Below are 72089 nucleotides of genomic sequence, written 5' to 3'. Positions count from 1 at the left end.
AGGAACTGGACTGCGGGTGCTCCTTCCAGCACTTGCAGGGGGCGTGCAAATGGTGGAAGGCGCATGCTCTTCACGTCCAGTGTTGGGAAGGTCAGGCATCGCAACCGACACAATTGGACTCTCCTTGTGGATTTGGGATTTCGAAGAATGCACAGTTCTTTGCTGTGCTGCTTTTGCCAGCTTGAGTCTTTTCATTTTTCTAGCGAGAGGCTGAGTGCTTCCATCCTCATGTGAAGCTGAACCACTAGCCATGAACATAGGCCAGGGCCTCAGCCGTTCCTTGCCACTCCGTGTCGTAAATGGCATATTGGCAAGTTTACGCTTCTCCTCCGACAATTTTATTTTAGGTTTTGGAGTCCTTTTTTTTCTGATATTTGGTGTTTTGGATTTGACATGCTCTGTACTATGACATTGGGCATCGGCCTTGGCAGACGACGTTGCTGGCATTTCATCGTCTCGGCCATGACTAGTGGCAGCAGCTTCAGCACGAGGTGGAAGTGGATCTTGATCTTTCCCTAATTTTGGAACCTCAACATTTTTGTTCTCCATATTTTAATAGGCACAACTAAAAGGCACCTCAGGTAAACAATGGAGATGGATACTAGTATACAATTATGGACTGCCTGCCGAGTGCAGACACAGAGGTAGCCACAGCCGTGAACTACCGTACTGTACTGTGTCTGCTGCTAATATAGACTGGTTGATAAAGAGATGTCTATGTAACTATGTATGTATAAAGAAGAAAGAAAAAAAAACCACGGTTAGGTGGTATACAATTATGGACGGACTGCCTGCCGAGTGCAGACACAGAGGTAGCCACAGCCGTGAACTACCGTACTGTACTGTGTCTGCTGCTAATATAGACTGGTTGATAAAGAGATGTCTATGTAACTATGTATGTATAAAGAAGAAAGAAAAAAAAACCACGGTTAGGTGGTATACAATTATGGACGGACTGCCTGCCGAGTGCAGACACAGAGGTAGCCACAGCCGTGAACTACCGTACTGTACTGTGTCTGCTGCTAATATAGACTGGTTGATAAAGAGATGTCTATGTAACTATGTATGTATAAAGAAGAAAGAAAAAAAAACCACGGTTAGGTGGTATACAATTATGGACGGACTGCCTGCCGAGTGCAGACACAGAGGTAGCCACAGCCGTGAACTACCGTACTGTACTGTGTCTGCTGCTAATATAGACTGGTTGATAAAGAGATGTCTATGTAACTATGTATGTATAAAGAAGAAAGAAAAAAAAACCACGGTTAGGTGGTATACAATTATGGACGGACTGCCTGCCGAGTGCAGACACAGAGGTAGCCACAGCCGTGAACTACCGTACTGTACTGTGTCTGCTGCTAATATAGACTGGTTGATAAAGAGATGTCTATGTAACTATGTATGTATAAAGAAGAAAGAAAAAAAAACCACGGTTAGGTGGTATACAATTATGGACGGACTGCCTGCCGAGTGCAGACACAGAGGTAGCCACAGCCGTGAACTACCGTACTGTACTGTGTCTGCTGCTAATATAGACTGGTTGATAAAGAGATGTCTATGTAACTATGTATGTATAAAGAAGAAAGAAAAAAAACCACGGTTAGGTGGTATACAATTATGGACGGACTGCCTGCCGAGTGCAGACACAGAGGTAGCCACAGCCGTGAACTACCGTACTGTACTGTGTCTGCTGCTAATATAGACTGGTTGATAAAGAGATGTCTATGTAACTATGTATGTATAAAGAAGAAAGAAAAAAAAACCACGGTTAGGTGGTATACAATTATGGACGGACTGCCTGCCGAGTGCAGACACAGAGGTAGCCACAGCCGTGAACTACCGTACTGTACTGTGTCTGCTGCTAATATAGACTGGTTGATAAAGAGATGTCTATGTAACTATGTATGTATAAAGAAGAAAGAAAAAAAAACCACGGTTAGGTGGTATACAATTATGGACGGACTGCCTGCCGAGTGCAGACACAGAGGTAGCCACAGCCGTGAACTACCGTACTGTGTCTGCTGCGACTGGATGATAAATGATATAAAAAATATATATATATCACTACTGCAGCCGGACAGGTATATATTATATATTATATAATGACGGACCTGCTGGACACTGTCTGTCAGCAGAATGAGTTTTATTTTTATAGAATAAAAAAACAACAACACACAAGTGAAGTCACACGACGAGTGTTTAACTTTTTCAGGCAATCACAATATAAGTATACTACTAACTATACTGGTGGTCAGTGTGGTCAGGTCACTGGTCAGTCACACTGGCAGTGGCACTCCTGCAGCAAAAGTGTGCACTGTTTAATTTTAATATAATATTATGTACTCCTGGCTCCTGCTATAACCTATAACTGGCACTGCAGTGCTCCCCAGTCTCCCCCACAATTATAAGCTGTGTGAGCTGAGCAGTCAGACAGATATATAATATATATAGATGATGCAGCACACTGGGATGAGCCTGAGCAGTGCACACAGATATGGTATGTGACTGAGTCACTGTGTGTATTGCTTTTTTCAGGCAGAGAACGGATATATTAAATAAACTGCACTGTCTGGTGGTCACTCACTATATAATATTATGTACTCCTGGCTCCTGCTATAACCTATAACTGGCACTGCAGTGCTCCCCAGTCTCCCCCACAATTATAAGCTGTGTGAGCTGAGCAGTCAGACAGATATATAATATATATAGATGATGCAGCACACTGGGCTGAGCCTGAGCAGTGCACACAGATATGGTATGTGACTGAGTCACTGTGTGTATCGCTTTTTCAGGCAGAGAACGGATATATTAAATAAACTGCACTGTCTGGTGGTCACTCACTATATAATATTATGTACTCCTGGCTCCTGCTATAACCTATAACTGGCACTGCAGTGCTCCCCAGTCTCCCCCACAATTATAAGCTGTGTGAGCTGAGCAGTCAGACAGATATATAATATATATAGATGATGCAGCACACTGGGCTGAGCCTGAGCAGTGCACACAGATATGGTATGTGACTGAGTCACTGTGTGTATCGCTTTTTTCAGGCAGAGAACGGATATATTAAATAAACTGCACTGTCTGGTGGTCACTCACTAGTAAACTCTCTGCACTCTCTACACTTCTACAGTACTCCTCCTAGTCCTAAGCTCCAGTAAATCTCTCTCTTTTATAATCTAAATGGAGAGGACGCCAGCCACGTCCTCTCCCTATCAATCTCAATGCACGTGTGAAAATGGCGGCGACGCGCGGCTCCTTATATAGAATCCGAGTCTCGCGATAGAATCCGAGCCTCGCGAGAATCCGACAGCGTCATGATGACGTTCGGGCGCGCTCGGGTTAACCGAGCAAGGCGGGAAGATCCGAGTCGCTCGGACCCGTGAAAAAAAACATGAAGTTCGGGCGGGTTCGGATTCAGAGAAACCGAACCCGCTCATCTCTAGTGACTAGTTGGGTATTTAATGCCACGGCCGCAGGGAGCGGTATAAAAGTGTCCCCCGGCTGTGGCATTATCTGTCCAGCTAGTGGAGCCCGGTGCTGGTACAAAAAATACGGGGGACCCCTACTCTTTTTGTCCCCTGTATTTTTTGCACCAGGACCAGGCGCAGAGCCCGGTGCTGGTTGTTAAAATACGGGGGATCCCCTGTCATTTCCCCCCCCATATTTTGGCAAACAGGACCGGCTCAAAGAGCCCGAGGCTGGTTATGCTTAGGAGGGGAGACCCCGCGCAATTTTTTTTCGGGTTTTTAACCCATTCCATAAAATTTTTTTAAAAAGTATTTTAAAAAATATATAAATAATACTTGTGCCTCCTAAATAGACAAACCAAGTACCTAATCCCTTCTAATATAAATAGATTTGCTATTAGCAATAAAAAAACCACAAAAAAAACATGTTTTTAAATTTTTTTATTACATTCCGCCAGCAAAGTGAGGCGGATTGAAAATGACGAATTTACTGTCAAAAAGCACTGTTGTCGAATTTACATTCTTCAATTGAATATACTTTTGTCGAAAAGCTGCATTTGTACCATTGCAGAAATGTCGAATTTGTCAAATGTCGAATTTCAAAAAGTCGAATTTGAAAAGTCCGTTTTTTTGACGAAAAGTACTGTATTGCATTGTCGATTTTTTTTTGGGGCGAAAAAGTCCAGTTTTTCGACATTTTCGGGAATTCGACCGCAATTGCATATACCCCTATATGGACAAAAGTATTTGGCCACACCTGTTAATTATTGAATTCAGGTGTTTCAATCAGACCCGTTGCTACAGGTGTATAAAATCAAGCACCTAGTCATGCAGTCTCCATTTGCAAACATTTGTGATACAAAATGGGTCATTCTGAAGAGCTCAGATACAGTGATAGGATGCCACCTTTGCAATAATATGGTTCGTGAAATGTCATCCCTGCTGGATATTCCACTGTCAACTGTAAGTGATAATATTAGAAAGGGGAAGCGTTTAGGAACAACAGCAACTCAGCCAAGAAGCAGAAGACCATGTAAAATCACAATGCGGGGTTAATGACTGCTAAGGCCATTGTGCATAAAATTCGCCAATGCTCTGCTGATTCCATAGCTGAAGAGTTCTGTACTTCCATTGGCATTAATGTAGCACAAAAACTGTGTGGCGGGAGCTTTATGACAAGGGTTTTCATGGTTGAGCAGCTGCATGCAAGCCTCACATCACAAAGTCCAATGCCAAGCGTCTGATGGAGCGGTGTAAAGCACACCAACACTGGACTGTGCAGCAGTGGAAACGTAGAATAAACAAAAGATAGCGCTAAGAATAGGTCACAAATGCAAAAGGTGGATCACTGATATATTCAAAAAATTTAATAAAATTAATGGCTGGATATAAAATAAAAAATGCATATAAAAACAATGATGAAAATATTAAAATCGTGACTGTTGTAGCTCCCAATATCAATTATAGATGTTATCAGTATCAAAGTTGGTAATGAACCTGTTCCTATAACAGTCCCCTTTGGTTGATAGGCCCAATGTCCTATTCGTGGGTTATAGTTACCACCGAGATCTTTAGAGGTGTTTAAGCGAATCTGCGTCCGCAAAGGCTGCTCCTCATCATATGGTGGAGATAGTTTTCCCACGATGTAATAGGAATGTCCAATGGGGTCAGATGTGAATGTCCAAATGGGGGACTTGGTCCAGGTCCAAAATAGCGGTGTTGAGGGAGATGACACAGTCAGGCAGGTCTCACCAACGCGTTTCGTCGCTTCAGTGCGACTTTTTCAAGGTGTTTGTAATCCTGCTGGTGATGGTTTATATACCCTACCAATATGGTTGCTCATTAGCATACTAAATTGCAAGTGACCACCTGTTAGCATTTTGTGACCATAAAATGACAGACACCGAGGATTCAAATACTTAATAATTCATAGCTTAAGACATTTCTCAATATCACAATTAGTTTTATTACAAATCTGCAAATATCTTTTAGTAAAAGTCAATCACCCGGCTTCTTTATACCAAGCTCTTTGTAAAGTCTGGATGATGGAATCTAACTAATACTTTGATGTTCTATATAGGTATTCTAAAATCCACTCCATATTTTAGGAGTATCACATGAAGTGGAAGAATATCTCTCCTAATCTCGCGGGAGATGAACAGCTGATTAGTTAAATGCCTGGGTGTTAGGTCTGATCCCGTCCCACTCATGAGTCACGTGTGTCTGACGGTGGGAGTGGGGAGTGGTATCGGACCTCGTAATCTGTCCGCATCTAACGGAATCAAGTGTGTCTATGTTGCTATGGTGACAGCATCGTGTGTCATTCCTGCCGTCGGCCCCGGAAGTGACGCGATCCTGAGAACCATGCGTCGCGTCATCTACCCGGGACCGGAAGTGCTAGCTGGATTACTCTTTCTAGTTAGATGTGTTGTCATGGTAACATTCATAAGCAAAACGCTGTCAGCCATCCACTATCGGGATGAGAACACCTTCCGCTTAGAAGATGGCTGAATGAGTTTCATTAGGAAATATTAGATATTCGGAGGAACATTTCCTATATTTCACCTAGTATATCCATAAATGTAAGAGAAATGAATGCAAGAAAAATAAATAAATAAAATAAAATGAAAAACGGATTTGAATTTAATAAATACCAGAATAAAATAAAATCCATCTGACTCAATACAATTTTCTTTTTTGATCATTCAGGATATAATATTGGGGAGGGGAGCATTGGTTAGTATGATTCACTCTATAAAGGATGGATCTATCTCTCTACACATAGCTCTCCTTAATCAATATAAATACAAATGAGAGACGTTAAGTTATCATCATAATTCCCTAAATAAATAAACAAATAAATTTAGAAATATTTTTCAGATAAATTCAAATTCAAATGATTCTGAAGAGCTCAGATACAGTGATAGGATGCCACCTTTGCAATAATATGGTTCGTGAAATGTCATCCCTGCTGGATATTCCACTGTCAACTGTAAGTGATAATATTAGAAAGGGGAAGCGTTTAGGAACAACAGCAACTCAGCCAAGAAGCAGAAGACCATGTAAAATCACAATGCGGGGTTAATGACTGCTAAGGCCATTGTGCATAAAATTCGCCAATGCTCTGCTGATTCCATAGCTGAAGAGTTCTGTACTTCCATTGGCATTAATGTAGCACAAAAACTGTGTGGCGGGAGCTTTATGACAAGGGTTTTCATGGTTGAGCAGCTGCATGCAAGCCTCACATCACAAAGTCCAATGCCAAGCGTCTGATGGAGCGGTGTAAAGCACACCAACACTGGACTGTGCAGCAGTGGAAACGTGTTCTGTGGAGTGACGAATCACGCTTCTCTGTTTGGTAGTCAGATCGGTGAGTTTAGGTTTGGGGGAGTTGGGACTGGGTGACCGGCGGCCAGGATCCCGGCGGGCAGATACCGATGCCGGGATCCCGGCCACCAGATTGCCGGCGGGGGGCAAGCACAACGAAGCCCCTTGCTGGCTCGCTGCACTCACCACTCAGTTGCTCGGTGGCTCGTTGTGCTCGCCACAGGTTCTATTCACGCTCTGTGGGTGTCGTGGACACCCACGAGTGGGAATAGTCCCTGTTAGTCAGCATGACGACTGTTGGGATTTCCAGCGGTCGGTATTTCGGCAGCGGTATAGTGACCAGTGGAATCCCGACCGCCGGTAACATGATTACATCCCGAATAGTGTATCCCGGGAAAACGTTACCTGACAGACAGCATTATGCCAACTTTGAAGTTTGGTGGAGGAGGAATAACGGTAGGAGGCTGCCTTTTTAAGGTTTGAGCTAGGCCCCTTAGTGTAGGGCATTCTTAATGCTTCAGCACACCAAGACATTTTGAACAATGCTATGCTTACAACTTTGTGTCAACAGTTTGGGGAAGGCTGTTTTTTATTCCAACATGACTGTGCCCCAGTGCACAAAGCAAGTACTATAAAGACATGGTTTAATGAGTTCGGTGTGGAAGAACATAACCCGCACAGAGCCCTGACCCGAATCCATCGAGTACCTTTGGAATGAACTGGAATGGAGATCGCGAGCCAGGCCTACTCATCCAACATCAGTGCCTGGCCTCATAATTGCTCTACAGAATGAATGGGCACAAATTCCCACAGAAACGGCTGTTATAGCTGCAAAAGGGGGGGCCAACTCCATATTAAAGTATATGTACTTGAATACAATGTCATTACAGTCGCTGTTGGTGTAATAGTCAGAGGTCTAAAAACTTTTGTCCATATAGTGTGTGTTTGTGTGTGTGTATGTGTATCTATTTATCTCTCATCCTTCAGTGCTGCCTTTTCCCTCGCTAATCATTCATACTTCAAGAACCCCCAGCGCCTCTTTGCCACCCTCAACTCACTTCTTTGCCCACCCCCACCTCGTCTCCCCTCCTCACTGTCTGCTCTTAACTTTGGCACTTACTACACTTCCAAAATTGACTCCATACGTCAGGACATCACATCCAACCGAACCATCAGCAAACAGCCACCTCATTTCCCTAACTACTGCTGCCCATCTCTCTTACCAACTCTGACATCTTTCTCCCATGTATCTGGTGAGGAAGTCATGGCCCTCATCCGCCCCCCCCTCCCCTCTTGCCTCCTCCGCTACCTCTCTCTTTCTGCCTGTTCCCATCTTGCCCAGCTCCTCAATCTCTCCCTCTCATCTGGCATTGTTCCCTTTGCCTTCAAGCATGCACTCGTCTCCCCTATTCTTAAAAAAACTACCCTTGATCCACACACACTTTCCAACTATAGACCCATCTCTTTCCTTCTTTTTGCCTGCAAACTACTTGAACGTATTGTCTATAACCGCCTTACTGCCTTTCTTTCCTCCCAATAACTGCTTGACCCATTCCAGTCTGGCTTCCATCCTCTCCACTTCACTGAAACTGCCCTCATCGAAGTCTGCAATGACCTCCTTTCTGCTAAATCCAAGGACCACTACTATCTAGTTATTCTCCTTGACCGCTCTGCTGCTTCTGACACTGTGGACCACCCGCTCCTTCTGCAAATCCTTCACTCGCTTGGTCTGCATGATACTGCCCTCTCCTGGCTATCCTCCTACCTCTCTGACCGTTCCTTCTGTCTCCTCTCATGACGCCACCTCCCCCCCACTTCCACTAACTGTAGGTGTCCCCCAAGGTTCTATACTTGGTCCGCACCTTTTCTCTCTCTATACGTCCTCTTTAGGTGAGCTCATTACCTCTTTTGACTTACAATATCATCTCTTTGCTGATGATACTCAAATCCACCTTTCCTCCCCTGACCTCTCCTCCACTCTACTCACTCATGTATTCAACTGTCTCTCTGCTATATCTTCCTGGATGTCCCAGTGCTTTCTTAAACTTAACATTTCTAAGACTGAGCTGATCATCTTCCCACCCTCTCGCACTACCTCACCTCCCACAATTTCATTATCTATTGGTGGCACTACTATCTCCTCTAGCCCCCCAAGTGCGCTGTCTTGGAGTAATTCTTGACTCCTCCCTCTCCTTCAAATCCCACAGTCAGCACCTCTCACAAACCTGTCATTTTCATCTCAAAAATATTTCCAAGATCAGACCTTTTCTCACCCATGATGCCACTAAGACCCTTATTCACTCACTGGTCATCTCCAGACTGGACCACTGTAATCTCCTGACTGGCATTCCTGACAAATACCTCTCTCCACTCCAATCTATCCTCAACGCTGCTGCCTGGATCATCTTCTTCACCAAACGCACTACTTCCACCTCTCCTCTCTTACTAGCCCTTCACTGGCTCCCCTTCCCCTTCAGAATCCAATTCAAGCTTCTCACATTCAAGCTTCTCACCCACTCCTCTCCCATTTACATCTCTGACCTTATCTCCCTTTATACTCCTGCCCATCCTCTTCGCTCTGCTAATGCACGCCGCCTCTCCTGCCTACTGATTATCTCCTCCCACTCCTACCGCCAAGATTTTGCACATGCTGCTGCCTATATCTGGAATTCCCTACCTCTCCCCCTCAGACTCTCCACCTCTCTACAAAACTTCAAACGGGCTCTCAAGATCCACTTCTTCACCAAACCCAGCCATCTCTCATCCTAAGCCCTCTGTCCCACACACACTTTTGACCCTATCTCTGTCATCCCTGTCTGTGTGCCCCTCCCCTTTAGAGTGTAAGCTTTCGAGACCAGGGTAATCTTTCCTTATGTGCTTTTCCATCTCTGACTTATCCAATCTTCTTTTCAATACTCCCCTCGACGGCACCATAATTCCCCCAGTTTTCTGCTGCCCCGATATCAGCGGATCGGCCAGATAATTGCAGCATGTATGTGGTCGACAGACCAGAAAATATTGATCAGTCAGGCATGCTGGATCGCCCAGCATGTCCCTCCGATGTGATATTTTCAAGTGTCATATTAGCCACATTGGGCAGTGTATGCCCTACCACGGCTAACCGGCTGACATTTCCCCTGTTCCTTCACATGGGAAGGAATGGGAAAATATCTCCTCCCCGGGGGCAGAGCGCAGACATATTATGGCCAATAGACTGTGAGAGATCTCACAGTGTATGTCCCGGATATCGGCAGGGTCAGATAAAATGCCTGTTGGTCTGACAGGCAATTTATCTGACAGTGTATTCCCAGCATAAGTACCATACCAATGGTCTAATCCAGCAAATTTGTCTGATAAACATTGCTGAATTGTTTCTTTCATCTATATAATTCAGCTAAACTACAAGCATTAGAATGTTAGATGAAATGCTGCGTAAATTACACCACAGCTGACATCCACCATCCAGCAATGTCATCCCCATGATTCAGAGTGAGAAAGATGCAACGAAACACACCAGAGTGACTGGTCACTGAAGTCACTGGATACATAAGAAAGAAATTAACTTGTCACCCTGTAATAAAGATGTTTCAAACATGAGAATATTATGCCATTAACATTCTTGGATACAACCCCTGCTAAATGTATAAGGTTACCGTTATTGTAATAGTGTCAGATGAAGCCCTAAATATTGTTAAACACAGGGATCTAAATGTAAACAGCCTGCAACTTGCTGGAATTGGTGAGTCTGCCTGATATTAAAGGAGCAATCATTTAAAACAGTGGTTCCCAACCTCGGTCCTCTAGTACCCCCAACAGTTCATGTTTTCCAGGTCTCCTCACAGGATTGCAAGTGAAATAATTTCCTCCACCTGTGGGTCTTTTAAAATGTGTCAGTGAGTAATGAATACACCTGTTCAACTGCTAGGTGACCTGGAAAACGAACTGTTGGGGGTACTTGGGGACCGAGGTTGGATACCACTGATTTAAAAAATAAAACCAGAATGGTTGTTGTCTTTAAAATGATTGTCCCTTTACAAACAGGATGGTTTTGCCTCCGACACGATTGCCCCTTTAAAACAATGGGCAGCCTCACCAGAAACTTGCTGATGTCTGCATGTCGAAGACTACATTTAGCCCAAGATCTTGTGTTATGCAAGTATACTAAATCTTAATAACACATCAGCTTAGTGCAAATATATCCTTAACACCGATAGGTCAGAACCAGAGGCATCACAAGGGAGGTGCGGGCCATACCCAGTTGCCACCCTTCCAGGAAGTGACACCAAAATGCAGGTTCCTCTGCAGTGACAGGAGCCGGGTGCTACCCATACTTACCGACTTTATGGCTGCTCTCTCCTGGCGAGAGCAGCCAGGTCGGCTCAGCAGGGGGCGGGGCAGTGACGAGCAGAGGGAACGGGCCAGAGGCAGAACGGGGATGAGGTGGAGGTGGGGTGAGGGCGTGGCTGGTATATCGCTTCATTTAAGTCATGCTTAATGCTGTGTAATGCCACTATTACCGCCATTATACTGCAGGGGGCGTGGCTATGATGACGCGATTCAACATGAATCACATCATTGACTGCCCGGATTGCCCACTTTACTTGCTAAGTGGGCGGCCGGGCAGGGGGGACCCCAGAAATCGGGAGAATTGCCTGCTCTTCCAGGGGGGCCGGGTGGGTCGCCCGATTTTTGGGAGCCTCTCGGACATTCCGGGAGAGTAGGCAAGTATGGTGCTACCGTGTGACATTATCCTGCAATGCCTGGCTCCTGTCACTAAGAAGAAGGCGGCAGCGCATCCAGAATCTCCAGGGGCAGACCAGCATCTCTGGGGGTGCTGGTCACGCCCCCAGAGTGATGGAACCGGGAAATTTGGGTTGGGTGTGTTCAAACTGAAATCTAAGTTGCAGTGTAAAAATAAAGCAGCCAGTTCTCAATAAAGCACCCAATATTTACCCTGCACAGAAACAATATAGACCACCCAAATCTAACTCTCTCTGCACATATTATATCTGCCACGCCTGCAGTGCACATGGTTTTGCCCATTAAAGGAAGATTTGGCTTTTTCAATCAACCTTGAATTAGGCCAAAAGTGCAGTATCTCTGGTACGCCCCTCTTAAATAATTATAATGTATTCAAAGGTGTTTAAATAGATGAATTATCGCGAAAGTAGCGAAATGGGTTCAGTGACAGACATGTATGTTGAGGTCTAGTATTTATGGAAGATAGTTTTGTGTCAACTTGCAGATGGTAGTTTCAAAAAAAATGTTCACATTTTCATACTTGTAAACACCTACTCATAAATAAAAAGAGACATTTACATGTACCCCAAAACACTGTAAACTTGTTTATTGACTGAAACAGACATGTTGGCTAAATTGCCTAATAAATAATCAAATAGCTCTGGGCCTAAAACCCACAGTTTTACCTGTGCTATAAACTCTGTGGCTAATTGAATCTACCCCTTTTGTACACTTCATTTAGGGGGTGACAGAGTAAGGACTGCGATCCTTACTGCATTTCCCCCATAGTGAGGTCCTGCACATGTGCAGAATGGGTCCTGCGATTGTGGCGCAAGTATGTGAACGTCTCTGCCTGATTGATGTTCAAAAGAGGGGACAGAGACAAGCTGGCCGGCTGGCGTTCGGGAAAATGGGGGCATCACCCCCATTTTCCAGGAGTGTGGAGGCCAAGGACTGTGTCGCAAGACGCAGTTTCCTTGGCCTTGGAATCCTTACTGCGACAGCTAGGCTGAGAAACCTTAAGCTTACTCAGCCTGCCCTCGCAGATGAACATTGTGATGTTCATCTGAGATGCGATTGCATCACAAATATAGGGAGGAGGTGGCATGCACCTCCTCTTGCATTTGCATTGCTAATGATTGGAATTGCAAGGCTGCTGCAAATAGCTTTGCAATTGCAATCCTTAGTGAATTAGGCCCTTAGATCGCACACTTCAGAATTATCGCACAATACTCAGAACTCAAAGGGCCTGGGGGGTCAGTCCGAGTTGATCGCTCGCTAGCTACTTTTAGCAGCCATGCAAACGCATAGTCGCCGCCCACGGGGGAGTGTACCTGTATTTTCGCTTTGCAAGTGTGCGAACGCGTGTGCAGGCGAGCGGGATGAAAAAGTTTTTTGCAGTTTCTGAGTAGCTCTAGACTTACTCAGCCCTTGCGATCACTTCAGCCTGTCCGGTCCCGGAATTGACGTCAGACACCCGTCCTGAAAACGCTTGGACACGCCTGCGTTTTTCCAAACACTCCTAGAAAACGGTCAGTTGACACCCATAAACTCCTTCTTCCTGTCAATCTCCTTGCGATCGGCTGTGCGAATGGATTCTTCGTTAAATCCATCGCCCAGCAACGATCCACTTTGTACCCGTACGACGCGTCTGTGCATTGCAGTGCATACGCATGCGCAGTTTTGCCATTTTGTTACCTGATCGCTGCGCTGCGAAAATTGGCAGCGAGAGATCAACTCGGAATGACCCCCCATGTCTCTAATTAAATTATGCAAGCTGTTCAAATTTTATTGGCTAAAATATCACACAATAGTCTTGACTAGTTGAATCTGCCCCTAAGGTGTAGACACACTGGTATATGTCTTGGGCAGGTGGATGAAGGGTCGCGATTGCTAAAAAAAAAAAAAAAAAATATGCATTTGACTGAGATTTTTCTTTGTCACCTTGAATTAAAACTTTAGAATTAAATAATCTATAAAAATCTACCTACACGTTAAAATTATTGTCTTCCAGAAAAGCTTTTTTACTTTGATGTATCTTCAGCAAAAATCTCAATATTGTCCTGAATATTATCTGCCAATATCAACACAATAATTGTTTTTATTTTTTTTCATTGCTATTCAGCAAAACACTTTGACAGAACAGCGGTTGCTGTAACACGCTGTTCCTATGAAGTTCTAGGTTTTGGTTTTGGAAATCCAAAAATAAAACCTTCTATTTCCGATTCTGCGCATGCTCAGTCATGCACTTACTTTACAATGCGAAAGTCTTGTATTCGCATTAAGGGGATCTTTCCGAGTTGTTCGCTCGCTAGCAGTTTTTAGCAGCCGTGCAAACGTATTGTCGCTGCCCACTGGGGAGTGTATTTTCGCTTTGCAGAAGTGCGAACGCTTGTTTTGTCAGAGCGCCTACAAAATCACAGCAGAGCTCCTACAAAATCTTTTTGTGCAAAACAAGACCAGCCCTGTAGTTACTCTTCGTGTGCATTGATTCTAACGACGGAGGGACGGCTTTTGACGTCACACACCCGCCCAGCGTTCGCCCAGCCACGCCTGCGTTTTTCTCGACACGCCTGCGTTTTTCTAAGCACTCCCTGAAAACGGTCAGTTGCCACCCAGAAACGCCCACTTCATGTCAATCTTCCTGCGTTCGGCCATGCGACTGAAAGCTTTGCTAGAACCTGTGCAAAATCACGATGCTCTTTGTACCCATACGTCGCGTGTGCGCATTGCGGTGCATACGCATGCGCAGATTAGCCGTTTTTTTCACTGATCGCTGCGAACAACGGCAGCTAGCGATCAACTCGGAATGACCCCCTAAGTCTGCAGTATGACAAGCGGCAAGCGTATGTCCAGCTCCAGCCTCCCAAAAGTGTCTACATTTATTAAAATGTGTACATAGGCTTTATATCAGTCTATATACATTTATATTTATGCGGTTTCATATTCATACATTTTATATATAAACCACATAATTATAAATTTATACAGACTAATATAAAGCCTATGTAACACATTTTAATTAATTTAGACACTTTTGGGAGACTGGAGCTGGGGGTTCACTACGGGTGGCCGGCGGTCGGGCTCCCGGCGACCAGCATCCCGGCGCCGGGAGCCCGACCGCCGGCTTACCGACAGCTTGGCGAGCGCAAATGAGCCCCTTGCGGGCTCGCTGCGCTCGCCACGCTACGGGCACGGTGGCGCGCTACGCGCGCCACACTATTTTATTCTCCCTCTATGGGGGTCGTGGACCCCCACGAGGGAAAATAAGTGTCGGTAAGCCGGCGGTCGGGCTCCCGGCGCCGGTATACTGAGCGCCGGGAGCCCGACCGCCGGCAAACAGAAGACCACCCGGAGCTGGACATACACTTGCCACTCACTCCAAGGTCCTGCAGGGGCTGATGGAAAAATGTCTCTCTATCCCCACAGTTTTCATGAGATTTAAGGATTTTCTTATATAACGGTAATCAGAAATGGCGTTATATAAAGGAAACTATTATTGGGATTCTTAACATTTTTATGCATGCTGAATATGCATAATATGTTAAAGCACAATAGAGATCTATGGATTGATCCCTACTGTGTGATACTCAGCGAGATGGCTATTAATGGAGAAGAAAATTGCGTTATTTCCTTCGTTAACCCTTTGCTGAATAGCTGGATTACATAAAACATGCAGAAACACTTGTTTCCGAAGTCCTACGTATTGAACAGTTCCGGTGGAATAATGATTATCCCTAATTTTACAATGATTTTCATGATTACCCCTGCTATGTCCTAATGATAAAGCACTGTCCCTGTGAAATACTTCCTTCCCATTGGAGGAGTCGCTTATACTTTCGAAAGACTCCTCCGCAGTTACTGACACTGCACAAAATGAAAGTCAGTTTGTGAAACTTCTTGGAAGCAGACAGAGGCTACAGGAGAGGGATTGCAAGATCGCTCTCCTACGAAAATGTAGCTATACCAGTGGTTCTCAAACTGTGTGCCATGGCACCCTGGGGTGCTGCGAGGCTCTTGCAGGGGTGCCCTGGGTTGGTGGTTCAAGACCAATGTAAATTATTTATGGTCAATGTAATAGGCAAAACCAGGGCTGGTGGCTGTCAGTCATAAACTACGTGGACAAACAGCAAATCTTGTCCCACAAAACACAATGGAACCTTAGGATAACATACAATAAACACAATTAATTTAATATTTCTTTCTAAATTTATCAATAAGAAACATTTGGACTAGGTGTGCCGTGAAAGAAATTCCGATACTCTGGGGCACCATGAATGAAAAAAAGTTTGGGAACCACTGAGCTATACTTTGGCAGTAGCCTTTGAGAACTAACTCCGAAAAACTAGTTTGGTACATAGGTTCAGGTTCAGATTGTAGTCCCCACTGAGAATAATTGGGACTGCAATCTACAGTGTTTAATAAAACATTTGCCGATTTCTCTGAAATCTCCTGCATTTGGCTGTTGATACGTAGCAGGGAAACATGAAATTATGCAGAAATCTCTGTATAAATTATGATAAATGGGTTTAATGAAGCCTCTAAACTTGAGTAGTCCTCTATATGGCTGACAGTAAATAATATTTTTATCTTAAAACTTACTATTTTCATACTTAATTGTGTTAATGCTGTAGTTTGCTTTTGCTATAAAGTATGTTGGTTCCCAGCTCAGATGAATGCATTGTCCCAGGCTGGGAGTGAGCGCTGCTGGGTGAAACCAGGGAGTGGTGTAACCTGAGCTTAGGTTTGTTTACCAGCTACACAGAGGAGGGGAGAAGTAGCAGAGACAGCAGCCAAAGTCATAACAGGGCCCAGCCGCCCCACCCCTGACATAACAGGTCCGTGCAACCCCGTGTGAGTCACGGCACATCCATAAGGTGCGGCTGGCCAGCAGCAGTAAGCGGCCCTGCCTATCCCCAGTGTCAGCACTCGCCTGAGTGAGAGCAGAGAGGAGACACGCACTATCGCTCACCGGCCAGTGTAGCTTGTTCTGCTCGGACCACACATCTACAACATGTTCAAGTGCGGCATCGCCTATCCCAGGTGCAAATGGATCCTGCCCCTGCTCCTGCTCTTCGCAATCATCTTCGATATCATCGCCCTGGCCGGCAAGGGCTGGGTGGAGACGGAGTCCGGCAGGGAGTATGCCTCTCTCTGGGAAGCGTGCAAGGTGTACAATAATCACTGTGATTCCATCCAGGACTTCGGTAAGTGATCGCTGCGTCCTGCGTAAGCGAAGGGGGGAGTCCCAGACATCGGGAGAGTGTAGGTGGCAGGTAGTCGCGCACCTATACTCTGGCTAACGTGTAGAAGGGTTTGATTATTATTATTATTATTATTATTATTATTATTAATTTATTTATTTATATTTTCCCCGTTCGGATTGAGGTAGAGGCATATATCGGAGGCACTACTATTTCCAGGCCTGTGTGAAGCCTGACACCCCGGGCTGAATAGTACTGTGGGGTGGGACTTTAGAATGGAGAGCAAAGATCAGCAGTGTTCTGTAGCCAGTGCAGACGGAGCAGTCCTATAGCAGACCAGAAGTGGACGGCAACAGTGTACAAGTGTTTGTGTCATTTTATTATAACTTTGTAAATAATTATATAGAGTCTCTAGATCCAGTTCTACACAGTTGGCACAAGTTATATATTCCATGAACTAGACCAGTCCATTTACTACATGCATGTACTGTACTTTCCCCAACACGTTTCTATTGCTAGATGTAATGTAATGGTTACTTTAGTACTTTATTCCAGAAAGCCCTGAGACATTATTAACAAGATTTATAATCTGACAAAATCTTTTGTACCAAGATGTAATTTAGAAAAAAAAAAATAAATCTTTACAATATATATCTATAAAATTTTGAAATTCGTGCTGGAAGAGGTTAAAACATTTTTCTTTCTTACATATATTAACCCTTTAGGGGGGTATTTATCAAAGCTTGAAGAGCGATAACATTGTGGGAGATAAAATACTTGCCTTAAGGCCCATATAGACGGGCCGATGCGGGGAGAGATGTGTGCTGAGCGAACTGCTCAGCACACGTCTCTCTTGCCACTCAGCACAGCGCGATCTGTGCGGGGGGAGACGGGGGGGCCGCTCACTTCACCCAGCGTGTGAAGTGAGCGACCCGCTAGATTGGCCTGCACGGCAAGCCAATCTCGCAGCAGCGATAGCATCGCTATCGCTGTAAGGGCTACACACAGATTGATCAGATTTATATTCTAAGCAATCTAGTCGGATTGCTTAGAATATCGCTCCGTGAGTACCCCCCTTTGCAACTGACAGGTTGTTTTTGAAAAATGACGGGAGCTGATTGGTTGGTACAGGCATAGCCATACTCATTGTGACTACATCTTGCCGGGACGTGCACTCCTGGTGGCTAGATGCCCCCGACCGAGCTGTGTCTTTTACCACCCCATTTAAAAGTAGGGCCCGTGCGCATCTTAATGTGAATACGGTCACGGCAAACAAGGTGCGTTCACGCCTAGATATAGCCACGATGAGCGTGGCTACATCTGTACTTCTCTCTCAATTTTGTTTCCTTCCGAGCTTCGATAAATACCCCTCTTAGTTTTAGTACTGTCTACATGCATACAGTTACCTTGAATTAATGTCTGTGCTGAGATTTAATTATTTGGAAGTTATGAAATTAAATTTTGTATATATTAGAATGCTTGCTCACAGTGGGTCAGTGATGATAAGCTAAAAGTGCATGGAATTCAGATTTTTTTTTTTTTTATTGGTTTTGAATATGATATCCAGATGGTGGCCATCATTCGTGATACACACTTGTAGTTGATTTCTGAAGTGCACTCAGCAAATCATTTCCGGTGTTATCGCTGCGATTTCTTGCAGAAGCTCGCTTTCATTTGTCTGGCTACGTGAACAAGCAGGATTTTCGTTACTGGGCGGAAAACAATCCTAATCCGCTTCATGAAAGGCACACAGCCAACGGGGTCATCTGAAAGCTGGGGTCTACAAACGTCGACCAAGAACCAGTAATGAACTGAAGGCTTCTGTACGCCAAGAAATAACGTTACGTTCAAAACCAATTGAAAATAAACTGTATTCCAGATTATGTACTAAAATTTGGAATAGCATTTACCATGCCTTTTTTTGGTTAACTTTTATAATCTGGGAGTTTTTTGCTTCATCCTGTATATGGCAGGACAATTTATGATCACTTATTCTAAAGAAAAAAAAAAGATCTTCCCATAGTTTAAATTATTCTAGTGCTTTTTACAAAACAAAATGAAACTTCGGATTTGTTTTTATTGGTAAGTGCTATTTTCCTATTCTGAAGTTTTCATAATGGTCCTCAATTATTCAGAAACATTAAACTTGTTCAAGTTGGTAGGAACAAAAATGCTTTAAAGTCTGTTGTGAGAACAAACCGTGCGTTGCCATGGTAATCTTTCAACGCTAATTTGTGGTCTTTTATATCGCTTTTACCGTCTGGGGCGTGCTTCACCCGGCTACATATACCACAAGGGCATAGGAGTAAAAGTCCTTGTAGAATTTAGGATGTTTTACTTTGTTTTTACATTTATAAGGCTTAATACAAAATCTATTGTCTATTCTCGCATAAATCTTTGTGCCTCTTTATGGAAGATATTTATCAAACACTTCATGTAAAATGACAGGAGATGATTGTTATTTAATCTGTCGACAAGCTTTGATAAATATTCCCCTATAACAGAGTTTAACTTAACTACACAGTATTACAGTTGTCTTGTACTTACAATAGAATTAAGAACTGTTGATTTGCTAATCAGTGACAGAGGTGTAGTAGGGAAAGTTGTGTGCCTTTCTGAATTTGATATTTTGCTTACTGGGCCTGATTTATGTTTGGACGGATCTGCGGCACATGCAGCAACTGCTACGCTACGGTGGACACAGGATGGCAGCAGATTGACACTGATGCCGTTTGAGGGGGGCGGCAACTGCCTTGGTTTCTCAAAACGAAGGTGTGTTGCTGCCATTGCAGGGGATGGATAAGGTCAGGATCTCCAGCAGAGGACAGAGATTTTCTGGCCTCTTGCTCGGACGTGCGGTGGCTGGCTTGCCGACCCCATGGGTCACCCAGCCAGTCGATGGTGTCGCAGTTGATGTGATGCTGCATCCTAGGATAAAGCTTTTATCAGTAATGCATGCAAGAGGCGCGACACCTCCTCCTGCATTACCATATTAGTGCTATTGCTGCTGCTTTCATGTAAGCTATAGCAACTCCTTCCACATCTGAATTGGGCTGACTGGGGAGGATGTGTCATAGCTAAAAATGCAGACAAACCCCCAGAAATGCTCTTTTCAGAAGTTTGACTGTTTTTTTCATATGCACCAAGCACAGTAATACAGTACATTCCGGAGCTTGGATCCGTCCCCGCGGTGCACGTTCCAGCTGACGCATGCTCAGAAGGACTCCCAGTTCATGAACCCGGGAGTCCTTTTATCGGAAAGGACAGTTCTGATCAGGAATGCTGTCCTTTTGTGGATTTTATTTTTCAACCATATGTTAATAAATGTCGCTATGCTTCTGATGAGTGGAGGGATACATTGCATGCAAAGTGCAATGCTTGATGCATCCTGCCCACAGTGTGGTAGCAATGGTGAAAATCTGTTGTGTGTGTTTTTCTTATTTATTTTCATCTAGGGACCTAATTCAGATCTGATTTACAGCCCTGTGATCGGATAGCCACCGCCTACAGGGGGAGTGTGTTTTCGCTGTCCATGTGTGTGATCGCATGTGTAGCAGAGCTGCACAAACTGATTTTGTGCAGTCTCTGCGCAGCACAGGACTTACTCTTCCAGTGTGATTGAATCCTTCTGATCGGGGCCAGAGCTGACGTCAGACACCCTCCCTGAAAACACTTGAGCCCACCTGCGTTTTTCCGGACACAGTTGCCACCCACAAATGGCCTCTTCCTGTCAATCTCCTTGTGAACACCCATGTGAATGGATCCTTCACACCATCCCGTCGCTGACCAGCGATGCCCATTGTAGCCGTGCTGCGACGTGCCTGTGCATTTTGGTGCATGCGCAGTTCAGATCTGATCGCCCGCTGTGCCAAAACGCACAGCAGCAATCAGATCATATGCAATCATTTTAAACTTTTCTTGCAGATTTGTGACTATTATAAATACCTTTCCTGCAGGAATCCTTGCTATCCAGTTCTTGCATCACCAACTGCCACTTTTTTTTTTTTTTTTGTAATGTGTTTTAGGCATTAATGCAACAACCCAAAACTGAGCACCAGCTGGGTTTGGAAATTTTACTGACAACAGCTGCAAAAATACAGAATGCTTAATGTGGTCCGTAACCTAAGGGGGTTGAAGGCATACTATTGAGCTATGTCGTTTTTAGTTATTTGTAATGCAGTTATATTTTGTTTTGTGCACAATTCCTTCAACGTGTTTCTTATATATGCAGGCTGAGAATGACTTAATAGTCATATTATGCTTTAGATGTTGATACTAAGGGCCATGTGCAGTTTATTGCTTAGTTAACACCCTGAAATTGCCAACTCCAAATAGAGAGTGCTATATATGGAGCAACACACAACTACTTTTCTTTTCTGCCTGCTTCTGCCAAACCGTAAGGGTGTAAGGGCCTGCTTCAGAGTTGTATGCAAAACCAATGCAATATCTATAATCAAACATTAGCAGTAGCACGGGTCTTACTTAAGTGCTCAGTGATTTTGAATGTGGCCCTGTCATAGGATGCCACCTTTCGAAGTCTGTTTGGCACATTTCTGATCAGTTAGAGCTGTGCTAGCCATTAGTAAGTACTGATGAGCGCTGAAGCAGACAGTACATAAATATACTTTGTCCTTGGCTGCAGCATCCGCTAAGTCTCCAATGCCTCTGGAAGAACATCTGCACAAAAAGTGTAAAGGTGCATACATACTTGCCGAGAAAGTAAATGATGTCGCTCATTTTCACCCTTCCTGAGCGAAGGGTGAAAATATGCCGCCACCGAGCGATGCATGGTCCCGCGGTTCATTAACGATCCAGAAATACGCCCTCTTACTGTCAATCCCCTTGCGCTCGGCTGTGCGATCGGAATCGTCACTACAACCAGTGCAAAACCATAAAGGACTTCGTACCCGTACGACGCTCTTATTGCGGTGCATGCGCAGATAAGCCATTTTTTTCACTGATCGCTGTGCAGCGAACAACGGCAGCTAGCAATCAACTCGTACTGACCCCCTTAGGGCCTAATTCAGAGTTGATTGCAGCAGCAAATTTGTTAGCAGTTGGGCAAAACCATGTGCACTGCAGGGGGGCAGATATAACATGTGCAGGGAGAGTTTTTTGGTTTTGTCCATTAGCTAACAAATTTGCTGCTGCTATCAACTCTGAATTACCCCCATAGAGCACATCCCCTAGTGTGTACCCACCTTTAGTCCAAGCTTTATGAATTGGGTTTTCATGGCCATTCAGTAGTAATGTATCAGGCCAGTCATCTACAGTGGTCTACAGCAGAATGATATTATACTATGAAACAGTTTAAACATGTCCCCTGGAGTAACAAATCACACTATACCATCTGGCAGTCTGACAGCTAAATCTGGATTTGGCAGATGCCAGAAGAATCATTCTTGGTCAAGTGTGTACTGCCAACTGTAAAGTTTGTTGGAGGAGGGATAATGTTGTGGGACTCCAGAGGCAAAGTAAGGGCCTTCATAAAATGATTTGGTGTGGAGTAAAGGTGCATACACACTGGGCGGTTTTGAGCTGAACAACAATAACAAATAACCGTGCTGCACTGACTAAAATGGTACAGTTGGAGGGTCTCCTTATCGCCCAACGTCAGTGCTTGACCTCGCTAATGTTCTTGTGGCTGAATGGATGTGAAGCCCTGCAGCCGTGTGACAAAATCTAGTGTAGTGGACGATGTTATAGCAGCAGGTACTGAATGCTTAATAATGCCTATGCATTTTATTGACCATTTTCAGATCATTCCATTGTGACCATAAAGTGCTCATAATCAATACCAGGCTAGCAGAAAAAATAAGAATTTACTTACCGATAATTCTATTTCTCATAGTCCGTAGTGGATGCTGGGGACTCCGAAAGGACCATGGGGAATAGCGGCTCCGCAGGAGACTGGGCACAAAGTAAAAGCTTTAGGACTAGCTGGTGTGCACTGGCTCCTCCCCCTATGACCCTCCTCCAAGCCTCAGTTAGGATACTGTGCCCGGACGAGCGTACACAATAAGGAAGGATTTTGAATCCCGGGTAAGACTCATACCAGCCACACCAATCACACCGTACAACTTGTGATCTGAACCCAGTTAACAGCATGATAACAGAAGGAGCCTCTGAAAAGATGGCTCACAACAACAATAACCCGATTTTTGTAACAATAACTATGTACAAGTAATGCAGACAATCCGCACTTGGGATGGGCGCCCAGCATCCACTACGGACTATGAGAAATAGAATTATCGGTAAGTAAATTCTTATTTTCTCTAACGTCCTAGTGGATGCTGGGGACTCCGAAAGGACCATGGGGATTATACCAAAGCTCCCAAACGGGCGGGAGAGTGCGGATGACTCTGCAGCACCGAATGAGAGAACTCCAGGTCCTCCTCAGCCAGGGTATCAAATTTGTAGAATTTAGCAAACGTGTTTGCCCCTGACCGAGTAGCTGCTCGGCAAAGTTGTAAAGCCGAGACCCCTCGGGCAGCCGCCCAAGATGAGCCCACTTTCCGTGTGGAATGGGCTTTTACAGATTTTGGCTGTGGCAGGCCTGCCACAGAATGTGCAAGCTGAATTGTACTACAAATCCAACGAGCAATCGTCTGCTTAGAAGCAGGAGCACCCAGCTTGCTGGGTGCATACAGGATAAACAGCGAATCAGATTTTCTGACTCCAGCCGTCCTGGAAACATATATTTTCAGGGCCCTGACTACGTCCAGCAACTTGGAATCCTCCAAGTCCCTAGTAGCCGCAGGCACCACAATAGGCTGGTTTAAGTGAAATGCTGAAACCACCTTAGGAAGAAATTGAGGACGAGTCCTCAATTCTGCCCTGTCCGTATGAAAAATTAGGTAAGGGCTTTTATAGGATAAAGCCGCCAATTCTGAGACACGCCTGGCTGAAGCCAGGGCTAACAGCATTACCACTTTCCATGTGAGATATTTTAAGTCCACAGTGGTGAGTGGTTCAAACCAATGTGATTTTAGGAATCCCAAAACTACATTGAGATCCCAAGGTGCCACTGGAGGCACAAAAGGAGGCTGTATATGCAGTACTCCCTTGACAAACGTCTGAACTTCAGGAACAGAAGCCAGTTCTTTTTGGAAGAATATTGACAGGGCCGAAATTTGAACCTTAATGGACCCTAATTTGAGGCCCATAGACAGTCCTGTTTGCAGGAAACGACCCAGTTGAAATTCCTCTGTAGGGGCCTTCCTGGCCTCGCACCACGCAACATATTTACGCCAAATACGGTGATAATGTTGTATGGTTACATCCTTCCTGGCTTTGATCAGGGTAGGGATGACTTCATCCGGAATGCCTTTTTCCTTCAGGATCCGGCGTTCAACCGCCATGCCGTCAAACGCAGCCGCGGTAAGTCTTGGAACAGACATGGTCCCTGCTGGAGCAGGTCCTTTCTTAGAGGTAGAGGCCACGGGTCTTCCGTGAGCATCTCTTGAATTTCCGGGTACCAAGTCCTTGGCCAATCTGGAGCCACGAGTATAGTCTTTACTCCTCTCCTTCTTATGATTCTCAGTACTTTTGGTATGAGAGGAAGAGGAGGGAACACATACACTGACTGGTACATCCACGGTGTTACCAGAGCGTCCACAGCTATTGCCTGAGGGTCCCTTGACCTGGCGCAATATCTGTCCAGTTTTTTGTTGAGGCGGGACGCCATCATGTCCACCTTTGGTTTTTCCCAACGGTTCACAATCATGTGGAAGACTTCTGGGTGAAGTCCCCACTCCCCCGGGTGAAGATCGTGTCTGCTGAGGAAGTCTGCTTCCCAGTTGTCCACTCCCGGAATGAACACTGCTGACAGTGCTATCACATGATTCTCCGCCCAGCGAAGAATCCTTGCCACTTCCATCATTGCCCTCCTGCTTCTTGTGCCGCCCTGTCTGTTTACGTGGGCGACTGCCGTGATGTTGTCCGACTGGATCAACACCGGCTGACCCTGAAGCAGAGGTCTTGCCTGACTTAGGGCATTGTAAATGGCCCTTAGTTCCAGGATATTTATGTGAAGTGACGTTTCCATGCTTGACCACAAGCCCTGGAAATTTCTTCCCTGTGTGACTGCTCCCCAGCCTCTCAGGCTGGCATCCGTGGTCACCAGGACCCAATCCTGAATGCCGAATCTGCGGCCCTCTAGGAGATGAGCACTCTGTAACCACCACAGGAGAGACACCCTTGTCCTTGGAGACAGGGTTATCCGCTGATGCATTTGAAGATGCGATCCGGACCATTTGTCCAGCAGATCCCACTGAAAAGTTCTTGCGTGGAATCTGCCGAATGGAATCGCTTCGTAAGAAGCCACCATCTTTCCCAGGACCCTTGTGCATTGATGTACTGACACTTGGCCTGGTCTTAGGAGGTTCCTGACTAGGTCGGATAACTCCCTGGCTTTCTCCTCCGGGAGAAACACCTTTTTCTGTACTGTGTCCAGAATCATCCCTAGGAACAGCAGACGTGTCGTCGGAATCAGCTGCGATTTTGGAATATTTAGAATCCATCCGTGCTATCGTAGTACTACTTGAGATAGTGCTACTCCGACCTCTAACTGTTCTCTGGACCTTGCCCTTATCAGGAGATCGTCCAAGTAAGGGATAATTAAGACGCCTTTTCTTCGAAGAAGAATCATCATTTCGGCCATTACCTTGGTAAAGACCCGGGGTGCCGTGGACAATCCAAACGGCAGCGTCTGAAACTGATAGTGACAGTTCTGTACCACAAACCTGAGGTACCCTTGGTGAGAAGGGCAAATTGGGACATGGATGTAAGCATCCTTGATGTCCAGAGACACCATATAGTCCCCTTCTTCCAGGTTCGCTATCACTGCTCTGAGTGACTCCATCTTGAACTTGAACCTTTTTATGTAAGTGTTCAAGGATTTCAGATTTAAAATGGGTCTCACCGAGCCGTCCGGCTTCGGTACCACAAACAGCGTGGAATAATACCCCTTTCCCTGTTGCAGGAGGGGTACCTTGATTATCACCTGCTGGGAATACAGCTTGTGAATGGCTTCCAATACCGCCTCTCTGTCGGGGGGAGACGTTGGTAAAGCAGACTTCAGGAACCGGCGAGGGGGAGACGTCTCGAATTCCAATTTGTACCCCTGAGATACTACCTGCAGGATCCAGGGGTCCACTTGCGAGTGTGCCCACTGCGCGCTGAAATTCTTGAGACGGGCCCCCACCTTGCCTGAGTCCGCTTGTAAGGCCCCAGCGTCATGCTGAGGACTTGGCAGAAGCGGGGGAGGGCTTCTGTTCGTGGGAAGAGGCTGTTTGCTGCAGTCTTTTTCCCCTTCCTCTGCCCCGGGGCAGATATGAGTGGCCTTTTGCCCGCTTGCCCTTATGGGGACGAAAGGACTGAGCCTGAAAAGACGGTATCTTTTTCTGCTGCGAGGTGACTTGGGGTAAAAAGGTGGATTTTCCAGCCGTTGCCGTGGCCACCAGGTCCGATAGACCGACCCCAAATAACTCCTCCCCTTTATACGGCAATACTTCCATATGCCGTTTGGAATCCGCATCCCCTGACCACTGTCGCGTCCATAATCCTCTTCTGGCAGAAATGGACATCGCACTTACTCTTGATGCCAGAGTGCAAATATCCCTCTGTGCATCTCGCATATATAGAAATGCATCCTTTAAATGCTCTATAGTCAATAATATATTGTCCCTGTCCAGGGTATCAATATTTTCAGTCAGGGAATCCGACCAAGCCACCCCAGCACTGCACATCCAGGCTGAGGCGATTGCTGGTCGCAGTATAATACCAGTATGTGTGTGAATATACTTTTAAGGATATTTTCCAGCTTCCTATCAGCTGGTTCCTTGAGGGCGGCCGTATCAGGGGACGGTAACGCCACTTGTTTTGATAAGCGTGTGAGCGCTTTATCTACGCTAGGGGGTGTTTCCCAACGCGCCCTAACCTCTGGCGGGAAAGGGTATAATGCCAATAATTTTTTAGAAATTAGCAGTTTTTTATCGGGGGAAACCCACGCTTCATCACACACCTCATTTAATTAATCTGATTCAGGAAAAACTACGGGTAGTTTTTTCACACCCCACATAATACCCTTTTTTGTGGTACTTGTAGTATCAGAAATGTTCAAAACCTCCTTCATTGCCGTGATCATGTAACGTGTGGCCCTACTGGAAAATACGTTTGTTTCCTCACCGTCGACACTGGAGTCAGTGTCCGTGTCAGTGTCTGTATCGACCTGAGGTAACGGGCGTTTTATAGCCCCTGACGGTGTTTGAGACGCCTGTACAGGTATCAACTGATTTGCCGGCTGTCTCATGTCGTCAACAGTCTTTTGTAAAGTGCCGACACTATCACGTAATTCTTTCCATAAGACCATCCAGTCAGGTGTCGACTCCCTAGGGGGTGACATCACTAACACAGGCAATTGCTCCGCCTCCACACCATTTTCCTCCTCATACATGTCGACACAGCGTACCGACACACAGCACACACACAGGGAATGCTCTGATAGAGGACAGGACCCCACTAGCCCTTTGGGGAGACAGAGGGAGAGTTTGCCAGCACACACCAGAGCGCTATATATATATATATATATATATATATATATATATATATATATATATATATATATATATATATCTATATATATCTATATCCTTATATAAGTGTTTTTCCCTAATATAGCTGCTGTATATAATAATATGCCAATTTAGTGCCCCCCCTCTCTTGTTTTACCCTGTTTCTGTTGTGCAGGACTGCAGGGGAGAGTCAGGGAGACTTCCTCCAACGGAGCTGTGAGGAAAAAATGGCGCTTGTGTGCTGAGGAGATAGGCTCCGCCCCTTTTTCGGCGGCCTTTCTCCCGCTTTTTTGTGGAAAACTGGCAGGGGTTAAATACATCCATATAGCCCAGGAGCTATATGTGATGTATTTTTAGCCATTTAAGGTATTTTCATTGCGTCCCAGGGCGCCCCCCCCCAGCGCCCTGCACCCTCAGTGACCGGAGTGTGAAGTGTGCTGAGAGCAATGGCGCACAGCTGCGGTGCTGTGCGCTACCTTATTGAAGACAGGACGTCTTCTGCCGCCGATTTTCTGGACCTCTTCACTCTTCTGGCTCTGTAAGGGGGCCGGCGGCGCGGCTCCGGGACCCATCCATGGCTGGGCCTGTGATCGTCCCTCTGGAGCTAATGTCCAGTAGCCTAAGAAGCCCAATCCACTCTGCACGCAGGTGAGTTCGCTTCTTCTCCCCTTAGTCCCTCGATGCAGTGAGCCTGTTGCCAGCAGGTCTCACTGAAAATAAAAAACCTATTTAAACTTTTACTCTAAGCAGCTCAGGAGAGCCACCTAGATTGCACCCTTCTCGTTCGGGCACAAAATCTTAACTGAGGCTTGGAGGAGGGTCATAGGGGGAGGAGCCAGTGCACACCAGCTAGTCCTAAAGCTTTTACTTTGTGCCCAGTCTCCTGCGGAGCCGCTATTCCCCATGGTCCTTTCGGAGTCCCCAGCATCCACTAGGACGTTAGAGAAATTGTTATATTGTAGCAATAGAATTTTTTTTAGCTCAGTTTCCCATTAAAATATGTCTAGTGCAGCTCCGTGGTACTCTGTCTCGTGCCAGTATTGTCTGGCAGTGGTAAGAGAGCTCTTCCTACTTTGCTGGCACAGGTGCTGGTTCAGCCTCTGCAGTCCTGATTTGGTTGCAAATAACCACTGATTTTGGGATTGTGAATGCACTGGTCGCAATATCGTATTAGCTGCAGCCTGATAGACAGGATCGGTACAGTAATATATATAGATTTTTATTATTATTTTTTTATTCTCTATACAGATGTATAAATATGTAGATCTCTCCTTCTTCCCCCACACACACCACAGTGTGTCTCCCTTTCTCCTTCCTCCCACACATCCCACAGTCTTACTCTCCCTAATCCCAAAGCCCTTTATCCCCTCACCAACTTACCCCGGGTAGAGATTTGCCTGCGCTGCACACCCTTAGTATCCAGACCCGATCATCGCACAGCAGGTACCATGCGCCCCTCACACCCCACCAGAAGAGGTCGGCACAGGGCATGGGAATCCTGGCCAGTGCAGCTGATACCATGTCCCATAACTGCCTGCAACAGAGCTGGACCCGGAAGAGTGGGTGCACACCCATTCCGCACAGCCACTGTGAGAGGCTCTTGTCACTCTGAGTCTGCGCCCACACCCTATCTGGACAAGACTGCTCACATCCCTGCCAGGTACTAAGTGGCATATTCTTGGGGCCCGGTACAAGTGTCCCCTTTGACCCACCGTTTTCGCTGGCCCTGCTGATAGACAGGCTGCACACTTTTTTGGTGCGGCATCTAGGAATGTTCCAGAAATCGGGGTCTTGTTGGTCTTCATTTTCTGGGTATGCCCAAGTCACTAGTTGTGTCCTCAGTGATCGTTTCACTGGCCTGGGCAACGTAGTTTTGCTGGACATGCTGCGACTGATGGACGCAATATTAATTAGATGCTGTGTCTCCAGATACAGGCAGATGATCAGGGAAGCCAACAGTAGGCGTCTTTTTATACAAGACTCCTGCAGCTTTTACATGTTTCACAAAAGTCCAATTCTGAATCAGGCCCACAGTCCTGGTCTGCTCTGTGCATGACTGGCCTTTCTGTGCTAGTTGAGACATGTGCGCTGCACTGGAAGTCCACGCTTGCTTTCAGTTGCAAATCTAATGTGAAATTTTTTTTTTTTTTTTTTTAAGTTGATCTTAAAAATAAATAAATAAATAAATGCTGTTTTGTGGTGAAGCATTTTATTTTTGTTCTGATCCTCCAGCTGTTACCATTGTAAGATGTTGATAGCAGTCAGAGGGAAGTGGCAGTACTTGTACAGACATTGGGCTTAATTCAGTGTTGATCGCAGCAGCAAATTTGTTAGCAGTTGGGCACCATGTGCACTGCAGGGGTGTGGGGGAGGGGGGGGGCAGATGTAGCGTGTAGAGAGAGTTAGATCTGGGTGGGGTGTTTTCAAACTGAAATCTAAATTGCAGTGTACAAATAAAGCAGCCAGTATTTACCCTGCACAGAAACAAAATAACCCACCCAAATCTAACTCTCTCTGCAAATGTTATATCTGCCCCACCTGCAGTGCACATGGTTTTGCCCAACTGCTAACAAATTTGCTGCTGCGATCAACTCTGAATTACCCCCATTGTCATTGTTAAATTGGTGAAACAGACAAAGATATAGTTTATTCCTACATAATAAAGACTGTGGCTTGGGCGCTTTGGTGAAGGCTTGAAAAGCTTTGATAAACAGAGCCCCTAAGTGTTTTCTGGTGCATAGTTGTAAGGTTCATCTTGTGGGCAGTGGTGTTAGGGAGGTCTGGTGGTGTGTGTCCAGCCTCCACTCCCCTCACACATCTCCTTACTAGCAGCTAGATCACAGGCTTGTTACATTTTTGGCATTCCTGAAAGATGTGTCCTTGGTAGAACTATTCACTAGTTTTTAACAAGTTAATGAATTCCTTGCAATGTTCCTGTTTATTGTGAAGGCCCATACACACTGGGCGATTTTGAGCTGAAAGCAGGTTACTTTTGGTGTGTTGTGCTGCTTTCAGCTCAAAGCCGCCCAGTGTGTATGAACAAGCGATGAGCGCTGATGCGCGCTCCCACTTCATCGCTGGTGGCCGCCGTTCATCTACAGCACAGGTTCTCAAACTCGGTCCTCAGGACCCCACACAGTGCATGTTTTGCAGGTCTCCTCACAGAATCACAAGTGAAATAATTAGCTCCACCTGTGGACCTTTTAAAATGTTTGTGAGTAATTAATACACCTGTGCACTTGCTAGGTTACCTGCAAAACATGCACAGTGTGGGGTCCTGAGGACCGAGTTTGAGAACCACTGATCTACAGGTATTACCAGTAGATGAACGGCGAGGTGAGCGGCTTTCCATAGCGTCCTGCTATGGAAAACCGCTGACATCGCTGGGCGGGGGGAGCGCTCAGTGTGTATGCACTGAGCGCTTTTCAGCCCAGCGGTGTCAGCCATCATCGCTGTGCATACACGCTGGGCAAAATCGCCCAGTGTGTATGCACCTTTAGTCAGTATTAAATCTCAGCACAAACAGGATACCAATTTGCTGGAAGACCCAATGTGTTTGTATAATGCTGTAGCAACTTTTTTTTTTTTTTTTTTTTTTTGCTGCTTTGTTCATATAGGGTACATCATGAGTTTTTACTGATTTAGCTTTGGTGCTCGGGTTCAGCATTTTTACAGTGGTGCTACGATTTCTTCAATGAAAATCTGAAAGCATGTCTTTGTTCTATTTGGAACATGTAGAATTACCAGCAGTGCACTTCCTCCACTTGTGTTACACTTTTATTATTTTTATTATGGTGGAAATGGAGCAGAGTGAAGTGCACTGATGGTGCTCCATATCTCTGAAACACTGTATTCTATGTTGTTGGTCATACAGGGGAAACAACAAAACTCAATCATAATTTCTAGAGTCAAATTATATCCTGGGGGTATTATTGTGTACTGGGTTTGCATCATTACTATTGTAGGCAAATAAGTTATTTTCTGGGCAACTTGATATCTGGGTATTTATGCTTGATAACTTAAATTCTACTTGGTAAAGACTATTTTTCATTGTACTGGGCTTCTTGCTGGGGATTTTACAGTGCATTTTAAATCTTGCTGAACAATTACGGTGCAGATTAATAAACTAGGTATATTATAATACGGTCTACTGCTGCTGATCATATTTACTTGGCAGGAAATTGCTACTATTTATAAGCATATGACTGACTATCCAATTTTTGTACTAGTTTTGTTTAAAGTAGACTTGTCACCTTGACGCAGTGGAGGCATCAACTCAGCCTAATATAAAAGACACCTGTGATGTCACTTAAGTGTCACCTGTCTGATATTTTTGAAGCTTTAATTGTATACATGACCTATTGGTTCTAATTGCATTAACCGTCTATTGGGCCAGGTCATAAAATGGCTGCCTCCACTGTGTAGATGAAACCCTCTATAGGTATTTATGGTAAGGAATCTAGTGGACACCATGCATTTTGACTGGTTTGAGATTTAGCTAACCACAATTTAATGTCTTCCTGTCCTCCAAAGAGGCTTCATGCTGTATCCCAAGATGGCCGCCAAGACCTCTACTTAGCATATGCAGGGGCCATCTTGTCTTCACTATGTAAAGTGAAATGGTGGGAGACCGAAATCTCTTTCTTAGTTCCTATGAGAGACCTGGGTATTACTGCTACCTGTTTGCAGCATTCACTCACCTGCTGGTGAGCTGCATGAAACTGTACTCCACTCAAGCTCTGCTCCATCACCAGTGTACATGTAACCTGCTATCTACCAATAAACCAACACCACTGTTTAAGGATCTGGATTGTTCATAGTTTGAGTCATCCTTTGGTGACTGCCTATATAATTGTGCAGTATCAATACCTGTACACACATAATTTCCAACTTTTAAGTATAGACATTTAATATTGGTGCACCATGTGTTTCAATATAAACATTACATTGCTTGTGAAGTCAATATTGAGTAGGGATGTGTTCTTGATTTACATGTTTAATATGGCTGTTATGTGTTTTTATTCAATTTTTGTTCCCAATAAAGGTTTAATACACTTCCACTGCCATCAGAAAATACCAAAACTTTCAGCAACTACAATATAAAGGATTTTTTCACCTAATGTAAATGTCCTCTTAAGGCATAGGTCTGCCAACTCAGTCCTCATTACCCCACACAGTGCATGTTTTGCAGGTAACCCAGCAGGTGCACAGGTGTATTAATTACTCAGACACATTTTAAAAGGTCCGCAGGTGGAGCTAATTATTTCACTTGTGATTCTGTGAGGAGACATGCACTGTGTGGGGTAATGAGGACCGAGTTTGCAGGGGTATGGGCTGAAACACACTACCCGGCTTTTGCCGGCCGGGAAAAAGCCGGACGGCTTTTTCCCGTGCCGGCATTGTAGTTAACAGTGTGAGGGGTAGGGTCCCTTCACACTGCACGGCCCCGGCCCGGCTGCCGGGTTGCAGCCGGGTCTCACCACTGGAAGGTCCGGCTGCCGGGTGGCCGCCGGGCCGTCTTTGGAGCAAGTAAACCATGTGTGTGAAGGGGAGCTTTCACACACAACGGTTTTTTCTGAAGCCGTGTCTGATGCTGCGCATGCGCACAGCATCACACACGGCTCAAAGCTGTCCTGTGTGACAGACACTGCCGGTTTCTCCCGGATGGCAAAAAGCCGGACAAACTTTGTCCGGCTTTTTGCCATCCGGGAAAAACCGGAGTGTGTGTTACAGCCCTAAGGGTCGTTGGGTCGACACACATTAGGTCGAAATGCATTGGGTCGACCACTAAAGGTCGACAGGGTTGTTAGGTCGACATGTGCAAGGTCGACAAGTCAAAAGGTCGACATGGGTTTTTAATTTTTTTTTTTTGGTGTTTTCTTCGTAGAGTGACGGGGAACCCCAATTAATGCACCGTGTCAACTCGCATGGCTCGCTTTGCTCGTTCCCATTAGTAGTCCACGTGGATCGTAAAGTATGAAAGTTCAAAAAATGGGAAAAAAAATCGTGAAAAACTTATGCCGATCTTTTGACCTGTCGACCTAGCACATGTCGTCCTAATGAACCTGTCGACCTAGACACCCTGTCGACCTAGTGCATGTTGGCCTTTAGTGGCCGGCCCAATGCTTGTCGACTTAATGCATGTTGACCTAACGACCGCAACCCGTTTGCAGACCTATGTCTTAAGGCATGTTCTGCATCTATTCTGATGTTTTTTTTTATACAATGTTACAAGTTTATTAGTTGTTGTAAGTCTATTTAAATTAAACTTTTTTTAAAATACAAGTTCTTTTTACCCAGTATAAGACAACACCAAACCCACAGTGACTTTGGTTCCAAATTATACTCCCAGGAGGAAACTTCTTATCCTATTTAAAATAACGAATCTGTAATCGCTCCCTTATGCGATATTGACAAATAACAGCCTGATTAAATGGGCAGTAAAATGCAATAACTCCAGTCACAGCGGATATCATCTGTACAACTTTTGGGTATTAATACCATTGGTTTTTTGATTGTGAATATAGTATCCCAAAATGAAAAAAAAATTACAATTTTTTTTTATTTTTATTGTGTCTCTAAATCTAATTATAATCCGTTTATTTTAGTTATATAGAACTCATTTTTTTGTAAAACTTTTCTTTAGTTCTTCTATGTCTTCTAGACAGTTGTTTAGCATTTAAGAGCTTGTCCCCATCTATCCTGAAACCCCAGGGACAATAGCCACCACTCCATTTTTCTGGTGATCTGTGCAGCACTGCCAATGTCAACGCAGGACTCCAGAGAGGTAAGTATTATGGACCCAGGGCCCTGTGTGCACCACACACCATTTATAGATAATGTCATTGCCCCCAATAACACATTATGTTGCAGTTATCTGCATGGATAATCAGCTACTATGTATGGTCAATGCTAGTATTTTAGTGACAACCAAGCAGTGCAGATTGTCTTTGGACGGCCAGAGTTTATGTCAAACACATAACCTTAAACTTGTAGTACTGTTGTCAGGTAATCCATTACATTTTAATTGTAAATAAAATTATTTGTATTTTTAGAATATATTTTCTTAACTTCAGATAGGTAGGACAAGTAAATTCTGACCAATGTGGATATTTATCAAAGCATGGAGAGAGATGCAGAGAAATAAAGCACTAACCAATCGGCTCCTAGCTGTCATTTTACAAACACAGCCTGTAAAATGAGCATTTAAAGCCGATTGGTTAGTGCTTTATATCTGTCAATGCTTCGATAGGTACCACAGCAAGTAATTGTCACAAACTGGAAGCAGCTGTGGCAAAGCATGGTAGGACATACTTAAAATCATGTAACCGCATTATTGCCTGCTTGTGCTATGTCGCTTACACTGCAGTGTAGGGTCGGGAAACAGTCCCTGGGACTCTGATGGGGGAGCCATGAATAAAGTGATTTAATGTCTATAACCTAGCCAATAGTGCTGGTTTGAGGTGATCATGTAACTCTTTGAGAGTGTAGTGTTCATTATTTATGTCAAATAAAAATGACTCCCACCTGTTGGAAATATTGTATTTATATTATCTTGTAATTAATATATATTTTGCATAGCTGTATCTCCCACTGGCTGTTGAGGATTATCCCATATACTGTTTATTTTATGTCAAGGTAAATGATAAAGCCTGTGTCAGCACAATAATGCACATGACTCACAAAGAATCATATTATCATGTCTCTACGCCCACACATAAAACAACCTAGCACTGCAAAACCATTTGGGTGGAGCGCAAACTAGCTTGTCTGTAGGGCTAGGTGTGGCGCATAATTCACAATTTACTTCCATGATGACATGCAGAAACCTATGTAGTAATCGTGTACCTAAGATGGTATGTGATACCTAATATCTGTCAAATATAGAATTTTAAAAACCATGAGAGACTGCTAAGAAGAGAAGTACAATGTAGTTTTGTTGTTAAAGGTTAATGAAGAGATTGTTTTTGGTGACCATCTCCTGCTGCTGTTTGGCTATTGTCTTGTCCTTATTAATAGAACTAATTGGATAGCTAGTAAGAAGTCATTGAAGGTAGTTTCCACGCAGTGCAAATGCTGGGGCAGATGTACTAAGCCTGGGGAAGTGATAAGGCAGTGATGAAGCACTGATAAGTTCAAGGTGATAACGCACCAGCCAATCCACTCCAATATGTAAATTGGCAGTTAGGAATTGATTGGCTGGTGCGTTATCACCTTGCACTTATCACTGCTTTATCACTTCTCCAGGCTTAATAAATCTGCCCTGCTGTTTTGTAACTCGGGGGTAGATGTATTAACCGTAGAAGGCATAAGGAAGTGATAAACCAGTGATAAAGCTGTGTTAAGTGCAAGGTTATTATGCACCAGCCAATCTGCTCCTAACTGTTAATTTACATATTGGAGCTGATTGTCTGGTGTCTTTATCACCTTGCATTTATCACTGGTTTATCACTTCCTTATGCCTACTCCAGGTTAATACATCTGCCTCTCTGTGTGTCCAGTTTTACAGAGTAGTGCATTGGTTTGTAGATCAGGATGGAAGTGGAAGTATCTGCTGGAATATGGGCATGTTTAGGATTTGTTTTGTTTGTATGGGAAAAAATTTCTGATAAAATAATTTGATTTATTAAACTTCTGCAACACTGGATGGACCAGTTCCATGTATATAAAAGCAGAAATTATTAGCAAAAAAACAAAAACATTTTTTTTTTAGAAAAATATATATAGTTTCTGCGTTTTCGTGGGTTTCCTCCAGGTACTGCAGATTCCTCCCATAGTCTAACCACAAACTAGTAGGTTAATTCGATTCAGACAGAAAATTAGCCTGTGTGTGTGTGTGTGTGTGTGTGTGTGTGTGTGTGTGTGTGTGTGTGTGTGTGTATGAATATATAGTGTTAGCTCCACTGGAGCAGGGACTGATGCAAATGACCAGATACCCTATATAATAAAAGGCTAATGCTGCTCCTCGCCTCTGAGCGGAATTCAGGTTTTTTTGCATGCCGTCAGCCTCTAGATGGTGCCCAGTGAAGCAATTCAGGTGGTGTTCCATTCGACTGTGCACAGCCGCCGTCACTGGCATTACTGTTATGATGGTCCGTCATTTTGACGGGTTGGTAACTAGTTGTCTATAAAGCGTTGTGGTCTATTATATACATAACAATTAATAAGTAATACACATGTAAGTCCAGAGGTGTATTAAGAGAGGAGAGGGCCCATGTGCCGTCTCCGTTCAGGTCCCATCCTTCCTCTTGCTGGCAGTGGGGTCTGAGTGACTGTTCTAGTAGACTCGCACTGTACTAGAGTCTACTGCGCATGTGCAGTACTCTGGGGAATAGTGCAAAGCCATATTCCTGGCTATTCTGCTACTGCGCATGTGTAAAATGCCGGGAAAATTGTCAACGCGCCATTTTCCAGGTTATTTTACTGAGCAGGCATGGGACTCTGGATGGATGAGTACTGAAGAAATGGGGTGCTGGGTGGGCCCCCTAGACTCGAGGAGCCCGTATGCACCGCACACACTGCACCCGTTATAGATACACCACTGATCTGGTAAAAGAAAACAAAGTTCTGTGGGGGTGTGTTTTTTTTTTTTTAGTTTAAAAGATGTTTCTTATTTTTAGATGTCATTAAGGTTTCCACTCCTGCAGTAATTTAATTCTTTTTCTTTCTTCTAGCGTGGGGCAAAGCAGCAGCTGCTCTTCTGATCATTGGCTTTATCATCCTCATCTTATGCTTCATAGTCTCCTTTATTGCACTGTGTTCACCACGGATTTCACTGCTGAGAATAATTGGAGCACTTCTCTTCTTGGCTGGTAAGAATGAATACGTTTGCCGTAGTATATTTGAAATGCATTTGGTGCTTTCCATATTTCTTTCATAATGTAACTTACTTGTGCTATATTGATCAGGCATGTTTCCCCCTTTACAAAAGGTTTTTTTTTGCAAAGGAATGCAAAAAAAGGGAAAAAGGGGACTACAATGCCTTTTCTGGGGCAATGTTCCCCCTTTCTGGGGCAATGTTCCCCCTTTCTGGGGCAATGTTTCCCCTTTTCACTTCCTGGTCCTGAGCAGAGAGTGGATCCTTTCTGTTGCTCAAGAGAACCTAGTTTTGTGTTGTTAAAGATGCCTTCCCGGTGAACTTCATATTCACATAATTGGAACATTCACAAGGGAGGGACCTTGACTACCCTAGTGTTTAGTGTTAAAGGGCAGCCTGAGCATAATAGATCTGTTACCCTGTACTACTAGACCTATCGGGGGACCCTCTGTTTAACAGCTTCTCGGACTGCAACAGTTCAGATAATCACTATGTAGACAAAAGTGATTGGACACTACCGCACCAGTGAAATGGTGTGCTCCTGCAGCAGACATGGGTTCAAGAAGGTATAAAACGGGTAGAGGGGCACTGATTAGATGATTTGCTAACAAAATGGCTTGCTGGAAGGAGCGAACAGAGTTTTAAAAAGGGATCATTTGTAGGCTGCACGGTTGGAGCATTGTGGATATAAGGAGGTTCCTAAATCCACTGTGTCTTTTGTCATTAATACGTGGAATGCACCTCATCCAAGAAGACCCCCTAAACTGCAACCCAGGGATCAGAGAGTGCTAACAATCGAGCTGCAAAAGAACAGGAGTTGTCCCATGTATATCATTGCTTCCGAGTTCCAAACGGCAAAATGTGTCAGTTCCGACAAGAACACTTCGTAGGGAGGCCTATGCGCTTGGATATTATGGGCAAGCAGCTGCTCATAAACCTCTAATCACAAAGAAGAATGCAGCCCAGCACTTACAATGGTGTAAAGAGCTCAAAAACTGGACAGTGGAACAAAGGCAGTGAATGTTATGAAGTGCTGAATAACAATTTACACTTTTCAGATCAGATGGACATGTTTGGCGATTGCCGGGAGAACATCAGAGTGTACAGTACATACAGTAAAGCATGGAGGTGGTGGCATTATGCTATGGGGCTGTTTCAACTAGTTTGGCATGGGTCTACAAGTTGTAATTTATGGTCACATTAACTCTGAGAAGTATAGAGATGTTCTCGATAACTCTGTGCTCCCTACATTATGGCAGTTCTACGGAAACTATTAATGTTTTTTATCGGGAAGACCATGCCACCTGTTTCCAGGGCGACGATGAACTGGAATAAAGAAAATTCAATAACCCAGATGGACTTACCAGCTCAAAGTCCAGATCTTAACCCCATTGAGACCTCTGGGACAAATTGGAGAGACAAGTGCGTTCTAAGATGACTCAACCTTCTTTAGTGTCAGAGTTGGTCATTGTACTTAAGGTGGAATTGCAAAATATATCGCAAGGAACTTGTGTACAGTTACCAAGAAGGGTGTCTGCAGTAATCCCTGCATATGGTGGACCTACGAAGTACTGTCGTCAATAACATTGTTGATCTATTTGCTGTCAGTGTCCAATCACTTTTGTCTACATAGTGTAGTTTAACATGGTCTATTATCTGACATCTAGCACAAAAATCACTCTGCTGCTATTATATATAAAACATATATTTATTTTATTATGGTATGTTATCTGAAAACATTTTTGTTCTAGACCACACACATTACATTGTCACATAGCAAGCATTGATGAATGTTCATCAGTAAAGTTTTAGTAAATAGTAAAATGTATACAGTTTTCTGCATCCTTAATGCAACTGTAAGGCAATGTCTTATAGATTTATATTACATGGCAATGAGCTTTAGTTTTTGCTGTGACATTTTTGGCCACACAACTGTATGTGACGACCATGATCGGCACAAGGGTTTTCGGTTAATTCAAAGGCTACAAGTCTCTTGTGTTTCACAGTGTGAGTTTATAATGGCCAGTTCCAATAAACTGGAGTAGATTGCTGTAGCTATAAGTTGCAAATACTTTGAGTATGAGGCATGCTGCATGTATCTCAACGCTTTACATAATGCGTTGCTTTATGTCGTTCAAAAAGTTTTTTATAATTAGGGAATTTTAGATTTAAATTAGGCATGGCCCAGGGCCCATGGTATTTAATAATCCAGTACTGCTGCTTGTGTATTACCCCAGTCTAATTTAGGGTATTAAAGGAGATCAACACAATTAGGGGGAGATTCAAATGTTTGAAAAGTCAGTTGGGAGTCTGTTTTTTTCCCTATCTAATAGACAGGAAAAAACAGACTCCCAACTGACTTTTCAAACATTTGAATCTCCCCCTTAGAGTCTATGGACTGGGTACACAAATGGGGAAAAAGTGGTAAAAACCTTGTTTTCATGGTTTTACCGCATTTTCTGTATGCACCAACACAGGGCAGCCGGGTTTCTACTGCTGGTATTACCCTATAGAAGCATATGGGCTTCTTTCTGCATCGGATGCTGTCTGAGGAATCTAATTGGATCCCTCCCAGCACGCCCTGTGGCCTCTGCGTATGCCCAGATGGACTCCTGGGTCATAAACACGGAAGTCCAGAGAAGACAGCACATTGTGAAGGAAGAGCTGTCCTTCGCAATACTAATTGCGTGTTAGTGCACATGCGATTGGTATTGGGGCCAAGTGTGGCGGGATCTACCGCAACAGGTTAGTACATCCCGCCAGGTGTATTAGTAATCGGGGCACTGCTGTCATGAGCAACAATACGTTTTGTGGCAGACACAAAGTAAAACCTGCAGTGACAGCCAACGTGATAACTGCTGTTCCAGCGAGTTACTTCCCTGGTATTATGGCTTTGTGAAAGACATATCTGGCGATATCTAACACTGCGCAGGCGCACAGCGTCCGTTTCCAGAATCGTGGCCAGCATTGGATGGAGGATGCGTGAGGGGGACCGAAAGGGGATGCAGTCAATTTACCGACAATCAAAATCCTGACGGTCAAAATACCGACAGCAATTGTCCGACGGTCAAAATACCGACATGGACAAAACACCAACATTTAAAATACTGACAAGGTCAAAATACCGAAATGTGAAATGTCGACAGGTCAAAATGTCGACATGAGTTTTTCATGATTTTTTTTTTCCATTGGAGGGGGAATTCAATAGTGTGCCAAGCGCAGCGAGGCACCGTGCCCGAAGCATGGCGAGCGGACGCGGTACACTTATATGGTGTCCATGTCGACCTATGTCAACATAAACAACAATAACAATGAATACTTGTGTCAGCATTTTGACCTGTCGACATTTTACATGTCGGTATTTTGACCTTGTCGGGATTTTGACCGTCTGTCAATTGCTGTCGATTTCGACCGTAGGCATTTCATACCAATCCCGATCGAAAGATCGGTCTCCTGCTACTGTGCTTCCATAGGCTTAGAGCAGTGTACATCACCTGAAGATGGTGTTAACTAACATGGTCATTGGAAAAAAATGAGGACTGCAGTCTGCGTTAATTATCAGTGAAATTAGGCTATTAGCACATATCAGGGATACATAAAATTGTGCAGACATTTTGATAAATAGGCCCTTTTAAACAGTTAAATGCAGATCCTAGAATGTCATTTAACATAGGAGCAGTTCTGTGTTCTTAGCCAAAACCACAAGGTAGTGGCTTAAGTTAGATGAAATATCATTTAGGGCCACAGGATTTCAATAGCTAAAGCTAATTTTGTGTTTATGTAAATTAGTGTAGGATCTAAACACAAATATGGAGTAAAATTGCATGGGCTTTATTTTTATTTATTTTTTTGCCAATGTAATCAGAATAAAATACTCTATTAAATTCTAGAGAAGTTATTGTTTGGATGTATTTTTCATGTAAACAAATAATAAAATATTTGCATTTTTTCCCCCCAGTTATTTTGCAGATAATTGCACTTGTCATTTATCCTGTCAAATTCACATCCGACCTCGCCGTATCTCCTTCTGAAAACTACCTGTATAGCTGGACCTACGGCTTTGGTTGGGGCAGTACTATCATCATGTTTGGCTGCGGAATCTTCTTTTGCTGTCTCCCCAATTTTGAGGATGAACTACTGGGCAATGTCAAGACCAAATACTTCTATACATCCTCCTAAATTTAGGACTACAACAGGTTTTCTTTTTTTTTTTTTTCCTCTCCCCCTTTAACGTTTGGAAAGAGATGGACATATTTTGATATCCTCATCTGGTGTTCCTATTCTATCGGACATATATACATATATTTTATCTATTTGGTTTGTGCTTTTAACTAGAAAATGTATTTGTTCCATTAGCTATATATTTTTCTATAACAAATATTTGTATGTGACATCGGCAAGTATGTACCCTGCCTCATGGGCCCTACACACTGGCAGAATTCACTGAACGATATGAATGTTCTTGTTCAGTAATGAACGAGAACTTGTTCATATCAATCAGTGTGGAGGCAGCAACAATGCACGGCCCCGCGCTCGTTCATCGTTGGTTCCCCGTCGCTTATGCATGCAGGCCAATATGTACAATATCGTCCATATTCGCATGCACTGCTATGGAGCTGGGTGACGTGGGGAGTGAAGAAACTTCACTCAGCTGCATCCCCCCCTTCCCCTGCCGCTGGGTCAGGCGCTGGCCGTATCTGCCTTCGGGCACCTTGGCGGCACATATCCATATGTGTAGGGCTCATTAGAATAAAGCATTCTGTATTATTGTAAATTGTAAGACATTGTTTAAAGGTCTTCATAGTATTTTCAAAAGTTAAAGGGCTACATTTTAACTTCTAGAAATAAGAACACATTTTAACTGCACAGACCACCGTATCAATAATTGTACAATGCAATTCCTTTCTTTTTGTTTTTAATGCTTTTGCACATGTTGCTTATTTTAACTATTAGCATTAAGGGTAGAAGTTGTATGATATCTTTTTTTTTTATTTTCTTTTAAAGTTAATTGGGGAAATTAAAGAATTGGACAGTGGAAAAAATGATTGGTTAACAACACTCCCTCAAAAATAAATGACTTCTCACTGAGACCTCAATCAAGCACTCAGTCTGTTTTTTTGTTTTTCAGAAATGCATGCATAGTTCTAAGCAATATAATCACTGACTGCCTTTAGCCAACTTCAGTTTCTTGGCAAATACATTAAGGTCTGCAGTTTTGTCAAAGTGTATTGCCTTATCTTTGTAGCTTTCCAACAAAGGCACTATATAAGCCTCATTAAACCCTTTCTGAAAAGCATGGAGAGATAAGGCTCCTGACCAGCATATTCTGCTGATCACAGCTGCACCTCTGTTTAGGCTCCAGAAACACTGACCGGGAAAGTGCACTTCATTAAAGATCTCCTCGCAAGGTAATCAGTGACCAAACGAAGAGAGTACTAAAGAGTAAATGGTCTATTTTCTTTACTATTTTCCTGGACAGTAGTAACTTTTGTTGCAAATATTTCTATGGCCCAGTGAGCAGAACCATCTGGGAAATTTTAGACTGAGCAATAACTTATTCATATGGTTATGTGACATCGATGGTCACTGACTTTCACAAATATGCAACGTATAAAGTAACCGCAAATCTACCAGTGAGAGATTAATTCTCCAAACTGTCATTTGTTTACAAAAGGATATAACGCTCTTAATTTGGTGGGTGCTAAAAAAAAAATGCTGATTTTAATTACCTAGTGCATCATATATTCATATGTTTTCTTCTTGTTCTATTGAAAACCTTTAGAAAGCCTACAAAATGAATAGTCAAATTCAACTCCTGACCTATAAATTATGATGAAAATCTCCATAACCAAGAACAGGATTTATGAGAGGCAATATAAATTCTATGCTAGTTTAATGCAAATACGTGCAACTATATCCCTTTTTGGGTATGATCGCTCATTGCACTTAGAGCCATTCTCATTAGGGATTGTAGGAACTAGAACACACATAGATAGATATACTGTATACAGTATATCTATCAGCTACTGAGAAATGTATATACCAGATATAGCTTTATACTATCCAGCATTGTAGGTTATACAGTTAGTGAGTTGTATCTTCAAACTGCCTGATCTTAAACAAAGCCTGGACCAACACCATGTTTCTGTGGGATTATTCTTACATCTGTATGACATTAGAAACAGGATGGGTGTGGCTCCGCACCATTCAAGAATAGAAATAAGTCAATTAGTAAGAAAAACCAGCATTCATGAGATATAGTGACTAACTGTCCCAATTAATGCTGCTGGCGGTGCACCATAAAGTCAGTAAGTAAACTGAAATACAGATAAAAGAGAAAAGAAAGTACTTTCTTTGGCGCACTCTTGAAAGAGAATATATTAAATTCGTATGAATTGATAATGTTAAGGAATATAAAACATTCATTTTATTTAATCTATTACAGGTTGAGTATCCCTTATCCAAAATGCTTGGGACCAGAGGTATTTTGGATAAGGGATTTTTCCGTATTTTGGAATAATTGCATACCATAATGAGATATCATGGCGATGGGACCCAAGTCTAAGCACAGAAGGCATTTATGTTTCATATACACCTTATACACACAGCCTGAAGGTCATTTAATACAATATTTTTAATAACTTTGTGTATTAAACAAAGTTTGTGTACATTGAGCCATCCGAAAACAAAGGTTTCACTATCTCACTCACTCAAAAAAGTCTCTGTATTTCGGAATATTCCGTATTTCGGAATATTTGGATATGGGATACTCAACCTGTAATATAAAGTCTCCTGAAATGTTGTTTAAAATGAACTGATGAATATCCGTTTGATTCGTGCGGAAGGGATAGCGGTGATGATGGTATTGTAATTGTAGTCCTAGATTGAATTTAAATCAGCGTACCTCTGGTCCTAGATTGGCCAAGACATTTGTCCAATCTAGGACCAGATCTTTAGAGGTACGCTGATTTAGGTTCAGTATAGGTCTACAATTCCAATACCATCATCACCGCTATCCTTGCCGCACGAATCATCAAACGGATATTCATCAGTTCATTTTAAACAACATTTCAGGAGACTTTATATTAATAGATTTAAATAAGTTATGTTTTATGTTCCTTAACATTATCAAATCATACAAATTTTCTATATTCCCTTGCAAGAGTGCGCCAAACAAGAAAGTGCTTTCTTTTCTCTTTTTTTCCCTGTATTCCATCTGTATAACATTGTCAGTAGGGCTTTGGAAGGAGATAAGGCAAGATGTGAACATTGTGGGTACAAGTGAATCTAACTTAAAAGCTTACAATTCAATACAGTCATAGAAGCTACAGTAGGTAACCTACTATTTGATGACCTAAATTAGACCAATACAAAGTGGAAATAAAATGTCCTAGTTCCTTACAGCTGTATCTGTACTGTAAATATTCCAGTAACATGAGGGAACATAACTGTCTATTTTACAAAAAGTGTTTAAAACTATTATAGAAATACCAAATGATTTGTACTGTACCGTTGTTTCCATATCTGATTTTTTGGCTTGCCTTTTTACTAAAATAAATGTAAAACCAAGAACAGTGTTGTAGTTGTGAAATGTTTTAATAATTCGATCACTTTATGTTCTAAATACTGTCATCTTTCAGTATTATGTGTGTGAGATGCTGAAAACCAAACTTGCTGAGGGTAAGAGGGTGAGATGCCGGAGTCCTTTGTGCAATATATACCAAAAGGTGCATACACTTGGTGCAATTTGTGCTTACATTTTTACATATATAGTCAAAATCGTAAGGAAAGTTGCTGCATATCGCACCGTGTGTATACAGCCTGCAATACTGATGCACGTTCCCGCGGGTCGGTATTGTAAGAAAAAATAGACTGTGTATGCAAGGCTATTTTGACTATATTGTGTACAATCTAGTGCATATCACACGTGTTTCCAGTAGTGACCGATATTGGCTTGCGATACCGATCTACGTCATCAAAGCCACTATTTATTTACGCAGAAAAAGACCCTCCCCATGTCAGAATTGGTCATAGCCAAAATCGCAAGCACATATAGTCAAAATGGCAAGTAAATATAGTCCATATCGGTTGTTCTGGGCTTCTGCTACTTCAAGGGAAATTGCATAGTCAAAATCACATAGGGGATGATTCAGACCTGATTGCTGTGCTGCTAAGTTTGATGTCCTGCGTTCAGATAGTCGCCACCCAAGGGGGAGTGTATATTCACCCGTGCAATCGCATGTGTACACCATGCGAAAATATCCCTCAGTCAGCGGACTGAGGGACAAATCCGTTCGCATCACATTCACCCTCTATTGTTTTTTTTTTCACTGTGGGCAGTCAGCGCGCAGCCCAGGACTTACTCCTACAGTGCGATGAGAAGAGGCTGATCGGGTCCGGAGCTGACGTTACATACCCTCCCTGAAAACGCTTGGGAACGCCTGCGTTTTCCCTGACACTCCCAGAAAACGGTCAGTTAGCACCCACAAACGGCTTCTTCCTGTCAATCAGCATGCAAATGGCTTTGTGTTTTGAAATTTTCACACCAACCTGTCTCTGTTCGGCAATGCCCGTTGTTGTTTGCCGATGTGCGGTGCAGACACATGCGCAGTCTGTCGATAATTGCCCGCTGTGCGAAAACGCACAGCAGCTATCAGGTCTGATTCAGGCCCATAGTCAAAATCTCACCATGTGTATGCACCTTAAGTCTTCGATAACCAAGGTAACAAGATTTATACCATGTTTTACTTGAAAAGGGAAGTACAGTATATAGGAGGAATTTGCAGGCCTCCAGCCACAGAGAAGCCAATAATAGTAGGTAGTATATAAACTCCTTCGTGTGTGTGTGTATTTTTCTTTTATTATAAGTATATCTTAGCTTACTTTAGGCCAGAAAACCCATCAGGTTGCTCTGATTGAAGTGTCCTGTTATTACTGTATAGTTAAAAATAGACTGAGATGTGGCAATTCCTGCAGAGGTTTGGTGTTCCTCTGTTTTCTGCACCTCATGTCTACAGATGAATTCACCTATCCTCAAATCACACTAAATAGTCCTGCTTGGTGTGCAACGGCTTTTGTGACTACGTCAAGCCACATACCTATACTTACAAAATATATACATCAAATTCTCCTTAGCTTTACTTATGCGACAAAAGTACAATACACTTGTAACCTGGATACTGGCGGTAGCATTCTTTATAGATGAGAGTTTTAGGTTATTAGGGGTTGATGACACATATCTTAAGTAAGATAAAGAATGGAATTACATAGTGGGGTCCTTTATTATAATTTCTCTAATGTCCTTGAGGATGCTGGGACTCCGTAAGGACCATGGGGAATAGACGGGCTCCGCAGGAGATAGGGCACTTTAAGAAAGCTTTGGATTCTGGGTGTGCACTGGCTCCTCCCTCTATGACCCTCCTCCAGACCTCCGTTTTACACTGTGCCCAGAGCAAGATGGGTGCACTGTAGAGAGCTCTCTAGAGTTCTCTGCTTGAAAGCATTTTTGTTTGGATTTTTCTTCTACTTTTTACTACTTTTTAACAGGGAGCACTGCTGGCAACAGGCTCCCTGCATCGAGGGACTGGGGAGAGAGGAGCAGACCTTCTTGTCAAAGATAGGCTCTGCTTCATCGGCTACTGGACACCATTAGCTCCAGAGGGGGTGAACGCAGGTTCTTACTGGGCGTCCACCCCCGGTGCCGCGCCGCCGTTCTCCTCACAGAGCCAGAAGCACAGAAGTCAGAAGACGTCTCAGGCGGCAGAAGCCTTCAGCTTCACTGAGGTAACGCACAGCACTGCAGCTGTGCGTCATTGCTCTTATACACCTCACACACTCCGGTCACTGTAAGGGTGCAGGGCGCAGGGGGTGGGCGCCCTGGGCAGCAATATAAACCTCTGCATGGCAAAAGGACTATATACATGTACAGGTGGGCTCTGTACATGTATATAGAAGAGCCCCCGCCATATTTTCCTAAGTTTGAGCGGGACAGAAGCCCGCCGCCGAGGGGGCGGGGCTTCTCCCTCAGCATTCACCAGCGCCATTTTCTCTCCACAGCACTGCTGAGAGGAAGCTCCCCGGACTCTCCCCTGCTTACACGGTGAAAGGGTGCTTAAAAGAGAGGGGGGGCACATAATTGGCGGTTTACATATTACACAGCGCTGCTGACGAAAAACATTTTGTGTTGGTCTCCAGGGTTATTGCGCTGGGGTGTGTGCTGGCATACTCTGTCTCTCCAAAGGGCCTTGACAGGGATACTGTCTTCAGGAAAGGGGTTCCCTGTGTGTGTGAAGTGTGTTGGTACGCGTGTGTCGACATGTTTGACTAGGAAGGCTCGCTTAATGTGGAGGGGGAGTGTTTGAATGTCAGGTCGCCGTCGGCAACGCCGACACCGGAATGGGTGGATATGCTGAATGTCTTGAATGCAAATGTAAATCTATTACATAAGAGGTTAGACAAGGCAGAAGCTAGGGATCAGTCAGGTAGCCAGTCCATGCCTGTCCCTGTAGCGCCAGGCCCGTCGGGGTCTCAGAAGCGCACCATATCCCAGATCGATGACACAGATACCGACACAGATTCTGACTCTAGTGTCTACTATGAAGATGCAAAATTACAGCCGAAGGTGGCTAAGGGTATACGGTACATGATTATGGCCATTAAAGAGGTTTTGCATATTATTGAGGAACCCCCTGTCCCTGACACGAGGGTACACATGTATAAAGAGAAAAAGCCTGAGGTCACTTTTCCATCATCATTTGAGTTAAGTGAATTGTGCGAAAAGGCTTGGGAATCTCCAGATAGGAGACTACAAGTTCCCAAAAGGATTCTTATGGCGTATCCTTTTCCACAAACTGATAGGATACGCTGGGAATCTTCACCAAAAGTGGACAAGGCGCTGACACGCTTGTCCAAAAAGGTGGCACTGCCTTCTCAGGATACGGCTTCCCTCCAGGAACCGGCTGATCGAAGGCAGGAAATTACCTTGAAGCACATTTACACTCACTCAGGTACTATTGCTAGACCGGCTATGGCGTCGGCCTGGGTTTGTAGTGCAGTTGTGGCATGGGCAGATTCCTTATCTGCGGAGATTGACACCTTAGATAGGGATGCCATTCAAATGACCATAGAGCATATCAGAGATGCTGCCTTGTATATGAGAGATGCTCAGAGAGACATTTGTTTATTAAGCTCCAGAATAAATGCTATGTCTATTTCTGCTAGGCGACTCCTGTGGACCCGACAGTGGATGGGAGATGCCGATTCTAAGCGGCACATGGAGTCCTTGCCGTACAAGGGGGAGGAGTTGTTTGGAGACGGCCTCTCGGACCTAGTCGCTACGGCTGGTAAGTCGAATTTCTTGCCTTATGTCCCCCCGCAGCATACTAAGAAGGCACCTCATTATCAAATGCAGTCCTTTCGTTCCAATAAAAACAAAAAGGTGCGGGGATCGTCTTTTGTTACCAGAGGAAAAGGCAGGGGAAAGAAGCTGCACACAGCTAGTTCCCAAGAGCAGAAGTCCTCCCCTGCGTCTGCAAAATCCACTGCATGACGCTGGGGCTTCCCGGGGGGAGGCAGATCTGGTGGGGGCTCGTCTTCGGTTTTTCAGCCACGTCTGGGTTCAATCGCAGGTGGATCCCTGGGCAATAGAGATTGTTGCTCAGGGATACAGGCTGGAATTCGAAGACTTGCCTCCTCACCGGTTTTTCAAATCGGCTCTACCGACTTCCCCGTCAGAGAGGGAGTCAGTGTTGACAGCAATCCAAAAATTGTATGTTCAGCAGGTGATTGTCACAGTTCCCCATCTCCAGCAGGGAGAGGGATATTGGATGGTGTCCCTGGACACAAAGGAGGCATACCTTCATGTTCCAATTTTCCCCCCTCATCAGGCATTCCTGAGGTTTGCAGTGCAGGACTGTCACTACCAATTTCAGACGTTGCCGTTTGGGCTTTCCACGGCCCCGAGGATTTTCACCAAGGTAATGGCGGAAATGATGGTGCTCCTGCGCAGGCAGGGGGTCACGATTATCCCATACTTGGACGATCTCCTAATAAAGGCGAGATCTCAGGAGAAGTTGCTGGACAGCGTGTCTCTGTCCATGAAGACGTTGCAGCTACACGGCTGGATTCTCAATATACCGAAGTCCCAGCTAGTTCCTACAACGCGTCTGACCTTTCTGGGCCTGATCCTAGACACAGACCAGAAAAAGGTTTTTCTTCCGATCGAAAAGGTTCAGGAACTCATGACCATGGTCAGGAACCTATTGAAACCAAAGAAGGTTTCAGTGCATCAGTGCACGCGGGTCCTGGGGAAGATTGTGGCTTCATACGAGGCCATCCCTTTCGGCAGATTCCATGCGAGGACTTTTCAATGGGACCTCTTGGACAAGTGGTCCGGGTCCCATTTACAAATGCATCAAAGGATCACCCTGTCTCCCAGGACCAGGGTATCTCTCCTGTGGTGGCTGAACAGTGCTCACCTTCTAGAGGGTCGCAGGTTCGGCATTCAGGACTGGGTCCTGGTAACCACGGACGCAAGCCTCCGAGGCTGGGGAGCAGTGGCACTGGGAAGAAATTTCCAAGGTCTCTGGTCAAGCCTGGAGACTTGTCTCCACATCAACATCCTGGAGTTGAGGGCCATATACAACGCCCTGTGCCAAGCGGAGAACTTACTTCAGGGAAGACCGGTTCTGATTCAGTCAGACAATGTCACGGCAGTGGCTCATATAAACCGCCAAGGCGGAACAAGGAGCAGAGTGGCCATGGCAGAAGCGACCAGGATTCTACGCTGGGCGGAAGGCCATGTAATCGCGCTGTCCGCGGTGTTCATCCCGGGGGTGGACAACTGGGAGGCGGACTTCCTCAGCAGGCACGACCTGCATTCGGGGGAGTGGGGACTTCATCAAGAAGTCTTTGCACAGATCGCGGATCGGTGGGGCCTGCCTCAAACAGACATGATGGCGTCCCGTCTCAACAAAAAGCTAAAGCGGTATTGCGCCAGGTCAAGGGACCCTCAGGCGGTAGCGGTAGACGCTCTGGTGACACCTTGGGTGTTCAGATCGGTCTATGTGTTTCCTCCTCTTCCTCTCATACCCAAGGTGTTGAGAATTATAAGAAGAAGCAAGGTCAGAACAATCCTCATTGTTCCAGATTGGCCACGGAGGACTTGGTATCCGGAACTGCAAGAGTTGCTCACAGAAGATCCGTGGCCTCTTCCTCTGAGGCAGGACCTGCTGCAGCAGGGGCCCTGTCTGTTCCAAGACTTACCGCGGCTGCGTTTGACTGCATGGCTGTTGAACGCAGGATCCTAGCGGAAAAAGGAATTCCGGAGGAAGTCATTCCCACCCTGATCAAGGCTAGGAAAGACGTGACGTTAAAACATTATCACCGTATATGGCGGAAATATGTTTCTTGGTGTGAGGCCAGAGCTGCTCCTACGGAGGAGTTCCATTTGGGCCGTCTACTTCACTTCCTTCAAACAGGAGTGACCTTGGGCCTAAAATTAGGGTCCATAAAGATCCAGATTTTGGCCTTATCCATTTTCTTTCAAAGAGAATTAGCCTCTCTTCCTGAGGTACAGACTTTTGTGAAGGGGGTGCTGCAGATTCAGCCTCCCTTTGTGCCTCCGGTGGCGCCTTGGGATCTTAACATGGTGTTACGTTTCCTCAAGTCACCTTGGTTTGAACCACTTAAAACTGTGGAGTTGAAATATCTCACATGGAAAGTGGTCATGTTGTTGGCGTTAGCTTTGGCGAGACGTGTTTCAGAATTGGCGGCTTTATCGCATAAAATCCCATGCTTGGTTTTTCACGTGAATAGGGCAGAGTTGAGGACTCGTCCTCACTTTCTGCCAAAAGTGGTCTCATCTTTTCATGTGAACCAACCTATTGTCGTGCCTGTGGCTACAAGGGACTTGGAGGATTCTGAGTCCCTGGATGTAGTCAGGGCTTTGAAGGTTTGTGACCAGAACGGCTCGGATCAGGAAGACTGAAGCTTTGTTTGTTCTGTATGCGGCCAACAAGGTTGGCGCCCCTGCTTCAAAGCAGACTATTGCTCGCTGGATCTGTAACACGATACAGCAGGCGCATTCGACGGCAGGATTGCCGTTACCGAAATCTGTTAAGGCCCACTCCACTAGGAAAGTGGGCTCTTCTTGGGCGGCTGCCCGAGGGGTCTCGGCATTACAGTTGTGCCGAGCAGCTACTTGGTCGGGGACAAACACCTTTACAAAGTTCTATAAGTTTGATACCCTGGCTGAGGAGGACCTCCTGTTTGCTCAATCGGTGCTGAAGAGTCATCCGCACTCTCCCGCCCGTTTGGGAGCTTTGGTATAATCCCCATGGTCCTTACGGAGTCCCAGCATCCTCAAGGACGTTAGAGAAAATAAGATTTTACTTACCGGTAAATCTATTTCTTGTAGTCCGTAGAGGATGCTGGGCGCCCGTCCCAAGTGCGGACTTCTTCTGCAATACTTGTATATAGTTATTGCTTATATAAGGGTTATGTTATAGTTTTCGGTGATACCGTGGCTATGTTGTTGTTCAGACTGTTAACTCGGTAAGTTTATCACAGGTTATACGGTGTGATTGGTGTGGCTGGTATGAATCTCGCCCTTAGATTTACAAAAATCCTTCCTCGTACTGTCCATCTCCTCTGGGCACAGTTTCCCTAACTGAGGTCTGGAGGAGGGTCATAGAGGGAGGAGCCAGTGCACACCCAGAATCCAAAGCTTCCTTAAAGTGCCCTATCTCCTGTGGAGCCCGTCTATTCCCCATGGTCCTTACGGAGTCCCAGCATCCTCTACGGACTACGAGAAATAGATTTACTGGTAAGTAAAATCTTTTTTTTTTTTCTTTTTATAACCTAAAGAATAGAAGTGTAGCCTTTACACAAGAATATCTGTTCATAGCACATCCAGTACTACCTGATACCTGTTTTATCATAACTCCAAAATACATAGATATGTAAACAAATCGCTAGGTAGGGCTATCAAGATTACATTTAAAAAAATTAGAGAATATACAGATGAATGAAATATCAGACAACAGTGTTGGCGTTTAAAACTGTCTATTTTATTTGTATATTTATGTAAAGGGAGGAAGTATAGGAATATAAAAGGAATGCAACCAACTTAACCCAAATTTCTCTGACGTCCTAGTGGATGCTGGGAACTCCGTAAGGACCATGGGGAATAGCGGCTCCGCAGGAGACTGGGCACAAAAGTAAAAGCTTTAGGACTACCTGGTGTGCACTGGCTCCTCCCCCTATGACCCTCCTCCAAGCCTCAGTTAGATTTTTGTGCCCGAACGAGAAGGGTGCACACTAGGTGGCTCTCCTGAGCTGCTTAGTGAAAAAGTTTAAGTATAGGTTTTTTATTTTCAGTGAGTCCTGCTGGCAACAGGTTCACTGCACCGAGGGACTAAGGGGAGAAGAAGCGAACTCACCTGCGTGCAGAGTGGATTGGGCTTCTTAGGCTACTGGACATTAGCTCCAGAGGGACGATCACAGGCCCAGCCATGGATGGGTCCCAGAGCCGCGCCGCCGGCCCCCTTACAGAGCCAGAAGACAGAAGAGGTCCGGGAAATCGGCGGCAGAAGACGTCCTGTCTTCAATAAGGTAGCGCACAGCACCGCAGCTGTGCGCCATTGCTCTCAGCACACTTCACACTCCGGTCACTGAGGGTGCAGGGCGCTGGGGGGGGGCGCCCTGAGACGCAATAAAAACACCTTAGATGGCGAAAAATACATAACATATAGCTCCTGGGCTATATGGATGCATTTAACCCCTGCCAGTTTTTCCTTAAAAAAGCGGGAGAAAGGCCGCCGAGAAGGGGGCGGAGCCTATCTCCTCAGCACACAAGCGCCATTTTCCCTCACAGCTCCGCTGGAAGGACGTCTCCCTGACTCTCCCCTGCAGTCCTGCACTACAGAAACAGGGTAAAACAAGAGAGGGGGGGCACTAATTTGGCAGATTAATCAATACAGCAGCTATATAAGGGAAAAACACTTTTATATAAGGTTATCCCTGTATATATATAGCGCTCTGGTGTGTGCTGGCAAACTCTCCCTCTGTCTCCCCAAAGGGCTAGTGGGGTCCTGTCCTCTATCAGAGCATTCCCTGTGTGTGTGCTGTGTGTCGGTACGTTGTGTCGACATGTATGAGGAGGAAAATGGTATGGAGGCGGAGCAATTGCCTGTAATAGTGATGTCACCCCCTAGGGAGTCGACACCTGACTGGATGGTCTTATGGAAGGAATTACGTGATAGCGTCAGCACTTTACAAAAGACTGTTGACGACATGAGACAGCCGGCAAATCAGTTATTACCTGTCCAGGCGTCTCAAACACCGTCAGGGGCTCTAAAGCGCCCGTTACCTCAGATGGTCGACCCAGACACGGACACTGACTCCAGTGTCGACGGTGAGGAAACAAACGTGTTTTCCAGTAGGGCCACACGTTACATGATCACGGCAATGAAGGAGGTTTTGAACATTTCTGATACTACAAGTACCACAAAAAAGGGTATTATGTGGGGTGTGAAAAAACTACCCGTAGTTTTTCCTGAATCAGATTAATTAAATGAGGTGTGTGATGAAGCGTGGGTTTCCCCCGATAAAAAAAACTGCTAATTTCTAAAAAATTATTGGCATTATACCCTTTCCCGCCAGAGGTTAGGGCGCGTTGGGAAACACCCCCTAGGGTAGATAAGGCGCTCACACGCTTATCAAAACAAGTGGCGTTACCGTCTCCTGATATGGCCGCCCTCAAGGAGCCAGCTGATAGGAAGCTGGAAAATATCCTAAAAAGTATATACACACATACTGGTGTTATACTGCGACCAGCAATCGCCTCAGCCTGGATGTGCAGTGCTGGGGTGGCTTGGTCGGATTCCCTGACTGAAAATATTGATACCCTGGACAGGGACAGTATATTATTGACTATAGAGCATTTAAAGGATGCATTTCTATATATGCGAGATGCACAGAGGGATATTTGCACTCTGGCATCAAGAGTAAGTGCGCTGTCCATTTCTGCCAGAAGAGGGTTATGGACGCGGCAGTGGTCAGGTGATGCGGATTCCAAACGGCATATGGAAGTATTGCCGTATAAAGGGGAGGAGTTATTTGGGGTCGGTCTATCGGACCTGGTGGCCACGGCAACGGCTGGGAAATCCACCTTTTTACCCCAGGTCACCTCTCAGCAGAAAAAGACACCGTCTTTTCAGGCTCAGTCCTTTCGTCCCCATAAGGGCAAGCGGGCAAAAGGCCACTCATATCTGCCCCGGGGCAGAGGAAGGGGAAAAAGACTGCAGCAGGCAGCCTCTTCCCAGGAACAGAAGCCCTCCCCCGCTTCTGCCAAGTCCTCAGCATGACGCTGGGGCCTTACAAGCGGACTCAGGTACGGTGGGGGGTCGTCTCAAGAATTTCAGCGCGCAGTGGGCTCACTCGCAAGTGGACCCCTGGATCCTGCAGGTAGTATCTCAGGGGTACAAATTGGAATTCGAGACGTCTCCCCCTCGCCGGTTCCTGAAGTCTGCTTTACCAACGTCTCCCTCCGACAGGGAGGCGGTATTGGAAGCCATTCACAAGCTGTATTCCCAGCAGGTGATAATCAAGGTACCCCTCCTACAACAGGGAAAGGGGTATTATTCCACGCTGTTTGTGGTACCGAAGCCGGACGGCTCGGTGAGACCTATTTTAAATCTGAAATCCTTGAACACTTACATACAAAGGTTCAAATTCAAGATGGAGTCACTCAGAGCAGTGATAGCGAACCTGGAAGAAGGGGACTATATGGTGTCTCTGGACATCAAGGATGCTTACCTCCATGTCCCAATTTGCCCTTCACACCAAGGGTACCTCAGGTTTGTGGTACAGAACTGTCACTATCAGTTTCAGACGCTGCCGTTTGGATTGTCCACGGCACCCCGGGTCTTTACCAAGGTAATGGCCGAAATGATGATTCTTCTTCGAAGAAAAGGCGTCTTAATTATCCCTTACTTGGACGATCTCCTGATAAGGGCAAGGTCCAGGGAACAGTTAGAGGTCGGAGTAGCACTATCTCAAGTAGTACTACGACAGCACGGGTGGATTCTAAATATTCCAAAATCGCAGCTGATTCCGACGACACGTCTGCTGTTCCTAGGGATGATTCTGGACACAGTCCAGAAAAAGGTGTTTCTCCCGGAGGAGAAAGCCAGGGAGTTATCCGAGCTAGTCAGGAACCTCCTAAAACCAGGCCAAGTGTCAGTGCATCAATGCACAAGGGTCCTGGGAAAAATGGTGGCTTCTTACGAAGCGATTCCATTCGGCAGATTCCACGCAAGAACTTTTCAGTGGGATCTGCTGGACAAATGGTCCGGATCGCATCTTCAGATGCATCAGCGGATAACCCTGTCTCCAAGGACTAGGGTGTCTCTCCTATGGTGGTTGCAGAGTGCTCATCTTCTAGAGGGCCGCAGATTCGGCATTCAGGACTGGGTCCTGGTGACCACGGATGCCAGCCTGAGAGGCTGGGGAGCAGTCACACAGGGAAGAAATTTCCAGGGCTTGTGGTCAAGCATGGAAACGTCATTTCACATAAATATCCTGGAACTAAGGGCCCTTTACAATGCCCTAAGTCAAGCAAGGCCTCTGCTTCAGGGTCAGCCGGTGTTGATTCAGTCGGACAACATCACGGCAGTCGCCCACGTAAACAGACAGGGCGGCACAAGAAGCAGGAGGGCAATGGCAGAAGTTGCAAGGATTCTTCGCTGGGCGGAAAATCATGTGATAGCACTGTCAGCAGTGTTCATTCCGGGAGTGGACAACTGGGAAGCAGACTTCCTCAGCAGACACGACCTCCACCCGGGGGAGTGGGGACTTCACCCAGAAGTCTTCCACATGATTGTGAACCGTTGGGAAAAACCAAAGGTGGACATGATGGCGTTCCGCCTCAACAAAAAACTAGACAGATATTGCGCCAGGTCAAGGGACCCTCAGGCAATAGCTGTGGACGCTCTGGTAACACCGTGGGTGTACCAGTCAGTGTATGTGTTCCCTCCTCTGCCTCTCATACCCAAGGTACTGAGAATCATAAGAAGGAGAGGAGTAAGGACTATACTCGTGGCTCCGGATTGGCCAAGAAGGACTTGGTACCCGGAACTTCAAGAGATGCTCACGGAGGACCCGTGGCCTCTACCTCTAAGAAAGGACCTGCTCCAGCAGGGACCCTGTCTGTTCCAAGACTTACCGCGGCTGCGTTTGACGGCATGGCGTTTGAACGCCGGATCCTGAAGGAAAAAGGCATTCCGGATGAAGTCATCCCTACCCTGATCAAAGCCAGGAAGGATGTAACCGTGCAACATTATCACCGTATTTGGCGTAAATATGTTGCGTGGTGTGAGGCCAGGAAGGCCCCTACAGAGGAATTTCAACTGGGTCGTTTCCTGCATTTCCTGCAAACAGGACTGTCTATGGGCCTAAAATTAGGGTCCATTAAGGTTCAAATTTCGGCCCTGTCGATTTTCTTCCAGAAAGAACTGGCTTCAGTTCCTGAAGTTCAGACGTTTGTCAAGGGGGTACTGCATATACAGCCTCCTTTTGTGCCTCCAGTGGCACCTTGGGATCTCAATGTAGTTTTGGGGTTCCTAAAATCACATTGGTTTGAACCACTCACCACTGTGGACTTAAAATATCTCACATGGAAAGTGGTAATGCTGTTAGCCCTGGCTTCAGCCAGGCGTGTCTCAGAATTGGCGGCTTTATCCTATAAAAGCCCTTACCTAATTTTTCATACGGACAGGGCAGAATTGAGGACTCGTCCTCAATTTCTCCCTAAGGTGGTTTCAGCGTTTCACTTGAACCAGCCTATTGTGGTACCTGCGGCTACTAGGGACTTGGAGGACTCCAAGTTGCTGGACGTAGTCAGGGCCCTGAAAATATGTTTCCAGGACGGCTGGAGTCAGAAAATCTGACTCGTTGTTTATCCTGTATGCACCCAACAAGCTGGGTGCTCCTGCTTCTAAGCAGACTATTGCTCGTTAGATTTGTAGTACAATTCAGCTTGCACATTCTGTGGCTGGCCTGCCACAGCCAAAATCTGTAAAAGCCCATTCCACAAGGAAAGTGGGCTCATCTTGGGCGGCTGCCCGAGGGGTCTCGGCTTTACAACTTTGCCGAGCAGCTACTTGGTCAGGGGCAAACACGTTTGCTAAATTCTACAAATTTGATACCCTGGCTGAGGAGGACCTGGAGTTCTCTCATTCGGTGCTGCAGAGTCATCCGCACTCTCCCGCCCGTTTGGGAGCTTTGGTATAATCCCCATGGTCCTTACGGAGTTCCCAGCATCCACTAGGACGTCAGAGAAAATAAGAATTTACTTACCGATAATTCTATTTCTCGTAGTCCGTAGTGGATGCTGGGCGCCCATCCCAAGTGCGGATTGTCTGCAATACTTGTACATAGTTATTGTTACAAAAATCGGGTTATTATTGTTGTGAGCCATCTTTTCAGAGGCTCCTCTGTTATCATGCTGTTAACTGGGTTCAGATCACAGGTTATACGGTGTGATTGGTGTGGCTGGTATGGCTGGTATGAGTCTTACCCGGGATTCAAAATCCTTCCTTATTGTGTACGCTTGTCCGGGAACAGTATCCTAACTGAGGCTTGGAGGAGGGTCATAGGGGGAGGAGCCAGTGCACACCAGGTAGTCCTAAAGCTTTTACTTTTGTGCCCAGTCTCCTGCGGAGCCGCTATTCCCCATGGTCCTTACGGAGTTCCCAGCATCCACTACGGACTACGAGAAATAGAATTATCGGTAAGTAAATTCTTATTTACACACTGAAAACAACTTTCCCTTAGGGTCATATTTATCATTCAATATTTGTGGGATATTCCCTGAAAACAGCCATTTTCAGGGGGTATTAGCAACAATGAAGGATCCCGGAAATGTACCACAGAGGGATTCCTGGAAATATCTCCGATATCTGACACAATCCTCCATTTGTGACTGCAAATGCAGCCCTATAGATTTCTATGGGGGCTGCTAAGCATTCTGATTTACCAACTCCGGAATGCACCCCAGGGTTGGGCTGGCCCACAGTGGTACAGGGGAAATTAATTTTAGGCTCCACTGCCTGAGACCCCCCTCCTGTTCTCTAAGCGTCAGGTTTCAGATTATGCACTCGGACATTATTAGAAGGCCGGTTACCTGGTGGAGCAGGACCACATGGGTGCTTGGTTCGCCTCAGCAGAAACTACACCAAGATTCACCAATCAAGTTTCCAATCAAGATGGGTGGTAGAAACACAACCATGTCTCCTCTGTTGGCTGTGGGCTTTGGCATAATGAACAGAGTTGCTGCCAGTAATTGAAATGGCTTTCTAACTCTGCATTCATTTACTAATTTCAATTACGTTATCCCAGTGGTAAGAGCCTAGATAGCTGGACTTTTTTTCAAATGGCATGTATTTCACCTGTACTAAACTTAATGCAGAGACACTGGTTGGTCAGCACCATTGTCCCCTATCACATGTACAGTGCATTAATGTGGTATATACAGTTTGAGTATCCCTTATCCAAAATGCTTGGGACCAGAGGTATTTTAGATATCTGATTTTTCCGTATTTTGGAATATTTACATACCATAATGAGATATCCTGGCGATAGGACCCAAGTCTAAGCACAGAATGCATTTATGTTACATATACACCTTATACACACAGCCTGAAAGTAATTTTAGCCAATATTTTTTATAACTTTGTGTATGAAACTAAGTGTGTGTACATTCACACAATTCATTTACGTTTCATATACACCTTATACACATAGCCTGAAGGTCATTTAATACAATATTTTTAATAACTTTGTGTATTAAACAAAGTTTGTGTACATTGAGCCATCAGAAAACAAAGGTTTCACTATTTCAGTCTCACTTGAAAAAATCCGTATTTCGGAATATTTGGATATGGGATACTCAACGTGTATAGGCAGGACCACCATCATGTGCTTAATTATTATTCATATGTTACTTTAACTGTATTCCCAGGACTACGTTGTATTCACTACAGTGCATTGCTGTTATCAAGTTGGTACAGTAGCATGCATGCACTATCAGTATTTACTAAATATTTATAAAGGTTAGAGAAGGTTCTGGTGTGGCTAGCCATGACCTTTCTGGTGGATAACCACACCCCTTAAGCACGGGCCACTACCTCTGCATTCCACTGGTGAGAAGTGATCGCTATATCCTCTGTCTACAGCTTAATTCCTCAAATCTCCATTTAAAACAAGTGAGATCTGCTGGGACCCAGAAGAAGATGCTGGATATGCCGCTGCCTGTGGTGGGTCGGTGACTGGTGGGGCACGAGGGACGTTATGTCATGTTGACATGACATCTTTGTAGACATTAATGTCAACATGGTCATTGTTGACATGCTCATTTCAACCAAACATACCACACCCATCAGTTTCCACCCAACCATCCTTCATGATCTTTATCTGAATTCCCACATGTCTAGAGGGTGTCAACACAAGTTATTTTCATATTTAAGCGGTCTTTAATTCTCTGACGATGCCTTACCACCATCATAGATGATAAGGATGACATCAATGTAATGCAGCCAAAGGCTCAGGTGACTGTTAAATTTATCATTCATTTCTTTGAGTACCACCAACCAAGGTACCTCTCACATCTATTGGGGACAGATTAGTACGATGGAGTATAGACGGGTCCAAAGGAGCCAGTGCACTTTAAATTTCTTCAACTGGGTGTGCTGGCTCCTCCCCTCTATGCCTCCTCCTGCAGCTCAGTTTAGAAAAAAGTGCCCCCAGGAGAGGATGCACACTCTGCAAGCTCCAGAGTTTTTTCTTCAATTTCTTTGTTATTTCTTTCGGTATGCTGTTTGGGCAACAGCATACCTGCACCGTGGGAGTTAGGTGGGGAAGTGGGGGGGGGGACCGGCCTCTGGAGGTGCAGAGCTGCTTCCGTGCTTCCTTGGCTGTCGCATCCGCTGCATGCCGCACACTCATAACACTGCCTGAAGGTGATCATCGGTGGCGAGTACCAACCGGGGGGCCCCCGGTTTAATGTGCAGCTGAAGCGTGGGTGAGGCGTATGGGTCCCTCCTGGGGAGGACTCGCTGTAGCCCCTGCGTGAGACTGGCTAATATGAGTTGTACCAAGCATTTATGTGAGGCTACATACATTGGAAGACATGGCCAGTATAAATATTTAAACGGTAGCTTCGGCGCTATGGCAGGGGGCAGAGCTACATGAGTGGCATTTTGGCGCCTTCCTCTTCATAGCAGCAGCAGCCTCAACAGCTCCTCCATATCAGTCCCTGGATCGCTGGTACCGGGTGTAGAAGGGGAGAGCCACTATATTTGTGCACAAGTAACATCCCTCTGAGGGATTTTTCATATTACAGTCTCACTGTTGTTAACACAAAAAATGCTGGCAGCGTTGGGTGCGCTGGGGTCCTCTCTCCTGTGTCTCCTCTCACATGCAATAGGGCAGGCTTGTAATATATATAAGGCTGTGTTGTGTTTTTATTATTCCTGTTTTTTCTGCTTTACAATGGTAAATAGAAGTTATGCAGTGTATGTAATGCTAGATTCTCTCCTAGTTCATCTGGCTCAGTATCATGTGAACAATGTAGTCAGTCATCTCAGACTGCTGATATCAATGTGTGGGAGAGTCCAGAGTCATCCTGGTTGGGGGCTATCAAAACTATGATGTCTGATATGTCATCTCAACTCACTGCAAATGTCAATAAGACTCAGGAACTGCAACAAGCAGTGGCTAGCCTAACTGCTAAATGTCTCCCCCCCCCCCCCCCTTCCCCATCTGCTTCAGGTGCACAAAAAACGTGCTCTACCTGCACTCCTCTCAGATACTGATGATGATATACAGGATGATGTGGACCCCATAAGTGGGGATTCCATCACTGCCCAGGGTATTGATCCCCTCATATTGACTATTAGGGATGTGTTAAAGCTCCCCCTGGAGTATGCTAATACTCTGCAGTCATTTTTCCTCTCACAAGACAAATTGACAGTCACATTTCCTGATTCCAAGGAACTGGAAGACTTATTTAAAATAGCCTGGAAGAATCCAGATAAAAAATATCAGGTGTTAAAGCGGTTTTTGCATACATTCCCTTTTGCCCCTGAAGGCAGAAAATTCTGGGAAGAGTCTCCAACAGTAGACGTCTCAGTCTCTCGCCTTTCTAAAAAGGTGGTACTCCCTGCTCCATGCTCCTTTACAGTAAAGGACCCGGAAAATTGAGACCACTCTAAAAGCTATTTACCTCGCTGCAGGTGTTGCTCAAAGGCTGGTCATTGCAGGTTGCTGGGTGACACATGCAATTCATTCCTGGGCTAATCAAATTAAGGAAGGTCTTAGTTAATACTGTTACTTTCCTGAATCACATTCAGGACACGGCAAGAGATTGGCAATATTAATGGTAGGACTATGGCTATGTCTGCAGGCAGAGCCATATGGTTGCGTCGGTGGATTGCTGATGCTGACTCCAAACGTCAGTGGATTGCTGATGCTGACTTCACAGGTGAATGGCTCTTTGGAGGTGAATTGGACGCATGGATTTCCAAAGCTACTGCTGGGAAATCCACGTTTCTCCTTTCGGGGGCTCCACCTGCTAGAAGTACCTATCCGGGACCGTCTACTCAGTAATTTCGGTCCTACATATTTCAATCTAGAGACAGAGGGGCCTTCAACGCAACTAGAGGCTCTAGAGGAAAACATAAGAAACCAGCCGTTGCCAGATCTCAACACCAGTTCTACTGCCGCAAAGACTTTGGCATGACGGTGCCCTCCCACCCTGAAGGAATCTTGTGGTGGGAGCTCGGTTACGTCACTACAGCCACATCTGGTACGGTTCCTGCCAAGATGTTTGGGTAAGGGACCTTATCTCTCAGGGTTACAAGCTGGAGTTCGACAGCGCTCCTCACCAACGATTTTTCAAATCAAGCTTACCAGCTTTGGAAAATATGTGTGGTACGCTACTACTGGCCATAAACAAGTTGGTCCAGTCCCAGGTCATTGTTCCAGTGCCCCTACTACAACAAGGACAGGATTACTACTTCAGTCTGTTCGTAGTACCAAAACCAGACGGGTCTGTGAGACCCATTCTGAATCTAAAGTCCTTGAATCCTTACCTGAAGGTCTTCAAATTCAAGATGGAATCTTTGAGAGCAGTGATCGCAGGCCTGGAACAACAGGAATTCCTAGTGTCCCTGGATATCAAGGACGCTTACCTACATATCCCAATTTGGCCTCCTCATCAGGCCTATCTGAGGTTTGCCCTACTGAACGATCACTACCAGTTTCAGGAGTTACCCTTCGGCCTGTCTACAGCTCCGGGGGTGTTCACGAAGGTGATGGCGGAAATGATGTTTCAACTCAGGGTCCAGGGGGGTCAATGTAATTCCATACCTGGACGATCTCCTGATAAAAGCGAGTTCCAGAGAGCTTCTATTGCTCCACATAGATTGCACTATCCAGCTTCTGTCGCACAACGGGTGGATCCTCAGTCTACAGAAGTCCCACATGGAACCGTCTCAGTGGCTCCTGTTTCTGGGGATGCTACTGGATACTGTAGCACAGAAAGTGTTCCTCCCAGAGGAAAAAGTGAGAACACTTCAAGAAATGGTTCGAATGGTGCTCCGACCTACTCGAGTCTCCATTCATCTTTGCATAAAATTGTTGGGAAAGATGGTGGCCTCGTACGAGGCGATTCAATTCGGAAGGTTTCATGCCAGACCATTCCAATTGGACATCCTGAACAAGTGGTCCGGTTCCCATCTTCAGATGCACCGGATGATTTGGCTCTCACCTCAGGCCAGAATTTCTCTCCTGAAGTAGCTACAGTCCTCCAACCTGCTGGAAGGTCGATGCTTTGGGATTCAGGATTGGATCCTCCTCACGATGGATGGGGAGCTGTCACCCAAGGGGCGCAGTTCCAGGGCAGGTGGTCTGCGCAAGAGGCCCTACTTCTGATCAACATGGAACTTCGGGCTATCTACAATGCTTTGATTCAGGCATCCCCTCTACTCCAGGATCAGGCGATCCAGGTGCAGTCGGAAAACGCCATGGCGGTGGCGTACATCAATCGACAAGGAGTGACAAAAAGCAGAGCCTGCATGTGAGACGTGTCCACAATCTTCATTCCGGGAGTGAACAACTGAGAAGCGGACTTCCTAAGTCGCCACGACCTCCATCCGGGGGAGTGGGGACTACACTCTCAGGTGTTTCAACAGATCATCGACAGGTGGGGATGCCCACAGATCGACTTGATGGCCTCTCATCTCAACAAGTAGCTTCGCTGCTATTGCTCCCGAACCAGGGACCCTCAGGCGAGCGCAATGGATGCACTGACATCGCCTTGGCCTTACCAGCTGGTCTACCTGTTTCCTCCGATTCCGCTGATCTCAAGGGTGCTCAAGCGGAACAGACATCAAAGAGTGGAAGCAATCTTGATTGCCCCGGATTGGCCCCGAAGAGCGTGGTACGCGGCTCTTCTGGACATGTCCGTAGAGGACCCTTGGCCTCTACCACTAAGAAGGGATCTTTTTCAACAAGGACTTTTCGTCTACCCGGACTTACGGTGGCTTCGTTTGATGGAGAGGAACATCCTAGCTCACAAAGGGCTTTCCAAAAAGGTCATTGGCATTATGGGGCAACCCAGAAAACCTGTGACGTCAAAACACTATCATCATATTTGGCGAACATATGTCTCTTGGTACGAGAAACGCACATATCCCTCTGCAGAATGCAAATTGGGAAGGTTCCTACGGTTCCTGCAGGCTGGAGTGGATAAAGGCTTACGTCTGGGATCCATTAAGGTCCAGATTTCAGCTCTTTCCATCTTCTTCCAGAAGAAGTTGGCTCTCTTGCCGGAAGTTCAGACCTTCTTGCAAGGGGTGCTTCACATATAACCTCTATTCGTGCCGCCTACGGCACCTTGGGATCTGGATGTAGTGTTACGCTTTCTACAGTCCTCCCGGTTTGAACCTCTGACGATGGTAGAAGATAAGTACCTCACGTGGAAAACGGTGATGTTACTGGCCCTGGCTTCTGTTAGGCGTGTCTCAGAATTGGGGGTCTTGTCGTGCAAAAGTCTGTATTTGTTCTTTTACGAGAACAAAGCGGAGCTCAGGGCTAGACAGCAGTTCCTGCCGAAGGTGGTCTCCGCATTTCACTTGAATCAACCTATTGTGATTCCGTCAAGTTCTAACACTTCTGCTCCTCGGAGGCATTGGATGCTGTGCGAGCCTTGATAATCTATGTCAAAAGGACAGCTCGGATCAGAAAGACGGATTCCTTGTACGGGCTCTATGATGCGCAGAAAAAGGGTTGCCCTGCTTCTAAGCAGTCCATTGCTCATTGGATTAGGTTTACTATCCAACAGGCCTATGCGTTGGTAGCCTTACCTGTTCCACAGTCTCTGAAGGCCTGCCCATGGAGTCTTGGCCCCATAATTATGTTGAGCTGCTACCTGGTCGGGGAAGAACACCTTTGTGAAGTTCTACAAGTTTGATACCCTGGTCAAAGATCATACCCAGTTTGGGCAGGCAGTGCTGCAGATGTCTCTGCACGTTCCCGCCCGTTCTGGAAGCTTTGGGACATCCCTATCGTGCTAATCTGTCCGCACTATCCCTTATGGATGCTAGAGAGAATAGGATTTTAAATACCTACTGGTAAATCCTTTTCTCGTAGTCCATAAAGGATATTGGGCGCCCGCCTCTGTGCGGTGACTTTCTGCAGGTTCTCTGTTATGTGTTTCTGTTCAGCTGTTGCTGTTAATGTTGCCAGATGTTGCTGGCTAAGTTTTATGTTGGTGTGCTGGTGTGAAAATCTCACTACACTAGTTGTTATGTTCCTTCTCTCAAGTATGTCATTCTCCTTCGGGCACTGTTTTACCTATACTGGCTGTAGGAGGAGGCATAGAGGGGAGGAGCACACCCAGTTGAAGAAATTTAAAGTGCACTGGCTCCTTTAGACCCATCTATACCCCATTGTACTAATCTGTCCCCAATATCCCTTATGGACTACAAGAAAAGGATTTACCGGTAGGTATTTAAAATCCTATTTTTTATGTCACTGGATCCAATTCCCAGCAATCTCTTACCAGATTTAATATTCATCTCAACGGTCATCCACCTCTTTTGCATACAGGACATTTAAAGGGGCTGTCACGTGGCTGCTGACGTCACAAACCCACCCAAGTTGGAAATGACCAGCCTGTTTAAAGCCATAATTTAGCTAATTTCCCTGAGTGCCAGTTTTCATGCTTTCTTGTAGTCTGATCCTGTGTTTCTGACCCAGACTGTGCATGATATTTCTTCTGTCAGCGTCCGGGGTCTTACCGGCACGCCGGGGCCGCAAGGTCTGCTGTGCGGGTGGCTTGTGGGCAGCGGCGGAGGAGGGCTGCTGCGACGGGTCCGTTTACGGCGGGTAGGCGGCGGTGGGGGGTTCGCTCGTGGCGGCGGGATCTCACTCGGGGCGGTTGCTAGGAGACCAAGGACAGGGGAGTGTCTGGCTGCCAGCAGAAAGGTCTGTCTTACAGGGAGCCGCCATGTTGGAGACCAATTCTAAATGGTGCAGGCTTCCTCCTCCCGGAAGAATATTCGTCGGTCCGAATCTTCGCAGGAAACTTCTTACATGGGCCATGCAGGTGGTCATAAAACGTTCAAGTTCATTCAGCGTTCCTACTGGTGGCCTCATCTCAGGACTAATGTTCAAGAATTCGTAGCTGCTTGTCCGAAGTGTGTCCAACATAAAAGTCCTAAAGGTCCTCCATCCGGTTTACTCCACCCATTACCTGTGCCGCAAAGACCATGGACGCATATCTCTATGGATTTTATTACCGATTTACCTGTTTCTGGCGGACAAAATATTGTGTGGGTCATAGTTGACCAGTTCTCTAAGATGACACACTTTGTTCCTCTGGTCTCCCATCAGCGTCCCAGTTGGCAAAGTTGTTTATAGCAGAGATCTTCCGAAATACTGTGTGGGTCATAGTTGACCGGTTCTCTAAGATGACACACTTTGTTCCTCTGTCTGGTCTCCCATCAGCGTCCTAGTTGGCAAAGTTGTTTATAGCAGAGATCTTCCGAAATACTGTGTGGGTCATAGTTGGCCGGTTCTCTAAGATGACACACTTTGTTCCTCTGTCTGGTCTCCCATCAGCGTCCCAGTTGGCAAAGTTGTTTATAGCAGAGATCTTCCGACTTCATGGTCTACCGCAGGACATTGTATCTGATAGGGGTCCTCAGTTTGTGGCCAAATTTTGGAGGTCCCTATGTTCTGCCCTTGGTGTGAAGCTGAACTTCTCCTCAGGATATCATCCCCAAACAGATGGCCAAACAGAGAGAGTGAACCAGGACTTGGAGACTTTCCTACGTTTATTTAAGTCGTCTTCTTCTCAGGATGACTGGCTGGAGTATCTCCCATTTGCTGAATTTGCCCATAACAATCTCTACCATTCTGCTACAAAATCTTCTCCATTCTACATAAACTATGGTTATCATCCAAGAGTTCCTGACTTTCAACTTCTACCTACGCTTGAGATTCCTGCAGAATTAGCACTTCGACAGTTCACCAAAACTTGGAGACAAGTTCACGAAGCTTTGCTTAAAACATCCAAGAGGTATAAGACCTATGCAGATTTGAAGCAAAAAGCTGTACCAAACCTTAAAGTGGGAGATCGAGTTTGGGTTTCCACGCGTAACCTGAGGCTAAGCATAGGCGTGCGCAAGACATTTTATTAGGGGGTGCACGATTAGAACGGCGTGTTACCGGTAGCCCGACACTTCATGACATTAAGATATCAAGTTTCTGACCTAAGATCCAAACTGATAGACTGGATTCCGCCACTCCCAAGTGGTGGCGACCGTGCCCTACTGCTGAGAAAAAGAGAAAGTCTTTGGATATACAAACTTGATACCATTGCCCCGAGGGGCATGAATGAACATAACCCACTGTCCATTTTTTTGAAATAAGTCATGTCTTCACCTGCATGTCTACTGTTATTATATACATCTAGTTATTATATGTTCTGCCGATTTAACCCTTTCTCCTCTACCCCGTTCACATTTCCTCTGTATGTCGATCCCTGTTCTGTGACCTCATCGGCCTCTGTGATACCATAACTTATCACTCTATATCACTATAGGTGTTGTTAATATGCTATACAATATCGCTGTCTGATCCATTTATCATTACTGTACACTGCCTATTATAAATATACTTGTCTAATTGTAACTAATTGGCCACCGAAACACGCCCCCTCAGGATATGTGCACCGCTGCTTGGGTGCATGTACCTATACACTTCCCGTACTGATAGTGATATCGGTTGCCATGGATGCGGCGCATGCGCACCGCATCACTAGTCATCGCTAGGTGACCGGGGACGCGGCATAAATGTCGTCCCTAGGTTGCTATGGATGCGACGTACTTCCGGTTGAGACCGGAAGTAGTTCCCCGTGGGCCGGGACGCCCGCGGCTCCTAAAACAATGTGTGAGACGACTCGACTTATGTGACACATAGCTACCTACACGTCTGTCTATCATCTCTGCTTACTCCACATTTGTTTAATAGATTTGTTTAATAGATCCGTTTACTGCACACTCCCGGGAATACCGGAAGTGACACAATTCGGTCCAGAAGTGCGTTCCACCGCACTTCCCTGGCTGTTGGGGTCGTGCCTAAGGGCCAATTAGTGATGGTATTTAACAGGGGCCGGTGATGCAATACCTCTGGTTCCAGTTGACTGCACTATTGATTTGTGTTGCTATGCTGCTTGTTTGACTAAGCTGTGAACTCCTTGACAAAGGTCCCGGTGTGGACCGAAACGTTGGAGGAGGAAACCGTTACTTGGAACTGTGAGATTGACCTTTTCATTAAATTTCCATTTCACTTGGTTGATTTAAATCTAGAGAGTGCTATTCTTTCCGCACTAGTGGAAAATACTGTATTGTACTTTGGGCTACACCCCCTAGGGGGTGTGTGACTTTGATGGGCACCCTAGTAGTTGGGTGTGGTTTGTGAGAGTGCAGGGATCTTTGTTTATATAATTAGGAACACTTCAGTTACACTGCATTGTTTCTTTTTCTGCACCCACCTTGTATTATATATTTGTATAACAGTAACCGGACTGGAGATTCATCACTTTTCAGGGATTTACACACTGTGTTTCATCATATCTGGTTGTTTATCAGACTGGGGCATGGTCAGTTATAGTTTATTGGTTACTTACGGTCATACCGCACTGGATAAGCCCGACACCGTCCGAACTTGAAAGCTAATCAGTGCTGGGCCTGGCTAGTACCCGCAGGGAGAGCACGGGGAATACCAGGTGCGGTAAGTATCTGTATGAATTATAATATTCTTGTCTGGGCACGGGCATTGTGATGGCACAGAGCCAACTGGGATTCCTTGATGACAACCTGCTTGCGCAAGCTGAACATGGTGTTATTTCCCTCACGGACGATGACGCTGAGAAAGTCCTATTTGATCAATTAGATTTCAGTACACTGCCTGCTGAGACACCTACAGACCTATACCATCAACTCCTCAGATTGAAGAGGAGAGAGGTTGACTTGACCCTACATGGGCAATTTCTTTCTGAGTATTACAGGAAAAGACAAATACCCCAGGGATTTAGTGTTACTAATATCCCCACACTAGGCAGAAATAACCCCACGTTCTGCAGTCGCTGGTGTGGGGTCCTAAATAAATGCTCTCTAGATCTTATGCTTCTGGTTATCGAGGAGGTTGGTATTGAATTGAAGAACATTAAAACACAAATAGACACCTTCAGTGGTACACATCTGGCTATTATTAGGAGCGACAAAACCAATAATCTCATCGATAAATTACAGACACAGTTTGATGCTTATAGAAAGGAGATCACCACCTTCAAACGTAGTAAACTCTCCACAGTCACGTCAGACTATCAAAACCATACGGTTTACAGGTGGTTGATTGGTGACACTAGATCTGGCAGACCACAGAGGCCTTATAGAACCCGGCGCCAGGGCCGTAGACAACCTTATATCAACGACACAGGCTCTTCGGCCTCAGCCTCTGACACTAATCTGTCAGACAGTCGTCCAATATCTCTGCCTTTTTTAGACCATACCATTACTTATTATAGCAGGACACGGAGACCGCACCCAAGGAAGGGGAGACACATGGCGCAGGTGCAGAGACGAGCAAAACCTAATTTTTAATTTGTCAAGTAAAAAATTAGATGAAGCCACAACAAAACTGCTCTCGAGGGGCCTTTCATTTGTTCCAACATCACCCCATCGACCATTTCACACTATGATTGATGTCTACAAATTTGCACGTAAGCTTAGATTACGTGAGCATTTTGCGTCTAGTCCAAGCAAAGAGATTGAATAATTTCGCAAACCTTCAACTTTCGATCCAAACTCCTCCAACCCTTTACTTGTCTTATTGAACACGATGCACACATGCCAGTACCCACTAAACGTTTTGACAACCTCTCTGGTGCTGAACGTAGGGCACTTAACTCATTGAAACAGGACACTAGCCTTGTGGTTAGACCTGCGGATAAGGGGGGTGCAGTTGTACAGAACTGGGGTGACTACCACGCTGAAATAATGCGACAGTTAACCGATGAGGCCACTTACACCAATCTGCAATACAACCCAATCCCAGAGATTAAACTCATGGTTGATCGCTTACTTGAAACTGGATATAGGGCACAATACATCGATAAAAACACATATGAATTCTTGACGGTTGAACATCCAGTCTGCCCCATCTTGCACACTCTCCCCAAAATTCATAAAATCCTCCTACACCCACCAGGTAGGCCTATCATTTCTGCTGGAAACTCACTACTACAGCCACTAGCCATCTACGTATATGCCTTTCTGCAACCAATAGTACAACAGGGGGATAGCTATGTCCGAGATTCATCGGATTTCCTACAGAAGCTCTCGGCCCTCCCCAAGACTCTTGATGATGTCCTTTTGGCAACGATGGACATCTGCTCACTTTACACCGTTATCCCTCATGAGCTAGGTCTACGAGCATTGGCAAGAGCCTGGCAAGAACAACCCATGACGGGGCCACCGGCTAATTTTCTTCTTGAATTAGCAAACCTAGTCCTCAGACAAAACCATTTTCTTTACCAAGGAAAATATTACCTACAATGAGAGGGGACAGCGATGGGATCGAATTTGGTGCCGCCGTACGCCAATATCTTTATGGCAAAATATGAGCAACTACATATTCTACCTAAGTATGGCATACAGATAGTGTTCTACAAGAGATTTATAGACGACATTTTTCTGCTTTGGAAAGGGTCATTGGACTCCTTTAACCAGATGGTCACTTCGCTTAACAGCCTTGATATCCCGGTAAAATGTACCCATTTGATCGACTCACAGACCATTAACTTTCTGGATATCACGATCACCCTTGAGGGAGGTCAAATCAACACAAGCCTTTACAGGAAGCCAACCGATCAGAACACTTTACTGCTCCCAAGTAGCCAACACCCACCAGCCCTTAAGGGTAATCTACCAATTTCTCAATTCCTGAGGGTCATGCGTAATAACTCCAATAGGGACCTTATGGAACAACAACTAACGGAGATGACCTCCAGATTTCTGGAACAGGGTTACGAGAGGAGCAGTGCACAGAGATGTTTGACCAAGGCAAGGCGGAAATTTGAACTCTCCAACAGTGCTGCACAAGAGAAGCCCGCGATGGACAGGATGGTCTTTACGACCACATATGACAATCACTCTAATCAGGTGAGGGGTGCCATTCGGTAAGAACTGGCCCATCCTTGCCACTGATGATCATCTGAAACTGAAAAAAAGCCCTCCACCTATGATGGCCTATCGTAAGGCGGCCAACCTTAAACAACTTCTTCTAAGACCAATGGCAGACAACGAAGGACCAGCAACCACAACGTGGTTGCACGAGAGACGTCCGGGATGCTTCAGATGCACAGGCTGTACCACCTGTAGGGGCATGTTAACGGGCTCCACGTTTCCACATCCCCACTCAGGCAGACCAATTGCCATTAAATATAAACTACACTGCTCCATGGACCATTTAATATACACTCTAACATGCCCATGTGGACTATATTATGTTGGAATGACCACCAGACGGTTCCGAGATAGAATGGCTAACCATAGAACTTCGATACACCAAGCAATCACCTCTGGAACTGCGGTATTACCGGTAGCCCGACACTTCATGACATTAAGACATCAAGTTTCTGACCTAAGATCCAAACTGATAGACTGGATTCCGCCACTCCCACGTGGTGGCGACCGTGCCCTACTGCTGAGAAAAAGAGAAAGTCTTTGGATATACAAACTTGATACCATTGCTCCGAGGGGCATGAATGAACATAACCCACTGTCCATTTTTTTTTTAAATAAGTCATGTCTTCACCTGCATGTCAACTGTTATTATATACATCTAGTTATTATATGTTCTGACGATTTAACCCTTTCTCCTCTACCCCGTTCACATTTCCTCTGTATGTAAATCCCTGTTCTGTGACCTCATCGGCCTCTGTGATACCATAACTTATCACTCTATATCACTATAGGTGTTGTTTATATGCTATACAATATCGCTGTCTGATCCATTTATCATTACTGTACACTGCCTATTATAAATATACTTGTCTAATTGTAACTAATTGGCCACCGAAACACGCCCCCTCAGGATATGTGCACCGCTGCTTGGGTGCATGTTCCTATACACTTCCCGTACTGATAGCGATATCGGTTGCCATGGATGCGGCGCATGCGCACCGCATCACTAGTCATTGCTAGGCGACGGGGACGCGGCATAAGTGTCGTCCCCAGGTTGCTATGGATGCGACGTACTTCCGGTTGAGACCGGAAGTAGTTCCCCGTGGGCTGGGACGCCCGCGGCTCCTAAAACAATGTGTGAG

At 45.3% G+C, this 72089-nt stretch overlaps 1 protein-coding gene across 1 annotated transcript; it reads left to right on the top strand.

Annotated features, from left to right (window-relative positions):
- Positions 1-16235: 16235 nt before the first annotated feature.
- Positions 16236-44704, top strand: PERP (p53 apoptosis effector related to PMP22). The gene is made up of 3 exons (XM_063917417.1): positions 16236-16744; positions 36990-37127; positions 41091-44704. Exons 1-3 carry the CDS (start codon positions 16552-16554, stop codon positions 41309-41311), a joined length of 552 nt encoding a protein of 183 aa, XP_063773487.1. The 5' UTR covers positions 16236-16551; the 3' UTR covers positions 41312-44704.
- Positions 44705-72089: the final 27385 nt, after the last annotated feature.

Source organism: Pseudophryne corroboree, chromosome 4 (assembly GCF_028390025.1).
Source record: "Pseudophryne corroboree isolate aPseCor3 chromosome 4, aPseCor3.hap2, whole genome shotgun sequence".
Taxonomy (NCBI): domain Eukaryota; kingdom Metazoa; phylum Chordata; class Amphibia; order Anura; family Myobatrachidae; genus Pseudophryne; species Pseudophryne corroboree.
This window is presented reverse-complemented; position numbering and strand designations above follow the sequence as displayed.

Excerpts from the sequence above, each read along its gene's own strand:
- PERP (XM_063917417.1), top strand. The coding sequence starts at position 16,552 with ATGTTCAAGTGCGGCATCGCCTATCCCAGGTGCAAATGGATCCTGCCC. Across the intron at positions 16,745-36,989 it reads TGATTCCATCCAGGACTTCG|CGTGGGGCAAAGCAGCAGCT; the intron begins GTAAGTGATCGC and ends TCTTTCTTCTAG. Across the intron at positions 37,128-41,090 it reads AGCACTTCTCTTCTTGGCTG|TTATTTTGCAGATAATTGCA; the intron begins GTAAGAATGAAT and ends TTTTCCCCCCAG.